Below are 72089 nucleotides of genomic sequence, written 5' to 3'. Positions count from 1 at the left end.
GTCTCATTCCTAACTGCTACACCGTGAGATTCAAATTAAAAATACCAGAGGATGTTTGAAAACAGTCAGAACAGAGCTGTTTTCAGCATTACAGAGGTTCCCTTTTTTTGTACAGTATTTCATTTCCAGGTTCACGCATCAAATGACACCGAGGTTATCTATGTAAATTCTACTTTCAAACAGGTAGAAATGTCTCTTGGTGCATGAAATAAGATGATCTTCATACTGCATATTGTAGCAATCGAATTGTAGTTGGCCAGAAGGTAAATACCGATGATGATATTTAGAACCACGTCATTGATGAAGCCAAGCAGTTTACTAGGTTATGCACTTACTGGGAAAACCCTAGCTAATGGAGCAAGATCAATATCTTCCGAATTCTACTTGAAATAAAACATGTTACACAAGAAGCCTTCCTTTTTTTTTCCGTGAAACTAAGATTATTTAAAGGTTTGCTTGCCTATCCTGCTAGGCCATTCATTTAAAGCTTTTTTTTTATTAAACACAATTCTCTGTTAAACGTTGTGCTTGGCATTTTATCTATTGACTACAACGGGCCATTTTCTGAGCAGTGTGCCTCAAGACTATGTTCTATTTCTGGCTGCTTTGATGGTATTTGTAAGCTTCAAAATGTCTTTACTGTAAGCAGCACTTAACAATCATGACAAAGAAGTGAGAAACTATTCTTGGATCCAGTGCAATGAAGAAAAGAAAGCGTCAAGCGGTTATAATGAGGAAATCCTGCCCTAATTACAACTGTAGAGGAAGCAAACGAGCTTCTGCACGTTCCACCTTAAATAGCTCAAAGTAATTTGAAGGTGTGGTATCAGATCTTTGTTGAAGACGATGTCCATAACATGTATTAATGTGAAGGTCGCCATTTATAACTCTACTAGCTACTCAATCCGATTACTGCGTTGGCAAATTTAACTTCATCAGATGCCAAAGGCATTTGCGATAAATTAAAGTCTGTCACCGTTTACAGCCATACTTCAACATTTAATAGTTTTACTATGATTCAATCTCTCTAATTTGCTATCGATCAGAAACACAATTTGAACCACAAATGCATGCCAGATGCTAGGAATACTGCGGTGATTCACATATTTCCTGACTCCCAAAAGCCAGTCCACTTTGATGGAATACTTCTCAATTCGTTGCATGAGTACAACTCCAAAAAGACTAAAAGACCTAGATAGCACTCAGTTAAAGACAACCTGCTTAATTGGTAAAACATTCACAAGCGAAAACCCCCTTTCCTGCCAGTGTGCAGGAGCTGCAGAGTATACAATCAATAAGATTCACTCCGGAAATTCACCAAAGATCCTTAAATAACATCGTTGAAGTCCATTTCTGTCAAAAAGGAAAAGAGTGTTAGAAAAAGCAGAACACTATCACTTTCAAATTATTCACCATTATTCTTTGGAAATTTACCATGATGCTAAGGGGTCTGAGTAGTCTGGCAGTCATTTAGGGAATGTAGGGGAGAGTGGTTAGGGTTTCTGGAGATCTTTTGTTTGCTTCTTTGGGTTTGTTGCTGAGTAATCGGCGGCCTGTATTCATTGGGTACCTATTGGTTTTGAATACAATATAGGTGATCTTCCTCTGCTCTGCCTAGCCCACAAACCCACCAACGCACTAAAACAGCAGCTAATGTACTTGAAAGACCCCATACAGAGAACAAGCAGTACTAATGTCATTCACAAAATACCATGCAAGAACTGAAACATTGGACAAGTAGGGAGCAAACGATCCACCAGGATAAATGAACATCAAATAGCCACTAAACGACATGGCCCTCTCTCACTAGTATCGTTACATACACATAAGGAAGGACACCACTTCGACTGGGACGATGCATTCATCCTAGGACAAGCGAAAAAGAGCCACACATGATAATTCCTAGAAGCATGGCATTCCAACCAGAACTCTATTATCAAACACATCGAGTTAGACCCCATCTACTGCCCCCTGAGAAAAATGACAGGAAATGACATCACCACAGAAAATGACATCACCTACCCAAAGAAACTCAAACATATAATATTAGAAAGCAGGAATACTCAGCAGTGCTGCGCCCAGAGGCCCACTGAAGATGTTACCTAGGAGGGTGATGAAATGTTTGGAAATGAACCTTCCAGATCAGTGAGCAAACCTACATGCATAATTCTTTCCAGTTAATACTTATCTAATAAATAGTTGCATAATTATTTGGATGACATTTTGAAGTAAATATACCTTCAGTTATTATGTGAACAGATCCAACTCTCGGAGGTATGGTCATTATTTTCCAAGTTGGATGCTGTAACTGTTCCAAGACACAGCACAGGAATTGTTATCAGACAGCAGTTGTCAGGGAATAATAATGAGGGAAGATGACAGATTATAAATTCAGTTATAAGCATCACTGGTAACACAGCTTTTAAAACTCTAATGATGTAAAAGCACCCTTTTCTTTTTGTCCATTGCCCATATCTATAATTAATCATACACTTGCATGCATATTCTCGGAATTTCTTCTGTAAAAACGTCCTTTGTCCTATTTCTCAGTGCTGACCAAAACAAAGTCACGCAATTATTCCAATTTAATTTTGCAGCCATTGGCTAAAGACACTGTATGTGTTGGCATCACAAGTGTACATAGAAATGTACTTAAATGTTATGACTGTTTCTACCCCTACCGCACTTAGAGGCAATGACTTCCAGAATGCCAATATCCAGTGGGTATAAAGAAATTTCCACGAGTCCCCTATGAACTTTCTGCCCCTTACCATGATGATGCTAGGTCCCTGGTCATTGATCCTCCCACTAAACGGAGAAAGGTCTTTTCTACATACTCCAAGCATGTTCTTTTTATTATTATATTATATTATATTATATTATATTATATTATATTATATTTCTTGAATTATCTATTCTGACAACATTAGACTGAGTCTGGATGTAAGGCAAAAGTGAGGACTGCTGATGCTCGAAATCAGAGTCGGATTAGGGTGGTGCTGGAAAAGCACAGCATGTCAGGCAGCATCCAAGGAGCAGGAAAATTTCCGGCAAAAGCTCTTCATCAGGAATGAAGGCAGAGAGCCTCCAGGGTGGAGAGATAAATGGGAGGGTGTGGTGCTGAGTAGAAGGTAGCAAAGAGTACAATAGGTGGTTGGGAGTGGGGATAGGTCAGAGAGGAGGGTGGTGCGGATAGTGGGGAACGAAGATTGGCAGGTAAGACAGGTTTTACAGCTCAGCACCATCTTCATGACCTAACAGGTTCCTCCCTTAGTGCAATAATTGTAATCAAACTTCATTGAAACTTCTTTAAGCTGTCATTTAGCTATCGTGGTAAAATGAAGAATAGTGATCTTGGCCAAATGGAATAAGTTTCGGATCCTTTCCTACCTTTGAATTGTGGAAACTATTAAAACAATGCCGCAGAATACGTGGGTCATTTTTCCCCATTGCCAACCAATCCACACAAGAGCAGTCTAGCATTATCTAATTTCAACATAGAATGCATACAGTGTGGAAACAGGCCATTTAGCCCAACATGTCCACACCGACACTTTTAAGAGTGAACCACCCAGCCCCATTCCCCAACCCTATTACTCTGCATTTTCCTTGACTGATGCACCTAACCTACACATCCTTGAACACTATGGCCAATCTTAGTCTGGCCAATTCACCTAGCCTGCACATCTTTAGACTGTAGGAGGAAACTGCAGCACCCTGAGTAAACCCATAAGACATGGTGAGAATTTGGAAACTCCACATAAACAGTCGGCAGTCTGTAATTGAAGATGTGTCTCTGGCAGAATGAAGCAACGATACTAACCACTGAATCACCATACTATCTTTAATTATTTTTGCATCGGTATGTTTGCAGAAAGAACTTTTGATATCTGATTTATAAATTGATGTGCATTCTCTTATATGCACTGCTTTCTGAATTCCTAATTTCCTTTATTTTTGCTCGTCCTTTGCTATTTAAAACATGTTACAATCCTCCAAACTACAAGTAAGCCCGACCATTTTGTGCATAGCGTCACTGCATTTTTATTGTTTGATCTTCTGTCCTTCTCCGTGATACAATAATGTTTTTGAGAAGTCAGGAATTGTTATCAAATTGCATTTGTAGATCACAAAGCAAAAATCCATGCAAGAGTACTTAACAAGTATTTGTAGGCGTTTCAATAATTGACCACACCAACAGGGCATTGTGATTCTCTGAGGTAAACGACATGAGAGAAGATGTCTGCAAACCAGAATTGTTGAGCAAATAGTCAGAAGTAACATGTCTAGACTTTTGTCACTGGAGGTGCTGTCACACATGTAATGTCGGAAATTGCCTAAAATGTGCGCCCAATGCATTAAATTTCCTTTGAGCAGCTGTAATCTTATAACTGTCAATTTATTCACTAAGTCATCTATACTATCAGAATGAATGAGAACATGCCATTGTCTGTGTTCACATTGTATTGTTTACTCAGTTTTCAGAAATGACGTCAGCATCATTTTGCCACTGAATGCAACATAGCCTCCGGTGTTGCTGCTTTTGTATATATTGGCCGCAATCTGTACCTCTCCCTCGCTTACTTCATGATACAACAGGGAGCAACGCTTCCGATATAATATGCATGAACCAGCAAACGGATTGTTATATGCTATTTACTATCCAATAATTGCAGCGTTGGGTATACCTGGTAAGTCGTTACAATCAGTTGTTAAATATGTAAAGAAATGAGTTCATATTTTACAGCAAATCATTGGTCGAACATCTGCTTATTTGTACTTCTAAAACTTTTACTTATTTAGTAGTGCTGACAAATCTATTAACTGTGACAAAGTCATGTCATTTATTGAAAGTAGTTAGAATCAAGTTAGCCTGTTGAAGTTTTGAACCTAACACAATTTCATACCGTAGTACGAAGTGGGTACTGCAGATGCTGGAGATTCGAGTCAAGATTAGAGCGGTGTTGGAAAAAGCACAGCAGGTCAGGCAGCATTCAAGGAGCAGGAAAATCGATGTTTTGGTCAAAAGCCAATGTCGACTTTCCTTCTTTTTGGATGCTGCCTGACCTGCAGTGCTTTTCCAGCTCCATTCTAATCTTGACACTTTTATACTGTGTCATCACCAACTGAGTGAAAAAAAACATAAATCAACTGTTACAAATTACTTTACATCGATGTATGTTTTACATCTATGTATGTTTATATTTTTTAATTACAAAGCAATTGGAAACTTTCTTTCTATTTTTACTGGCATACCAGGAATTTTGCAACTCGTATGTGTTCTTCAACATTGTTGTCCTTTCCAATGAAAATAGTCAAGCCTATCAGCATTCTCCTTCAAGTTTGAAACCCTGGTTGCGTAAATAATAGTTTAAAATTTTTCTGTACATTTCTGCTGCGACAAGTTTACTGAAATACACCATTCAAACCATTAATATTTATCAGGTGGTTTTTCAAGTAATATGCGACGCACATAAACCTATTCATCTCAAAGTTTGTTAAATCCCACTGCCATTGAATGGAGTAATTTTATGTGGCACGTTAATCATGGTATGTAACTTTGGCAAAATGCACAACCACGGGAGAAACTCCATTCCTCATGTATGGGTACAAAAGTCGTACAAAAAACAGTCAATGATGATTCTAAATGAGATATGATTGAAATAACTCTTTCCAAACTTCAAGATCATATTTGTAAAGTGAGATCTGGAAGAAAATGCTGCCATACACATGAAATGCATTTATGTTAGTGTTAACAATTTTCACTGCAAGTGCCACAAATCTCTTCTGCATTAAAAAATTAAGAATACCTTTTTTATGTCCTTTACGGATTTTATAGTCTTTTTAACACAATGTCACGTTCACAGTTTTATAACCAACACTTGGCTTTCAAGCGTTTAACTCTCTATTAATACTCCAGTATATGTTCATGTGTAGTTGGTCTACATTGATCTGATTCAAGAGAAGCATACTATTGTTAGTTACCTTAGTTAGGTATCACATAGATAGTACCAGATTTTACACAGAATATTTGATTATGATCACTTTTATGCAATATTTTTTTTCAGCTAACGTTGTGGGGATTGTCATCCTGTCACGAGGCAAGTGTGGCCTCTCAAAATGCATCACTTATTATCTTATCGGCATGGCAGTGGCGGATCTACTTGTTATAATTACTGGAGTGATACTAAATAGAATTATTAATATTTACTTCTCAAGTAGCTTTATGTCATTGACTCCAATATGCAGTCTCAAAATTGCCTTAACTTATGCATCCAGGGACTTTTCTGTTTGGTTGACTGTCTCTTTCACTTTTGATCGCTTTGTGACTATCTGTTTCCAGAAGTTTAAACGGAAATACTGTACAAGGAAAATTGCAACCATTGTGGTGTGGACAATATTTTTTCTATGCTATTTGCAAAATATTCCCTGGTACTTTAAATTTGAGCCACTCTATGTAATAAGTGGGGTGCCCTGGTACTGCCACACGAAGTCTAATTTCTACAGTGCGACATTGTGGATTATATATTCAGCATTTAATTGTGTCACAACTCCATTCCTCCCATTCGTTCTGATTCTGCTATTAAATGGACTGACAGTAAGATGTATTGTTGTTGCAAATAAATCCCGCCAAGCTCTCTGTCACAATAATAATCCAGCAAGGCATAACGATTTAGAAATACAAAACCGCAAAAAATCAATTGTGCTACTTTTCACAATATCTGGAAGCTTTATTATGTTATGGATGACGTTCACTGTCCATTTTCTGTACTATCGAATCTCGAATACTTATTATTATTCAGGCTATGATGATCCAATCTTTATTGTGCAAGAAGTTGGATATATGCTACTGCTTTTGAGCTGCTGTACCAACACATGCATTTATGCTACAACTCAACGTAGATTCAGAGAAGAGTTTAAAAAATTGTTAACACCTCTGTTAATTTGTAAAACTACATTTCAAACATAATGTCATCAACGAAAAGTGTTTCAGTAATTAATGCACTAGTTGATTTCTGGTTACTTTGAAAGGAAATCGTTTGGGGGAAACATTATCTAATAGAACTTGCTCACCCAATATCACATTCCAACAGCAAGTGAGTTTTGAATGAACCAATGAGACATCGTTCCATTTCTGTTTTATGATTGTAAGCAATCCCTTTGGTGAAGTTTGCACGTTTGATGTAATGCAAGTCCAGAAATAAACGCCATAATTCAACTATAATGATACAGTCGCAAAGCACAGCTTACATTTGAATAGGATAAGGCAGGGTCCCCCTTTACAACAAAGAAAACGGACTTGAAACATATAAGGAGCGCAGCGGTACTGTAGCTACATGAAGCTACAAGGTAAAAACAATGACTGCAGATGCTGGAAACCAGATTCTGGATTAGTGGTGCTGGAAGAGCACAGCAGTTCAGGCAGCATCCAAGGAGCTTCGAAATCGACGTTTCGGGCAAAAGCCCTTCATCAGGAATAAAGGCAGTGAGCCTGAAGCGTGGAGAGATAAGCTAGAGGAGGGTGGGAGTGGGGAGAAAGTGGCATAGAGTACAATGGGTGAGTAGGGGAGGGGATGAAAGTGATAGGTCATGGAGGAGAGGGTGGAGTGGATAGGTGGAAAAGGAGATAGGCAGGTAGGACAAGTCCGGACAAGTCATGGGGACAGTGCTGAGCTGGAAGTTTGGAACTAGGGTGAGGTGCGGGAAGGGGAAATTAGGAAACTGTTGAAGTCCACACTGATGCCCTGGGCTTGAAGTGTTCCGAGGAGGAAGATGAGACGTTCTTCCTCCAGGCGTCTGGTGGTGAGGGAGCAGCGGTGAAGGAGGCTCAGGACCTCCGTGTCCTCGGCAGAGTGGGAGGGGAGTTGAACTGTTGGGCCACAGGACGGTGTGGTTGATTGGTGCGGGTGTCCCGGAGATGTTCCCTAAAGTGCTCTGCTAGGAGGCGCCCAGTCTCCCCAATGTAGAGGAGACCCCATCGGGAGCAACGGATACAATAAATGATATTAGTGGATGTGCAGGTAAAACTTTGATGGATGTGGAAGGCTCCTTTAGTGCCTTGGATAGAGGTGAGGGAGGAGGTGTGGGCGCAGGTTTTACAGTTCCTGCGGTGGCAGGGGAAAGTGCCAGAATGGGAGGGTGGGTTGTAGGGGGGGCGTGGACCTGACCAGGTAGTTACGGAGGGAACGGTCTTTGCAGAAGGCGGAAAGGGGTAGGGAGGGAAATATATTCCTGGTGGTGGGTTCTGTTTGGAGGTGGCGGAAATGTCGTCGGATGATTGGTTTATGCGAAGGTTGGTAGGATGGAAGGTGAGCACCAAGGGCGTTCTGTCCTTTGTACAGTTGGAGGGGTGGGGTCTGAGGGCGGAGGTGCGGGATGTGGACGAGATACGTTGGAGGGCATCTTTATCCAAGTTGGAAGGGAAATTGCAGTCTCTAAAGAAGGAGGCCATCTGGTGTGTTCTGTGGTTGAACTGGTCCTCTTGGGAGCAGATACGCCGGAGGCGGAGGAATTGGAAATACGGGATTACACTTTTGTAAGATGTAGGGTGGGAAGAGGTGTAATCCAGGTAGCTGTGGGAGTCGGTGGGTTTGTAAAAAAAAGTCAGTGTCAAGTCGGTCGTCATTAATGGAGATGGAGAGGTCCAGGAAGGGAAGGGAGGTGTCAGAAATGGTCCAGGTAAATTTAAGGTCAGGGTGGAATGTTTTGGTGAAGTTGATGAATTGCTCAACCTCCTCGCGGGAGCAGGAGGTGGCGCCAATGCAGTCATCAATGTAGCGGAGGAAGAGGTGGGGAGTGGTGCCGGTGTAATTATGGAAGATCAACTGCTCCACGTAGCCAACAAAGAGACAGGCATAGCTGGGGCCCATACGTGTGCCCATGGCTACCCCTTTGGGCTGAAGGAAGTGGGAGGATTTAAAGGAGAAATTGTTAAGGGTGAGGACCAGTTCGGCCAAACGAATGAGAGTTTTGATGTAAGGGTACTGTTGGGGACGTCTGGAGAGGAAGAAACGGAAGGCTTGGAGGCCTTGGTCATGGCGGATGGAGGTGTAGAGGGATTGGATATCCATGGTGAAGGGATGAGGCGTTGGGGGCCGGGGAAACGGAAGTCTTGGAGGAGGTGGAGGGCGTGGGTGGCGTCTCGAACATATGTGGGGAGTTCCTGGACAAGGGGGGATAGGACAGTGTCGAGGTAGGTAGAGATGAGTTCAGTGGGGCAGGAGCATGCTGAGACAATGGGTTGGCCAGGATGGTCAGGCTTGTGGATCTTGGGAAGGAGGTAGAACCGGGCTGTGCGGGGTTCCCAGACTATGAGGTTGGAAGCTGTGGGTCGGAGATCTCCTGAGGTGATGAGGTTCTGTCTGGTCTGGGTGATGATGGTTTGGTGATGGGGGGTGGGGTCATGGTCGAGGGGGCAGTAGGAAGAGGTGTCCTCAAGTTGGCGTTTGGCTTCAGTGGTATAGAGGTCAGTGCGCCAGACTACCACTGCACCCCCTTTATCCGCTGGCTTGGTGAGGTTGGGATTGGGGCAGAGGGATTGGAGGGCTTTGCGTTGTGAGGGTGAGAGGTTGGATGGGGGAGGGGTGTAGACAGGTTGAGGCGGTTAATGTCCCGGCGGCAGTTGGAAATGAAGAGGTTGAGGGCAGGTAATAGACCTGCGTGGGGTGTCCAAGTGGATGCAGTGTGTTGGAGGTGTGCAAAGGGGCCCTCAGAAGGTGGGTGGGAATCCTGATTGTGAAGGTAAGCTCGGAGGCGGAGGCAACAGAAGAATTGTTCGACGTCACGGTGTGTATTAAATTCATTGTTGAATAGACGGAGGGGGATGAAGGTGAGTCCTTTGCTGAGGACTGATCGTTCGTCCTATGTGTGGGGGAGGTTTGGGGGATGGTGAAAACTCGGCAGGGCTGGGAGCTGGGATCTGGTGTGGGTGTAGAGCTGGGAGTGGGGGCGCAACCTGTAACTGGAGTGGGTGTGATGGTGGGGGGAATGGAGGTGGAGTCATGAGAAGGGGTAGTGTTCCCCTCGGGGTTCTCAGGGGTGGGGATAGTGACAGTGGGGTCTGTGGGGGGGCATGTCAGCAGAATGCAGGTGAGTGGCGCTGGTGGGGCCGGAAGTGGTGGTGACCACGGCAGTAGGGGTGGCAGAAGTCACTGAGCATGTGGCATCAGCGATGTTGTGAGGGGCGTAAGTGATGTCACGTGTGATGCATGAGGAATTGTGAGGGGTGGAAGTGGTTGTGGGAGTGGCCATGATGGGGGCGGAAGTGACATCATCAATCAGTGTGGGGGTGGCAGCTGCATCAGCCGCATGGCTAATGGCGTCTGAGTAGATTGTGAGGCCAGGGGAATCTTCTGGAATGTTTGAGGAGCGCTGGTTATGGAGCTGGGTAGATAAAAGTTTGTTGTACTTACAGTTTTTGATGTTTGAGCTGGAATTGAAATACTGTTTGTTGAGAGTATAAATTCTCCTGAGGATGTCGTACAGAGTGGGTCCTTTGCAATTCTGAGTTTTACTGTTGGGGACGTCTGGAGAGGAAAACGCGGAGAGCTTGGAGGCCCTGGTCATGGCGGATGGAGGTGCTACAGTTGGCACATACATGAAAAATGCATAGTGTTCGAAACTGTTTAATTCCTTTACCAGAAAGGGGGAAAATAAAACGAAATGGCTACTCAATTTCATAGAATATAAACACTGCAATATGTTAGAAATGAAAATAAGTTTTCACTGAATCTTATTTCGAGAGAGGAGCAACGTTTGTTGGTGAGAGGAATGTGGGGAAGAAAGGTTGTTCTGAGCAAAGCACAAACACAGGATCAGATTATGCAAAGGACACTAAATCAGTGATTAAATAGGAATTGTGATCGGCTCCAGTGCAGGTTTCTTAGTGGAGCACACTCCAAGTAAATTAGCGTAACATCGCAATTCCGGCACGGTGGCTCAGTGGTTAGCACTGTAGCCTCACATCAGCAGGGTCCCAGGTTCGATTCTGGCCTCGGATGATTATCTGTGTGGAGTTTGCACATTCGCCCCGTGTCTGCATGGGTTTCCTCCGGGTGGCCCGGTTTCCTCCCACAGTGCTAAATTGCCCGTAGTGTTAGGTGCATTGGTTCGAGGGAAATGGGTCTGGTTTAAATTTAAAACCATGACAGCCCTTGTGTAAACCCTGAATATGTATTCAACAGAAACCAGCAACTTACTATATGTACACCCCATTGCACATACAGGTGAAATTTAAATCCAAGTGACCAAACTCAACACTGTGCCCCTGGCACACTTGCAATCCACAACACTGTGCAATCCATTGACCCTCCAATTCTGGTATTTGCAGTCAAAAGTATGTGATTGCCATTCTGTCACGGGACACGACTGCACCTCTATTCATCGCTCAAAACAGCCTCCCCAAGACGTTGCAGAAATTGACACCACTCTTCAAATGCTTAGGCCTCACATACCCTTATGTGCGAACTGGCACTTCGACCTTATTGGAGTCCTCACTTATATTTTCATTTCAGACAACACCAACAAGTCCAGTGAACCCTATCAATTCTGCCAAAAAGACGGACTCAAACTTCTTCCATCCCTCATCTCTGGACAAAAACCTGGTAACAGACCACACCACCAGATTGGTCACATTTGCCCCTTGCCCACATTTAGCTACGTCCTCCCCAGGACCAATGCTCCCACTAATAATGACGAGTGATGGAATTGCCAACCTCATCCCCCTACACCGACTGTATTTCCTGGACCAATTGCCAAATTGGGTTCTGGTACTAAATGTATGTTGCACCGTATCCCGTATACATCTGTCACCCTACACACTAGCCAGTGCACTTTAATCTCTCACAGTCACTGTAAACCCTCCTATTTGGCACTCTATCTACCCTGCATCCTACAGACCAGCCGAAATTTTGAAAATTGCACAATATGCAGAAACACAATTTGTTTTTTTTTGCATCCGTGTAATTCTCTTCCTGGTTACATTGTGTCCTGTCTTTATTCATTGCACTTACATTCCATTGGCTCCAAGAAACTCAACAGGTGCCGATTATCAGTGTATTCCAAGAGACAGGTTGTGTCTTTTGTCACAAAGCAACACCCTTTTCTTTTATAAAGCTGTTCCTAGGCTCAAGGATACTCTGTCCTTGATTTTTTTCAGAGGAGTAACAAACCAGGCCGGGCTCTGATCAGTCTGGTTTGGTACAGAGATTAAAGGGTATTGAGAGGTCTTTTTGTTTATATGTAAACAGGTGCTTCTCCTCGCCAAAGTGGTCATGTTTTAGAATTGACCTGTATAAAGAAAGGGGAATGGTCAGCTGTCTCGCTAGTGTGTTGCTGGAAAAGCATAGCAGGTCAGTCAGCTTCCGAGGAACAGGAAAATCGAAGTTGCGTGCAAAAGTCCTTCATCAGCTTTTACCCAAAACATTGATTTTCCTGCTCCTCGGATGCTGCTTGATTGCTGTGCTTTTCCAGCACCACACTCGTGACTCTCAACTCCAGCATCTGCTGTACTCACTTTCGCCTTGCTCTCTACCTGAGCAGTTTAGTTCAGTCCAGAACTGGCTTGGAGTTCAACAATGATCTGTGTGGAAACTCTCTCTCATGCCCTTCTGACTTCAACCTGTAAGCATCTGATCCTTCATGAGAGGCTGAATAGACTGGGGCTGATTTCCCTGGAGCGACAGAGATCGAGGGGTGACCTTTTGGTGGTTTACAAAATCATGAGGAGAATGGATAGGATAAATAGACAAAGCCTTTTCCCTGAGGTCGGGGAGCTCAGAGATAGAGGGCATCGAACATCAGAACTGATGGAAGCTAAAGTAGAACACAGTTCTGTGGGGGCCTGATCCTTCCATTAAAGTGGCGTCTACTGTTTCAACTTTTAAAAAATAATAAAAAGCCTCACAGGCTATTTGCGGTATTTGCTTGGAGGAGACAATTCCTCACCTATGGCTCAAAATTTCTCTTCAAAATAAAAATAAGGACACAATTCACCTCTGAAAGCCATAATACCATCATAATTGATTACATGTGAATCCAATCAGGTTAATCATATTGCTGCATGATCAGACTAATTGCAGTTTTTGATCATCCCACGATTTCACTATGTTCACCAGGAACCCATGAACGTATATACAGTGGAAAGCTTTGTTTTCGAGCAATACAGGCAGATCATAGTAAGCAAGGACATGCTGATCATAGGATGCTTTGACAAAGTGAGGAATGCAGGTTACACCACACAGGAGATGTGTGAAGCAAGATTAACACGAACTAAGTCAACTTTATGTGAAGTTAGAGAGTTTATTCGTCAGTCTAATGTCGGCAGGAAAGAAGCTTTTCTTGAAGATGTTGGTGTGGGTGTTCCATCAACATGATGGAAGAGATTGTATGAGAGCAGCACCGGGGTCGTCGGAGACATTGATAATGCTGGCAGCTTTACTGTAGAAAGGAGAAATATAATTGGAGTCCATTGATGGAAGATTTGCTTCTGCAATGATCTGGGATGTGCACACAAACCTCTGCACTTTATTTGGGCCTTCCTACAAACATTATTGAATCACATTGCAGACTTAGCTCCTGCACTATTTTTACAACATTCTACTGCTGATAAAACAGCCACTCTTCTTATCGCCTGAAATCGAATATCCACAAGAATGCATTTGAATTCCCTAAAACCTGCATACTTACCACTTCATGTTTATTTTGGTAGAATTATCTGTCGATGTTAACATCATGTGCACGCAAGATAAGTGAATAGTCAGAACCTTTGTTTCTATCCGATGAGCTTGGTATGAATGATCCTGTCAGCATTCTTGAAGGCTGTCCGTTATCTAACTGTTTACATGCTTTCACTTTTTCCTGTTTCTGTTCCACATGACCCATTGCAAATATTTTACGAGAACATTTGTGTGTTATTTTATTCTTGTTATGTTGAATATTCTCCTATGAAGGCAACTAATTATTCAAGCTCTTAATTTAACTTTGAACAGCAGACTATGGAAGTTTTTGTTCCAAGTAAGAAATCTTCCTCAGTCTTCTGTTTCAACTCTGAAACATTTTCAATAATTTTATATTGCTTTACCATGTGCAGCCCGAACAAAATTATCAATGTTCATTTGCAGTCAATACGTTTATGGGTGACGTATGAAAATTAATTAATGATTACATGGTCGTGTGAAATAAATATTGCAGGCCTGTCTTATCCTCACATCACATTGATTACTGTTGATGTTTCTGTGATTCAGTACTATCAACAATGCGTGCTTGGTAGTTTGTAATTCCTAAATGTAATAAAATGATGTCATAAATATGTACAGAACACGTTAAAGTGTAGACTGAGCATCATTCGTTCATAATCCCTCGATTTTCTTGAAAATAATGGACAATTTTCAACATCAAATGAGACCATTCTGGCCATCCCCTTTTGATTTTAGCTGAATGTAAAGGTCAGTCCCACTCCCTGCTTTTTCTATGGCCCTGTAGGTCATCACACTTCAAATGTTCAATCATTTCATATTATCTAATAGGGACTCAACATGTCCAACCGTAAATGTCATCATACATAAAGCTCTCTTCATTTGCATTTAAGTAAAAGCTTTCTCCTCTATATGTCTGCAAACGCATTTCAGCTGCGTCAGGAAGGATTATTCGTCTTTAAGCATATTTACATCCAGTTATGATTGTGATGACTGTGATTATCTCGAAGTGTCAATGTTATCTTTTTAATGATCACACAATATGTTGCCGTCATGGCAAAAGGGAAATTAGTGACTGTTACCTCCCATGTTGTAATACTTCACATTTCGAGCATTTGGTAGAAACAACCACGCTGAAATGCAGACTGAAATTCATCCTGTTTAAATAATTCAGTAAAATTTGTGGTTAGTTAATAGCTGTTGATTTTTCTGTGGCCATGATTCATAAAATGAAGAAGAACAGAAAAATAACTCACAAAGTATATCTTAGATAGAGCAGTTTCGTCAGTGGTACCTTTGAGTTGTTTTGGCAATTGCCACATAAAATTAACTTTCTACTCTCTACTTTGCCTAGTTGGATCACAAACTAATTGACACTTCTGTGTTTGATACTGCTTATTTTTAGTGGACAGAGTTTAAGCTATATCATAGTCATCAAAAGATTGCTCGAACATCCACCTGATAGGAAATATCAAAGGCATTTCAAATGATCGTGACTGGCGATTAGCAAAAGAAAACGAAAACTCCATAATGTTCCTGGGGTTGAATGTCTGTGATGCCATGTGCATCTGTCAAGGGAGAAAATGTATGTGCACTTACAGATGTGAAGCCTAATTCGAATATCAACTGCAGTGATTTCAGGAATCTTAACTTCTGAGATGCCTGAGATTCCCAGATTTGCAACAAGCATGCTATATTGATTTATCTACTTCGTGACATAAAATGAAAGGCATTTTATTGGCTATTGACTTGTAATCATTACGAAATGGAATGTTTCAATCCCTCAGTGGGGTGATGTTGCCTTTGTCCTACAAGATGTATTTACTTGCAAAAGAAGTGATTCACAGCAAAGTCACTATTATCTCAATGAAAATCAAATATCTGTCCCGCCTGCCTCCAACCAATGTCACAGATATCTAGCTGTAAAAGACAATCCGCACAGGTCACTATGTCGTTGGAACAGTAGCTCGCAGCAGCTCAGGCAGCATTAGAGGAGGAGAGTCAACGTTTTGAGCATTAGCTCTTCATCGGGGTCTTGATGAAGTGTTTGTGCCCGAAACTTCGTATCTCCTACTCCTCAGATGCTGCCTGGCATGCTATACCTTTTGCAGCGCCACACGTCTCGACTCTGACTCCCCAGCACCTGCAGCCCTAACTTTCTCCAAACCGTTGCTCATGACAGCAATATATACATTATCAATTTCGGCAAAATGTTACTTAACACCAATACAGAAACAAAGGGACTAAAAAGAAGAAATGCAAACCGGCATTCGGAATTCATATTGCTACGATTTGTGAAAAGGAATTTGATGTTCTGAGTACATTTTCGGATATTGGAGAACAATTGTTCTGTTGATCTCAAATAACGTGACATACCTTTGCAAATACTGCTTCAGTTTTCAGTCAGTAATTGATAATGGTGCCAATATATAGTGCATTGTGTAACAGCAGAACCAGATGCACTGGCTGAGATGTTGAAAAGAGTAAAGAGAAAATAAGTTGCACATTTTGCGTTGAATGAAACACGGGTTGGGGCACAACTTACTTTGGGGACCAGGAAAATATAATCAATATCTTCACAGAACCTTGGATACATTCAACAGACGAACGTCAGTGCAAAAGTATAGGATATACTTAACCTTGCAACAGGGAAAAGACTTTTGCTGAAGATGTTGAATTTATTCGGTTTGGGATCACCATAAACGAACAGATTTGTGAAGGAAATGGGTAATGATGAGAACTTTCATCAAGACCTTTTTATCCTGTTAAACTCCATGGTATCTGTGAGAACAATAATGTGAGGGAAAGTTAAAACAAAAACAGCGACTTTTGAAAACCTGAAAGTAAAATAACTTATGGAGAAATTCTCCTGAATCTGGCAGATTTTGGTGAGAATACAGGTACAGTGCTACAGCATTCACTTTTCAGTAATAAAAAAGAAGTCACCATGGGTAACAACTTCCTCACATACATTTTTCACTGCATGTTCCTTTTTTTTACGGAAAGCTCTATCATGACATCCACATTATTTGTGGGTTTTTTAATGGAACTTTAGTTTATAACAGGAAACAGGTGGCTAACTGATAAAGGGAAGTCGTTCTCTTTGTACTTCCTCAACAATATCAATTTATTAAGTGGCAGCACAATAAATAAATTGAAACTTTGGGACTGTGCTACTGCTCTAGAAGACTTGTTCACAAACAAACTTTTTCATTTTCCGTGTAACCGTTGAAATTTCTACTCCATTAATAGTCCATCACTTCGGTCCACAATATCTCGATTGAACTTATCATCAACTTGCTTGCACACATTTCTATCTATACGCAAAAACTCATAGTGTGATAAATTATTCCTCATATGAGAATTCCTTCTTATATTAGATCTCGTTTAAGAAAAGTAACCGCTTATTCTCGACCCTTCAACTAATGGGAACATTTTCTCAAACTTTAATTTCTATGGTCCTTAAATATTTCGAAGCCTACTTACAGTCTCTTTACTATTTTAAGATTTCATGTGCTATAATTGCCCCCGAGTTTGTTAGGAGTAATCAATAGAACAATTGTCTTGAATATTTTTTTCCAGGCATCCTAATGCCATCACGTTGCTCTCAATGTCTGCTGTCACAGAGTCTAAGAGATGTGCAGCACGGAAACATGCCCTTCGGTCCAAATCGTCCGTGAGACCAGATATCCTAAATTAATTTCATTTCATTTGAGAGTACTTGGCCTGTATCCCTCTAAGCCCTTCTTATTCAAGCAGTCATCCAGATGCGTTTTCAATGTTGTAATTGCACCAGCCTTCACCACTTTCACTGGCAGCTCATTCCACAAGTGCATTACACTTTGCGTGAAAAAGTTAGTTGCTTATAAAATCTTTCCCCTGTCAACTTAATCGTATGGCCTCTAGTTCCTGACTCCCACAACCCAAGGAAAACACATTGTCCATTTACCCTATTCATGCCTCTCATGCTTTTATTAGCCTGTGTAAGGTCACCTCTCAGTCACCAACACTACAGGGAAAACAGCCCCAAGCTATTCGTCCTCTCCCTATAGCTCAAACTCTTCAACCCTGACAATATATTAAAGCCTGGACAAAGATAATTGATTTTCAAGCTGTCAGTATGCATAATTTCTCGTGGGGTATGGGATTGCAAAATTATCTCCAGAAGTTTCTGTTCAAAAATTAGAATTATGGGTTCAGTCATTTTAGAGAATACAAATAAATCATTGTTTGCTTGGCAGCTAAATTAATATTTGAAAAAAAAGTGAAAATAGTTTTAAACAGCATCACTTTGTATAGACTGATATCATAACATTGTTTTCATTGAAGAAGGATTTATACTTAAATATATTAAATGCAACGGAGTTGTAAAAACAAAAATCAAATGGAAAGGCGAGACAACTAAAATACCATCAGAAGATTTCTGTCGGCTGGAATGTGTTGACTGAATGGACAGGGGCAATAAATAAATATGAACATAAACTTTGAAAGGTATGACTTGTTTTGGTTTTGGAAAGGAAGTCAGGGAAAGCAATTCCCGTTAAAACTGGAGATTTGTGCAAAAAAAAAGGTTTTCATAGAACATAGAACATAGAACATAGAAGAATACAGCGCAGTACAGGCCCTTCGGCCCTCGATGTTGCGCCGATCCAAGCCCACCTAATCTTCACTAGCCCACTATCCTCCATATGCCTATCCAATGCCCGCTTAAATGCCCATAATGAGGGAGAGTCCACCACTGCTACTGGCAGGGCATTCCATGAACTCACGACTCGCTGAGTAAAGAACCTACCCCTAACATCTGTCCTATACCTACCCCCCCTTAATTTAAAGCTATGCCCCCTTGTAATAGCTGACTCCATACGTGGAAAAAGATTCTCACTGTCGACCCTATCTAAACCCCTAATCATCTTATACACCTCTATCAAGTCACCCCTAAACCTTCTTTTCTCCAATGAAAACAACCCCAAGTGCCTCAGCCTTTCCTCATACTATCTTTCTGCCATACCAGGCAACATCCTGGTAAACTTCCTCTGCACCCGTTCCAGTGCCTCCACATCCTTCCTATAGTATGGCGACCAAAACTGCACACAATACTCCAGATGCGGCCGCACCAGAGTCTTATACAACTGCAACATGACCTCAGTACTCCGGAACTCAATTCCTCTACCAATAAAAGCCAGTACGCCATATGCCTTCTTCACCGCACTATTTACCTGGATGGCAACTTTCAAAGATTTGTGTACATGGACACCAAGATCCCTCTGCTCATCCACACTACCAAGTATCCGACCGTTAGCCCAGTACCCCATCTTTTTATTACTTTTACCAAAGTGAATCACCTCACACTTAGCTACATTGAACTCCATTTGCCACCTTTCTGCCCAGTTCTGCAGCTTATCTATATCCCGCTGTAACCTGCCACATCCTTCCTCACTGTCTACAACTCCTCCGACTTTCGTATCAAGCGCAAACTTGCTCACCCAACCTTCTAGCCCCTCCTCCAGGTCATTTATAAAAATGACAAACAGCAATGGTCCCAAAACAGATCCTTGCGGAACACCGCTAGTGACAGCACTCCAAGATGAACCTTTGCCATCAACTACTACCCTCTGTCTTCTTCCAGCCAGCCAATTCCTAATCCAAACCTCCAACTCACCCTCAATGCCATACCTCCGTATTTTTGGCAGTAGTCTACCATGGGGAACCTTATCAAACGCCTTACTAAAATCCATATAAACCACATCTACTGCTTTCCCCTCGTCCACCCCCTTAGTCACCTTCTCAAAGAATTCAACAAGGTTTGTGAGGCATGACCTGCCCTTCACAAAACCATGCTGACTATCCTTGATCACATTATTCCTATCCAGATGTTCATAAATCCTATCCCTTACAATTCTCTCTAAGATTTTGCCCACAACAGAAGTGAGACTCACCGGCCTATAGTTACCAGGGTTATCCCTACTCCCCTTCTTGAACAAGGGAACCACATTTGCTAGCCTCCAATCTTCTGGCACTACTCCTATAGACAACGAGGACATAAAAATCAAGGCCAATAGCTCTGCAATCTCCTCCCTTGCTTCCCAGAGAATCCTAGGATAAATGCCATCAGGCCTAGGGGACCTATCTATTTTCACCCTTTCCAGAATTTCCAACACCTCTTCTCTACATACCTCAAAGCCATCCATTCTACTTAATTGTGACTCAGTACTCACATTGACAACGATGTCCTGTTCCTGATTGAATACTGACGAAAAGTATTCATTCAGTGTCTCCCCAATCTCTTCAGCCTCCACACGCAACTTCCCACTACTATCCTTGACTGGACCTATTCCTACCCTAGTCATTCTTTTATTCCTGACATACCTATAGAAAGCCTTAGAGTTTTCCCTAATCCTACCAACTAAGGACCTTTCATGTCCCCTCCTTGCTGCTCTTAGCTCTCTCTTCAGGTCCTTCCTGGCTACCTTATATCTCTCAATCGCCCCAATTGAACCTTCACGCCTCATCTTTACATAGGCCGCCCTCTTCCATTTAACAAGGGATTCCAATTCCTTATTAAACCACGGCTCCCTCACACGACCCTTTCCTCCCTGCCTGACGGACACATACTTATCAAGTACACTCAATAGTTGCTCCTTGAACAAGCTCCACATATCAATTACACCCTTGCCTTGAAGCTTACTTTTCCATCCAGCATGATGAACGGAATTTTCAGTTTATAAGCTGTGCTATTCTTTTCTCATTGTTGGGGATTTAGACGATTTTTCCAGACCTTAACAACATCCCATCCATTCAGAGAATACACGGCACATGAACATTTAATTTTGGCTGTCAGCGAGATGCCCTCTGTATTAGCAACTCTTTCCAGGCGCCTTGTTATCTCTGCAGCTCGTTAAGAATGTCCACTTTCAAGTATATGTTAATTGTAAATTTTTGATCATCGCCCACAAGTAACCAATGTGGTCAATGCTTTGCTTTTCTGATTGAAATGAAATTTTAAAAGTTGGTAGTTTTACTTTATTGCACATTTAGATAAGACTCCTCCGTCAGAATAAAATTATTGTTAATGTGTGTGTGCTTTCGTTTTCACGCTTTCTTGAGTGTCTGTTCTCTATTTTCTTCCACGCATCAATGTTACCTTAAAGAAGGATTTGAACGCCATGTTGCAACAATTTCTGGCATTTAGAAATATACATGCGTACAGTTTGATGGCAGGCCCTTTGTCCAATTGAGTCCACACTGCCGCTCCGAAGACCATTCCCAACTGGACCCACGCCCTTCCTGGGACCCTGTATTTCCCATGGCTAATCCATCTAACCCTTTTCTTCGTCCTGTGGGACGAAACACAGTCAGTGGAAGAATGTGCAAACTCCAAACAGGTAGTCGCCCAAGGATGGATTCAAAACCTGGAGGCTGTTGCAATAAGGCAGCATTGGCAACCACTGAACGAGGCACCACGCCACCACCCAATTGCAGCTGCACAATAGGCAGTATTGCACGAGCAGCCTATTATGCAGAACATCTGATATTCAGTTAACACAGTTTAACAGAACTGATTAGTTGATATTACGTGTAGCTTCAGACCATACAGACGCGGTTCACTTTGCATTTCGCCTGAAATAAATTCCTGTTCCTTATTTTCCCAATGCCCAACCGTAATTGTGATTCTTTTGGGCTCTTATGCAAATATATTTTAATTAACTTCAAGATTTTGATTCTTCTGTGAAACCTAATCAGAATTTCCGCAACCTAGAGAAAACACAAATATTGTTAGGTATGGAGCAAATGTGGTTTGAATAAAGACACCCGTGGCTCAGATTTAGAACATAGAACAGTACAGCATTGTACAGGCCCTTCGGTCCTTGATTTTGTACCTGCCTTCTATTCCACTCCAAGATCGGAACAACATAAATACTCTGCATTGCACTAACTTGCATGTGACTATCGAAGAGTCACTTGGATGTCCCTAATTTATCAGACTCCATTACCACCGCTGGCAGTACATTCCACGCACCATCACTCTTTGAGTAAAGAACCTACTTGTGACATCTCCCCGAAAGGAGAAAGTGAGGTCTGCAGATGCTGGAGATCAGAGATGGAAATGTGTTGCTGGAAAAGCGCAGCAGGTCAGGCAGCATCTAGGGAACAGGAGAATCAACGTTTCGGGCATTAGCCCTTCTTCAGGAATCCTGAAGAAGGGCTAATGCCCGAAACGTCGATTCTCCTGTTCCCTAGATGCTGCCTGATCTGCTGCGCTTTTCCAGCAACACATCTCCCCGAAACCCTTCTCAAAATAACTTAAGATTATGCCCTTTCGTGATTGACAATTCCACCATCGGAAAACAAGTCTCTGTCCATCCACTTTATCTATGCCTCTCAACATCTTTACACCTCTATCAAGTCACCTCTACCCTTCTTCTCTTCAATGAGAAAACCCCTAGCTCCCTCAACAATTCTTCGTAAGACTTGCTGTCCAGTGCAGACAGCATTGTACTAAATCTCTAAAGCTTCCACATCTTTCCTATGATGAGGTGGACAGACCTGAATACATTATTTCAAATGTGGTCCAAACAGGACGCTACAGAGCTGCAGCATAACCTCGTGGCTCTTAAACTCAATCCCTCTGCTAATGAAAGCCAACACACCATACCTCTTTGTGACGACCTTATCAAGCTGGATGGTAACTTTAAGGGATCTGTGGACATGGATCCCAAGATCCCTCTATTCCTAAACACTGAAAAGACTCCTGATTTAACCCTGTATTCTGCAATCAAGTTCGACATTCCAAAGTGTATGACTTAACGCTTTTCTTGTTTGCATTGCATCTGCGACTTATCAGCCAGTTCTGCATCCAGTCAATGTCTCATTGCTACCCGCAACACCACTCCACACTATCCACTGCTCCACCAACCTTCGTGTCATCGCCAAACGTACCAACACACCCTTCCACTTTCTCATTCAAGTCATTTATAAATATCACAAGAAGCTGAGGCCCAAGAACCGATCACAGTGGAACACCACTGTTCACTGAACTCTAGGCTGAATACTTTCTATCTACCACTACCCTTTGTCTTCTGTGGGCCAGGCAATTCTGTAGCCATACAGGGAGTTTTCCCTTGTGTTAGACCTCCATATTTTCTGATTGACCCTTCCATTTGGAACCGTATAAAATGACTTGCTATTGTCCATGTACACTACATCGACTGCTCTACCTTCACTAATGTGATTTGTCACATTCTCAAATAATTCAGTAAGGTTTGTGAGACATGACCTGCCCCTCACAAAGTCATGCTGACTATTTCTAATCAAACTGGTTTTCCAAGTAATTATAAATTCTGTCTCTCAGAATCCTTTCCGACACTTTTCCAACCACAGATGTGAAATTGACTGGTCTTTAATTCCCAAGATTTTCCATCTTCCCGTTCATGAACAAAGGAATAACATTTGCAACCGTCTAATCATGTGACATTACTCCAGTGGACAGTGAGGACTCAAAAATTGTCGCCGAAAGTGCAACAATGTCTTCTCTTGCTTCTCATAATAACTCATGATATATTCCATCTGGCCAATGGGATGTATCCATCTTCAAGTTTTTAAACACTTCAGTACACCTGCCCTCTTAACATGAACCGGGTCGATCCAATCAGTCTGCTTTATGCTGTTTTCATAAACATCATGGACCCTCGAAATAGTTAAAACTGAAGCAACATATTCAATAATGACATCCCTGAACTCGTCCAACACCAGGAAAAACCCCCTCCGCCATCTCTGATCGGCCATACACTCACTATGGGCATCCTCGTTTTCCTCATATAAATGTGGAATGCGTTACGGTTTTGCTTAATTACACCCACTAAAGCTTTTCATGCTCTTTTCGAGCTCTCCACGTCCATTCTTCAGTTTCTTCCTTGCTACCTTGTCATCTTCTTAAGTCATATCTGATCCTTGCCTCGTTAACCTGAAGTAATCTTCCTTCCACCTATTGACGAGATTTTCCACCTAAGGTTCTTTCAACCGACCATCCCTTCCTTGCCTCAGTGGATCAAATCGCTCCATCACCAACAGCAGGTGCTTAGTAAACAACTTCCACAGTTCTGCTGTGCATTTCACTGAGAACATCTGTTCCTAATTTAGGCTCCCGAATTTCTGCCTAATAGCAATGTAATTCCCCCTCCTCCAAGTAAATATTTTCCCATACTGTCTGCTCATAACCCTCTCGATGAGTATAGCAAACGTTTGATTAGCTATATCAAAGCCAGTTTTGATTCCTGCCACCGAAATTCTCTCACCCGAGAGATCTGACACCTGGCATTGTTCGTTGCCAATGTGACTTCTGCTCTAGTCAGCCTATTTACATATTGTGTCAGGAACCCCTCTTAGACATACCTGAGAAAAACTGTTCTTTTTAAACTATTTGACCTAAGAACGTGCACTCTATTTTAGGTAAGTTAAAGAAAGCCATGTCCGCAAACCTTTACCATCTATATGTTTCTAAAATCTGCCTCCCAGTTTGCTCCTCCCCATCTGTGTTGTTATTGTGGGGTCAGTAGAAAACTACCAATAAAGTGACCTCTACTTTCCTGCTTCTGACTTCCACCCTAACTGACTCTGTGGACAAATCCTGTTCAACGGTCTCCCTTTCTGCAACTGTGATACTATCACCGATTAGCAATGCCACTCCTCCACTTCTTTTACCTTGTTCCCATTCCTTCAGAAACACCTAAACCCTGGAACATCCAACAACCATTCCAGCCCCTGTTATATGCAAGTCTCCGTAATGGCCACAACCACATTGTTCCATGCATTAATTCATGCTCTGAATTCGTCACTCGGATTCCTTTTTACATTAAAATAGATACAATTGAACCTATCACACAGATTGAATCCCTCCCTATCATGTGCCTATCCCATCTTATAAAATTTCTACACGCTGTATCTGGCTGTTCACTATCTACTCCGCCATCTGATCTGAACCTCAAGTACCAACAACCTCCTCCCTATGCCAATCTAATTTAAATCCTCCTAATGAGCTCTCGCAAACCTCCCGCCCAGGATATCAGAACTGCTCCAGTGCAGGTGCAAACCGTCCTTTTTATACAAGTCCATGCTTTCCCAGAAGATGTCCCAATGATCCACATACCTGAAGCCCTTCCTCCTAAACCTGCCCTGTAACCACGCGTTCGGCTGCACACGCTCTCTATTCCTAGTCTCAGTAGCACGTGGCACTGATAGCAATCCTGAGATCACTACTCTGTTCGGCTTGCCTTCTAGCTTCAAAACTAATTTTCTATGTTCTCTTTTCAGGTCCTCCTCACTTTCCTTACCTATGTCATTAGTACTGATGTGAAAAACGAATTCTGGCTGCTTTCCCTTCCCCTTAAGAATCTTGTACATATAATCAGAGACATTACTTACCCTAGCATCCGGGAGGCAACATATGTTTTGCGAGTTTCGCTCGCAACCACAGAATCTCCTGTCCATTCCTCTTAAGATTGAATCTCCTACCACTATTGCTCTCCTTTTCTCCCCGTTTACCTTCTAACGCACAGAGCCAGGTTTTGCACCAGAACTGGCCGCTACGGCTTTCCCCTGATGGTTGCCCCCTTCCAACAGTATCCAGAAAGCTACGCCTATTATTGAGTAGGTGCACTACCATTGCACTACAGAGCTCAAGCAGCTAAATTCTCCATTTCAAATAGCAAGACCAGCACGTGCTAAGGATAAATATAGGATCATCTGCATTTTCTGCTTCAAGCTGCACATCCTCATAGTTTGATCTGATATGTGCATTCATTTGCTGCGCTGGATCAAAATCCTGACACCTTATGTCAAAACCGTGAGTAGAAAGATACATTGGTCTAAATAGCTGGTTCTCCAACCGGTTATCAAGAGTAAATACACCTTGCCATTGACAATATGTCTGCATGCCCTGAATGTAAAATGATGAAACATTGGATGTGGGATTGGGGTCTGACGTGTTCAAATTGTTTTTTGCGATCGTATGTAATTGAACTACAATGGTTTTGCCGTTCTTGTAACAGGGCAAACAAGCTAAAGTAACTCAACAAGCCAATAAATCTTAAAAGACAATCATCAGAAAGTTGAACTATTTCATCTGCTCAGTAAAACTTGCCTTTGATCTGCAAAGATGACTTGTGACCTAAACACCCCTTTAACTCTTGTCCCTTGGTATCAGGAATCTTTCTGTTTTCACAGTGCTGTGCCTATCATCAAGGTGCGAAATTGTCTGAATGCCTTTGTTTGTCTTTCGTGCGGATGTAGTGAAATTCAAGTTGAGGAATCTACAAAATAAATTATATGCATAAAATAAAAGTTTGTCAATTTCGACTTTATTTATCTCAACTTTAAATGAGGCAGATGGGGACAAAATTCCACCTGGATACGATCTTGAATTAGGTCCTTCTTCATTTGGGAGCAGAGGGTGCTGCTACCCGTTTGGATTTTGCTTCAGTGTTTCAGATAATTTGGTGTTCTTCCCAAGAAGTCACAAATGAAATCAATTTATATTGCAAATAAATGATGCCTTCAATTAAACAATGCTTTTGAGAAATCCAGCGACTATCAGAAATAGCGTGTAATCAGAATTGCTTCTCTGGTGTCGAACAAGGAAATTTTGCAATAGAGGATGCATCTGCGAAGTGAGAAGTGATGAAATGAGGAATCCGTTAACAAGCAGTGTATTTCAAATTCCTCCTAACTGCTGTATTGGCAGATCTCAGCTTGGGCATAGTCGGGTGAAGATCCATACCCGAAGAGAAAACTTTATCAGCATAAATATTCCACCTGTGTACCAACCGACATTATGGCACGGAGAAGCATCACTTTGGTTGGTCTTCTCTACCTGGCTCAATTTACATGTAAGATAAATTTCTCACGTGTGAAATGAAAACGTTTTTAGTGATGAACTATGCTTTCATACAATTCAGTGCTTCTAACTGTTAGTAAAACCATCTATCAGATGACCGTAAATGCCATTGTAATACATTGTGTTGTTTGTGATAATTTCTAAATAATCGTTTGATTTCGCCCTGTTGTTATATGAAGTTGAATGCACAACATGCCCACTTCTTCAGGCAATGTCACATTTTACTTAATGTCACAAAGCTGGTACTTTTTTTATATAAAAAAAGCTGTTCCTTTTCTCAAGGATATGATAAAAAAAATTTCCCAAATGAGTAGTGAACAGCTCCCTGCTCTGAGGTGCTAGTTTGGTACAGCGATGAAAAAGATGTTGAGGGGCATTTTGTTTATATGTAAACAAATGAGACTTTGGGGCCAAAGTGGTCATTTTTTTTAGATGTGACCTGTATAATGAAAGGGGAATGGTCATTTCTCCAGCTGAGCAGTTCAGTCCATAAGTAGTCAGGAGTTCAGCTGTGTTGGCACATGCTATCTCCCTCCTTCTGCCCTTCTAAGTTCAAAGTGTAAGCATTTACTATTTTTTTAAGTGGGTTTGCTTATTAGGACTGTTGTATATAATCAGAACAGCATAATTAAGTCTAGTTTGGCTCGAATGACTTCTGCCGGGGTTCTTTATTCTGGTTGTCGTGGTTCAACGTGAAATATTGTGAATAAAGTTTTGTCTGTTTTCAACCTAGCTAACTTACTCCGGATAATTTTCACTGTACACTTACCAAAGCATCTTGCAAAGTTGTGGTCTAGGCTGCCTGCTTAAGAATATTTTGAGTGACCGGGCCTAATATATCACATTAGTTACCAAAACAAATTACTGCGAATGGCTATTCTGAAAATTAAACATACAAAAGATGAGATTTCAGGAGAGAAAAATAACTAATTTTGCAGATTGATCATCGTCCATTAGAAACAGAAAAACTCAGGGATATGACAGGTTTGCAACAAATCCAAAGCACAGAAATGGGTTGAGGAAAATATGTTTGTAACTGACTGTATTATGACGAATGCAGGAGAAACTAAAAATCAAATTGTTCATTGTGAAATCTAAAGAAGCTGTATGAGGAAAGGTAGAAATGACCAGAATACCTCCTTAGCGGTTTCTCCATAACCAAAACCAATTGTTCTTTAAAGTGGCGTTTTAAAGATACTCAGGAAATAACAATTAAGCATGGGACACAAACGCAGAATTTGGCAGTGACACTAATACCTCTTACAATAATCATGAAATAATGATGATACCAACATGTTTATTATCTTGTCCAATAATGAACAATTGGAGAAGTGTAAATATTTGTGACTTTTGAAATAAATAACATTCCATAATCCCACCTCAATTGAGGTCTAAGCATATGATGATGCCTGCGAATGAAACCTCAGTAATAAAATCTTGGAGAATTCCTACTTGAAAGATGGAACGTTTTTTGCAGAATTTATCCCGTCAATGCTATTGAATAAAAACGAAAGGTGCAGGAGTATGAAGTGTTCAAAACTTTCACCCACGTTATCTCATGCCTTTTGGTTTTACAAATTAACTAAGCGACATTTTTGGTTATCTCTCAGGCGGTCCAATTAGGGCAACGTCCTTTTTATTTTCGTCAGAGTCTCCTGCATCAACTGAGGTTGTGTGAAAGCTCCACGTTCTAAACCACGCCACTCAACCAATGCACAGTGGTCGGCAGATAAATCTGAGCTTCAGTTGTTTATCTCTAATGAGTCTAGGGCGACTTCACTTTACTCCCATTTAGTTGTGATTTTGAAGTATAAAGTTATTTTGCAACGTTTAGCAGGTTACCTGATTGCTGAAGTGTTTCAATTCTGCCAGTCAATCTTTGGAAGTTGGTTTCATCCTGTGCAATCGTGCGGAAACCTACACCTCCGCAAGAACAACCACTTCTATGCACAAGAATGATGCAAAAACATGCCTTGCTCACGTAACAGCATTTTAAAAATAGATTATTTTTATTGAAAAGCTTTTTAAAATCTTTTACAGAACATTTATATAAAAAGAAAAATAATAACTCTATCAAAACAGTCAAAAAAAGTAGTACTAAGAACAAATTCATAGCGTAGTACCATTGTTAATAAACAACACACTATTTTACCAAAACAAACATATCTACTTATTTAAAACTAAACTACAAACATATTAAATATATACCAGCTTAAACTACATTCATGTAATATAAACTACATAATACCACTACTTTATTCTATCTTATTCATCACACCTCAATTGAGGCTCCCATCCCAGCGAGTATCACCTACAGTATCCATATTCTTTTCCTTTCAGTCTCCTCCTCCCGGATCCGCACGGGCACCCTATGCCATGGCCCTAACTAATATTGCGGACAAGTCAGCGTCAATATAATTGAAAAAGGGCCACCACGTCCTATAAAACTGCTCCATTTTGTGGTGCACCATATTTGCCAGGTTCCCCAGGTGGACCATTGTACAAAATATGGAGGCATGGGATTGATGGTGATTTAGCAGTTTGGATCAGAAATTGGCAAACTCAAAGAAATCAGAGGGTAGTGGTTGATGGGAAATATTCATCTTGAAGTTCAGTTACTAGTTTGGTACCGCAAGGACCTTTTTTGGGTCCACTGTTGTTTTCATTTACATAAATAATCTGGATGAGAGTTCAAAGTTAGTGCGAAGATTTGTAGCTCGGGTGCTCGTTGTTGTGGTTCTGTTCGCCGAGCTGGAAGTTTTTGTTGCAAACGTTTCGTTCCCTGGCTAGGCGACATCATCAGTGCTTGGGAGCCTCCTGCTAACACCAAATGAAGGAATTTGACCCCACACCACAACTCACCAATAGGATAAATAACACACTTAGGAAGCTACAAAAATCGGACAGATAACCAGAGCTGACCTACAAAGAATGAAACCGGAAAGCAACAACACCCCCAGATTCTATGGATTACCTAAAGTACACAAACCAGACATCCCACTCAGACCCATAGTGTCACTGCCAGGGACACCATCATACAAACTGGCCAAAGAACTACAACAGAAACTGAAACACCTGGTCAGCGGATCCAAACACTCTATACAATCAACACAGGAATTCTGGACATCATCAGAAATATACACATAGACAAAGAAGAAACCATGATATCATTCGACGTGACGGCACTGTTCACTTCGATTGACAAAACCCTAGCCAGAGAAACAATAGCCAACCTACTGGACATACAGAACAGAAAACAGGACGCTGAACCTATCAACAAAGACGGCATACTTAAATTACTGGACTTGTGCCTCACAACACACTTCACATTCAACAACCAGATATACGAACAAATCAACGGAACACCCATGGGATCACCAATCTCGGGACTCATAGCAGAGGCAGTTATGCAAAGGTTAGAACAAACAGTCCTACCACAAATTCAACCCAAACTCTGGGTCAGATATGTCGATGACACGTTTGTAATCATTAAAAACACGGAAATAAAAAAAACACACGGATCATCAACGCCACACTCGCAGGAATCCGATTCACGAGAGAAGAAGAAAAGGATAGCCAACTCCCATTCCTAGATGTGATGGTACAGAGAACACCAAACGGAGAATTCACTACAAGGGTACACAGGAAAACCACACACACAGACCAAGTCCTAAACTATGAAAGTAACCACCCAACACAAACAAACGAAGCTGCATCAGGACACTATTCAAAAGGGCCACAACACACTGCAGTACACCAGAACTGCAAAAAGAAGAAAAGGAACACCTATACAAGGTATTCGCCAAAAACGGATACCCGCGCAAATTCATCAATAGATGCCTAAGAGTAAGACCACGGAACGAGGACATACCACAACCAAAAGGACAAGCCACACTACCATACATCAGGAGCATCTCGGAACTGACAGCCAGACTACTGCGACCCCTAGGGCTCATAACGGCACACAAACCAACAGCCACGCTCAGACAACAACTCACCAGAACGAAGGACCTGATACCCAACATGAGCAAGACGAATGTAGTGTACAAAATACCATGCAAGGACTGTACTAAACACTATATAGGACAAACAGGAAGACAGCTAACAATCCGCATACATGAACATCAACTAGCCACGAAACGACACGACCAGCTATCCTTAGTAGCCACACACGCAGACAACAAGCAACATGAATTCGACTGGGACAACACTACTATCATAGGGCAAGCCAGATAAAGAACAGCCAGGGAATTCCTAGAGGCATGGCATTCATCCACAAACTCCATCAACAAACACATCGACCTGGACCCAATATACCAACCACTACAGTGGACAGCTGAAACTGACAACCGGAAGCGGCAGGGACAGACCATTATAAACACTGGAGGAAACATCAAAGAAACGCTTCGCAGGAGGCGCCCAAGCACTGATGATGTCGCCTAGCCAGGGGATGAAACGTTTGCATCAAAAACTTCCAGCTCGGCGAACAGAACCACAACAATCTGGATGAGAGCATAGAAGGATGGGTTTTTAAATTTGCAGATGACATTAAGATTAGTAGTGCTGTGGATCGTGGCCGAATGTTGTAGGTTACAGAGAGACATAGATAAGCTGGAGAACTGGGCTGAGAGATGGCAAATGGAGTTTAATGCAGAAAAGTGTCAGGTGATTCACGTTCGAAGGAGTAACAGGAATGCGGAGTACTGGGCTAATGGTAAGATTCTTGGAAGCATAGATGAGCAGAGACATCTCGGTGTCCAGCTACATGGATCATTGAACGTTGCCACCCAAGTTGATAAGTTTGTTAAGAAGGCATACGGTCTGTTAGTTTTTCATAGTTAGATCGATTGAGTTTGGAACCAAGAAATCATGCTGCAGCCGTGTAAAACTCTGGCCACATTTGGAGTATTGCATACAGTTCTGGTCACCACATTCTAGGAAACATGCGGAAGTTTTAAAAAGGGTTCAGAGGAGATTGACACGGATGTTGCCTGATATGGAGGGAAGGTCTTGAGAGGAAAGGCTGTGGGACTTGAGGCTATTTTCGTTAGAGAGAAGAAGGTTGAGAGGCGATTTAATTGAAACATATAAGATAATCAGAGGGTTAGACAGATTGGGCCGTGAGAGCCCTTTTCCTCAGATGGTGATGGCTAGCACCAGGGGACATAGCTTTAAATTGAAGTGTGAGCGATATTCGACAGATGCCAGAGGTAGTTTCTTCACTGAGAAAGAATTGGGGAGTGAACACTGCCTGCAACGATAGTAGACTCGCCAAGTGTAAGGGCATTTAAATAGTCATTGGAGGCGCACATGGAATAGTGTTGATCTGATAGCCTTCAGATTAGTTCCACAGCTCGGCACAAAATTGAGGATTGAAAGGACTGTACTGTGCTGTTACATAATAAGTTCTATATGTTCTATAATTAGACTAAATCTTTCTTAACGGTTAATTGCAAATCTCAAGCAGAATTACTGACATAAACATTCACAATTTCATTTTAGCTTACCTTTCAGCTAGATCGAATTCGTACTTATCATGCATTTCGTCCTATTCTGAAGACTTTGTTTTTTTGGATTGCTACTATCGTGGTGGTCTCCCCTTCCCTACTCTCACTTGGACTGGGCCAAATAACCTCTACAGGGAGACATCCAACACCCCGCGGTTCACGATAAATATCTCAAAGCACGAGTTTGTGGATGAATGGAATACTATTTACAAATGCACAGCTGGGCATCGGTATTCATATTCATATTGCTACATTGGACGTGGTGAGTAGATGGACTTTTTCCATAATTATCATAGAATCCTTAGAATCGTAGAATCCCTACAGTGCAGAAAAAGCCTTTCAGTCCAACAAGTACACACTGACTTTCCGAAGTGCATCCCATCCAGACTCACCTTCTGACGCTATTCCTGTAACCCTGTATTCCCCAAGGCTAATCCACCTAACCTACTCATCACTGGATTCCAATGGCAATTTAGCATGGCCAGACCAACTGACCTGTACATCTTTGGAATGTGGCAGGAAACCATAGGAAACCAATGCAGACTTGGGGATAGTGTGAAAACTCCACACAAACAATGTGAGCTACCATGCCACTCATCATTGGGGCACTGTGCTACCCCTTTCTTTTCTCGTGCATAACAATTATTAATGCACAACACGTATAAATAGCTTTTGAATTATACTAATTTCTCAATAGTTTGCGCCTTCCACAGCTGTTGGACGGTCCAAAATAGGCCAATCCTGATCGAAGGAAATAAGAACATAAAATGTTCACAGGCATTTTGTCCATTGGGTTTGTGCTTGTGTTTCAACACCACCAAATCGATTCATCTTACTCTTTCATAGTTCCTCATTCACCCTACGTTTTTAACCTAAGACTGTTAAACATTGCAAGCGAAGCTGGTCTTTGATCCATCAAGTCTTTCCATCCAGCCAATGACGTCATGCCAATCTTGCAACCTTCAGTTCGAGTTCAGTTCCCTATTCTAACAACTTTACTACACTCATTGCTAAATATTTCTCATTTCCAGGCTGTAATACACATCTCAGTACAACATCGTCAGATCTAAGCTTTACAGTAATATTCAGAAATGCATAATTCTTTCAGAGAATAAATACCTCTTTATGTTTGGCTGAAGTGGGCGGCCCTTGGATTATGACTGTTTGTCCTACAACCACACAGTGAGAATTAATGTCTCTACATTTATCTTGGCAAGGCACCTGTCAATCTTATACCTAACAAAAATATCTCCTTTCATTGCTCTAAACTTTAGTGAGCAGAAGCAGAAAATGTTGAACAACTCATCATAAGAAGTCACTCAATTCGGAAAATCAGACCAATGAAACCTCCGTGTACAGATTTCCACAACATTGTGTTTTTCTTTAGACCAGGGGACATGTATAGTTTGGACTTCAATATATATTCTATGTTCAGTTCATTGTACAGTGTAATCCAGGTTTCCCTTTTTTGATACTAGATTCCTCTTAAAATAATATAAAAAGTTCACTTGCCTTTCTTGCTACCTGCTGACGCTGGATTGCATTTATTTTTGCATCAGTTATGTTGTCTGCAGTTATTGCTGTTGGTGTTAAAACAATGACTCCCAAATTCCATCAGCTCTTCTATTCTACCTGTGAAGGTACATAACCTTGCAGTTTTCTTATTCTCCAACTGACAAAAACGATGATTTTTGTGTGTCCGAAGAATACTTGCAAAAGTTTATAAGAGATAAGATTAATAATCATTTAGAAAGTAATAAGTTGTTTCGGGATAGTCAAACGGTTTTGTGAAGTGTAGTAATGCCTCATAAAACTTATTGAGTTCTTTCAGGAAGTGACCAAACAGGTGGATGAGTGTAAAATGGTTGATGTGATGTATATGGATTTCAGTAAGGCATTTGATAAGGTTCCCCAAAGTAGGCTATTAAACAAAATATGGAGGCACGTGATTGAGGATCATTTAGCAGTTTGGATCAGAAATTGGCTAGCTAAAAGTAGACAGAAGGTGATGTTCGGTAGGAAATGTTCATTTTGGAGTTCAGTTGCTCGTGATGTATCGCAAGGATCTGTTTTTGGTCCACTGTTTGTCACTTTTATACATGACCTGGATGAGGACATGGATGGATGTTTTAGTAAATTTGTGGATGACAGTAAGTTCAGGGGAGTTGTGGATAGTTCTGAATGTGGAAAAGGGTGAGGTGATTCACTTTGGAAGAAGCAACAGGAATGCGGGATATTGGGCTAATGCTAGCATTCTTGGCAGTGTAAATGAGCAGAAAGATCTTGGTGTCCATGCAAATACATCCCTGAAAGTTGCTCCCTAGGTTGATGGAGTTGTTTAAAAGGCATATGGTCTGTGAACTTTCATTGATAGAGGGATCTCGTTTTGGAACCATGAGGTCATGCAACAGCTGTAAAAACTCTGGTGTAGCTGCACTTGGAGTATTGCGTACAGTTCTGGTCACTTAATTATAGGAAGGATGTGGAAGCTTTGGAAAGCGTTCAGAGGCGATATACTCGGATGTTCTCTGGTATGGAGGGAAGGTCTTGTGAGGAAAGGCTGAGTGAGATGAGGCTGATTTCATTAGAGACAATACGTTTGGGAGGTCACTTAATTGAGTCATAAGATAATCAGAGGATTAGATATGGTGGACAGTGAGACCCCTTTTCGTCGGATGGTAATGGCTAGCATGAGAGGACTATCTAGCTTAAAATTGAGGGATGATAAATTTAGGATAGATGTCAAAGGTATTTCTTTAATCAGAGAGTAGCATGGACCTTTGAAGCCCTGCCCGCAACATTAGTAGACTCGCCATCTTTAAGGGCACTTAAATGGTCATTGTACGAACATACTGATGAAAATGGAATCGTGTGGGATAGATAAGCTTCCCATTGTTTCCACAGTTTGGCGCAACATCGAGAGCCCAAGGGCCTGTGCTGTATTGTAATGTTCTATGTTCTATTCTATTCTTTCCCTATCCATTTTTTACCTGCTCCTACTTGTGTAATTTCATTGATTTTTCTTTTACTGTCATAATTATTTAATTACATGCTAAAACAAAACTATCTCACCATACTTTCTTTTCTATTTGTCCTTTCAAGCTGACCCAAAATCTCTAATACTTAGATCACAGCTTTGATGTCTTTACAAACAAGTCTCCCTAATGCGTTTAAGATCTTACCCATTAAGCACTATTAATGCCACCAATTAATTTATTAAATGACAAACACTTTGCACATTTTACTGAAAAACCACTAATTAAATATGGCTTCCCCGTTTGTTCCTTTCAAAGCTTTAGATATTTTAATGTTTGCATACTCTGTCACTTCCTTGGAATGACTGTGAAATTTCTCCCCGAATATGTCTCCAGTGATATTCTTCGATAATTCCATTCTGAATGCGCCATTTTATAAATAATCTGAAGTTCGTGCTCCACCTGAATTTATTCATTGATCAAGATACAGATAGAAGCAATGTCTAGTGAAGTTAGTTCCATAGTTCCCTTGAAGGAACCTACTCAATTCCCATTGTAAAGGCGTCATTCTATAATGTGGTTAATTTTAGATAGATTATGGCAGATCGTTAAAAAGTACTCTGTAGAAGACTCATATTTCCGTCGGTTCTTTAACAATTTGCTTTACTTCGAGTCTGCTGCCTATCCATCGTTTTGCCAGTATAAAATATTTACGTTGATACTGCCATAACTCTGAATTCTTTCTCTGTATCCTATTATGACAGTTCTGCTCTGAGCTGTACTGCTACTTTCTAATATAATCCTCTGGATATTAACCTTAAATCTGTCTTCTGTGCACTCTTCACGAACATTGAAGACACTGAAGAGTTAATTAACTGAAGTGTTCACTATTAGTGTTGCTTTCAATGCTCCAGACATCGACATCCAATTTGTTTTTTTCCTGCAATTGAAAATAATTTACAATTGTATACCTTATTTTATATAACATCTCACACTTCCCTGTGTGAAAATTTCTCCACGCGTTATTTGCCCAATCTGCACATTGCCAAACTTTTCTTTTCCGTATAAAGTGAATTCCAGGCCTGCTGATGTCTCGCAGGCGACCGCACTGCATACCTAAATTCGATCCAATTAACGATTCCACTTACCACCACCGCTTTGTGCAATATAAGTGATTTGGCATTAACGAAGTGCATGGATTTTTTATTCTATCAACAATGACCTTGCTTAATAGTCAACTTTTTGACATACTCTTAGTTTGTTCTAAGACGAATATACCAGGGATGAACTCGTTCATTTGTGGAGTAAAAACTACTTGGGGCAAAATGTAATTTCACATCAACGATATTGACTGCAGGTATTGATATTGCTGTTCGACGCATCAATATTTTTTTTGATCAGTTTGATATTGAGGAATCTGCCACATTTTTCGCATTTGAATTAGGTGTATGCAAACGAAAAGATTTCCAGACTTAAAATGCACCTGAAATGTTGCATTGTGTACATTTGACTTGGCCATTATGCCTTGGGCGCAACTGAACTAGCGATTATGTTTGACAGGCATGTTCCATTTCTACTGAGTAACAAATCCTCCTTCAATATGCAACATTATTTTCATTATTCCTACATAACATTTCTACTCACAAAATATTGATAATGGTTTAGGAACTGGGGGATAGACCTTGAGAATCAAGCAGCTGTAGGAGCTGTCACAAATACGTTAATTTATGAGAATACACAAAAGAGTGTCCAATTTAAGTTTTCATGTCGTCATATCCTTATGTGCTGACGTTTTGTGTGATGTTTGTGAAGCACCTGATCTGCTTTGCCAACTGAACAATGAATATCCACACTAAATCTGAGTTCTGTTGCCCAATGGTTTGAATGACTGCTTTGCAGGTTACTGAAGCTTTCATGTTGTTTGTGTTGATAATCTTCCTGTTGGTGAATCTTAATTCGTCCAGACAAGATGAGACTTTTACATCACACATATGTCTTATACAAAATGGACAGGCAGTGGGGAAATCAATGCTGATTTACTCGCTGGCTGAAGCCAAGCTTTCACTCGTGGCATAGTGATTTTACAGCGTATCCTTTTTAATTTCTGTTGAATGATAGCTACCAGGATGTTGAAACTGTTGCTTTCAGCGATGATAGTAAATTTTAACATCAAGGGACAATTGGTAGGTTATCTCTTAATCGACATGTTTGCTCCCTGGACTCGAGAGGCATGAATAATACTTATTATTATCAGTTCACACTCATTCATGCTTGCGAGAGTTCGACTCCAACTGCTGGCGTACTCGAGAACAGACGCACGTTGCTCAAAGTTGCAGAATCATCAACAGTTATACAGATCACTCACTATATTTTGGAGGCAAGAGTATTCCATAAGCAACTTATGATGTTGCACGACCCTGTCAAAGTTTGTATTGACATCCAGGTATCTGCTTACCTCCAACAATGACAGCCGCCCTTTCTGGGCTTCTTGTAACGTGAACCAGCAGATTTTCCCACTCTGCTTCACGACCACCCCCAATTCTCAGTTTTGCTATTCACAAATGCCATGTCATTTGCCTTCAACAACATTTTACGAATGAACATCTGTATTAAATGCATCTACATCTGTGTCTATTGCTTTTAGAACACCTATACTATTCAGTTGCACTTTGGAATTATTTCTTTCATCGCAAAAAAAAAATCAAATGCATTTCACTATTGTGGACTATAACACCTAAGATATGAATTAATGTGCTTTTAGTTTTTCAAAAGTTAAGATCAGATTTGGTTTCATTCTTATATTATTTTATAGGAATTGGAAGTTATATTGGAATTGCATTTGGCGCTCTTGCACTACTGTTCGTTTTATGTGTCTTATCACTTTGCATTTGGGTGCAATGTGACAAACGTAAGTATGAACTTTTTTGACTTATTTCATTAATACCATAAAAACATCGTTTTCCATCGTCAAGTGCTTCTGACAATATACTATTTGGCTAGATATTCCCATTTGTATTTCGTTGCGAAATGATTTTTCTTCTGAAACCAGACCATGGCTGTTTTCTCATTCAGAATTCACAAATTTGCATAGTAAAGTCGACGTTTAGAAAGTGGAGGTAGTGTAGAGCACCGTAGGTTCATGCAGTTTGTTGGGAGCAAAAGAAAGATCCCATCAAACATTGATAACAGCACTTACTCTGCGGAGGAAAAGGAAGTGATATGGTTCCTTTCAGCAGAAATACTGTGGAGTCTGTTTTTGGTAATAAATTTGAATACAATCTTTTAAATTGCAATAAATGTTCTATGTATTTTACAATAAGAGTGGTGGAATTCCCGTCGTCAGTCATCCTGAATAATGTAAAGATGTATCACACCAGTATTGCATCTAGAAGCGGTAATCAAACCAATGAGATTCCATTGCCCAAACGTTGGACTACATAACTGAAAAAAGACGGTACATGAAATTGGAAAAAAACATGTAACACACTGATTTTGAGATGGAACTTTAAAATCATCAAGATATTATCATAGCCTTAACAGGTCACTGGGTTGCTCTTGCATTAGGGCGACAGATAGCTGGCTGTGGCTTAAAGTTACCGCTTCTTGGGGAAAGACTGAGAAGGAGAGTCCTTCAATATAACCTCAAAGCAAGGCAAAGTATTGAATCCAGCCTAACCAGCTGTTCAGCCAACTGAGATAAACGACCCCAATTTCAATACGATACTAGTGTTACTCCGACCAATAGTACTACTGCTACTGCTTTTATTGCTAAGGTAATCATAATAATAATAACAACATTAACACTGACAAAAGTCGAGAATAAGGTTGTAGTTCTACAGTGCACTGGTAAGATGCACATGATACACTTTAGTAATTCTTGTGTCAGATAAGGAGTCAGGCACATGCATGGTAATCAGTACAAAGAGAGCTCACTGGATTTGATTATAAATGAGACCTTCGTCCAATGATGAAACATTGACTGAATTCAGTCGTACACCCTGGACTTTCGATGAATGTCAGTCGAACTCATTGATAAAATGTGTAAGAATATTTGCCTATGCTGCCTATGTAACCTATGAAAGAGTGGAAGTGAGCTTTTGATTTGTATTTTCGGGAACAGAAACAGAAACGTCTCATGTGGCGAAATCGTGGATATTTGGGAACCAATTGTTATGAACAAGGCCAGATTCCCTCAAAACATTTCTAGAATGCATCCCAGACACTCATTTGTTTGTCTTAGCAGGTGCACAGTGGATAATTCAGGAGTGATGTAGCTGGCCCAACCACAGTTTTAAACAAAACAAAATTTATTTGTGCGATTACCCAGCGAAACACAAACAAAAGGGAACAAAACATGGAATAACTTAATCTGTCCAAAAAAACCAATAAATTATCTCAACTTAATGATATTGTTCCAATTACCTGCAACAATCCCCATAAACATCCCTTTGCACAAAAATGAAACATCCAACACAGATTCTAACAGGAGAGTCGTCGGAGGGAGGGAGGATCAACATGGACCTGCTTCTTTTGTCCAGCAGCTTCACAACTGGCTGACAGCCATAAACCGCCAGAGTGCTTTCAAAACAAAGACCAAACCAAATAGAAACTGAGCTGGGAGAACCGATCACTTTCCCTTCATCGTGCAAGATCTTTTTTACCAACTGCATGTTTTCTGCCTACGGCAGTATTGGTTAGCTATAATTAAATTACACCCATTAAATCTGGGCCTCCCAAATTGTCTTGCATTTACAGACCCTGTAAAAAGAAACGAGGACAGCACAATCTTTTTTTAAAGGATCATCATCATCACATCGCTCCAGAGATATGTAATGTCCTTTTGCTTAAGATGTTTCAGGCTGATATGAACAGATTTTTGCTTATTCGTTGGTTCAGTGAATAAAGTAACAGTGTTAGGAAACATGCTTGGCGCAGACTTGTGTTATTTTCCAGATCAGGCTTTAGGTTTAGGATGCTCCTCACCATTTTCGTTATTTCCACATGTGCTTAAATGTGCATGTCTTTCTTTAATATTATTATTTTAAAAGTTATTTTACGATAATGACAATGATAATTTTATCTAAGTTTATTCAGAGCTCTAGTTTTTCGCTCTAAATAATTTATAACTTGGTATTTCATGTTCGTAAGCCTGCCAGCAACTTTATTCTGTATAATGTGTTTGCATTACTGATGGGTCTCTGCAGTTAAATTGTGGCAAGACTGTCGTATGTCAAATTTAGAATTGAGACTAATTAATGGTTCTGGATCAGTGGTGCTGGAAGAGCACAGCAATTCAGGCAGCATCCGATGAGCAGCAAAATCGACGTTTCGGGCAAAAGCCCTTCATCAGGAATCAGGAATTAATTACCTCACTAATTAATGGTTGCCTAGAACCCTGCCAAGGAAAGTAACGTTGCTTTTGTTAACATTTTTAGTGAAATAGATGTTTTATTTGAAGAAACCAAGCGTTTCACGGCTGACAATAATGATACTAGACGATTTATTCCAGATTAATTTAATATATATATATTTTAAATCTCCATTTGCAACGAGGGGACAATGAGCTCCTGGCCACTGCGTCATAGTTCCAGCTCTGGAATTCTCTGCCTAAGTATCATGACCACTGCACGGTCGTTGGTATTGTTTCTCCCTTTGTTTATTTATTGTTTTCACAAACACGAATTTGGTGAGTTACAATGAATTTAACTGACACGAAATATTTCAAACAAACGTATACTGCGATTGTAAATGTTAAAGGGAGAAATTGCATGTCTTGAATGAACCTAAGATATTTGCATGTCAGTGCTTATGTTTCGATATGCAAGTGAATATGTTTGCATTTTAAGAAGATGATATCTATTTCATTTCATGCAGTTTGCGAAAGGTTAGCAAGATCTCGAAGAAAAAGAGAGACAGCTTCTGCTACTACAACTGGTCCAAGCTATGATAACCCAACTTTCATTAACGAACCTTCACGTGACGTGATGACACCAGAGTGAAATTTGAAGATTAATCACTAATACAGACTCACTAGATTGCATTATAACAAAAAAAAACTTGCTGGCAAACTATTATTTTCTTCCCATTTTCAGGGAGATTAGCTTGGACGGAAAATTTCAAAAAGAAATACCATATCATGTGGAATGAGAAGAATGCACTGTTTGGACTCCTTAAGATTGATGCCTTGTCACTGAAGCTGCTTGAGGCAACATTTGTTTGACAAACCTTTGCTGAGATGCACTCTAACAGTCTGAATTAGGACAAGTCTCTGCAAAGGAGAATGTGGCAAGTAAAGATTGCGACAACTTGCTCCACATACCAATTTTATTTTAATTAATGAAAGAAAGGAAATATAAAGCATCAGTATTTTATCTTTAATTGCTAAGACAGTTCTCCATCATATGACTTCTAGGATACATAATTCATCTACAAATATATCTGACAAGTGGTAGTGCAGAATATATTTATGTATTTTTTCACAATTGATCCATTGATTCAGATGTTTCGTTATAGATTTTTAGTTTTCAATTATCACACTTTTCAATGACCAGCAGGTCATGGTAACACTGAAGTTTGACTGTTCGCAATCGAGAGATTACTGAGCATCAACAGTTACCTTTCGTTTGCCAAATTAAAGCGCATAATCCTCTTTTAAATTTGGTATAATGCTTCAGCAAGATTTGATGATCAAAGCAAACGAATCAAGTTGATCAGTTCGTGCCCATTAAGTCACCCTTTTGCAAACTGCAAACCACACAAGTTGCCATGTACACTCAATTAAATTTGAAAATAAAACACACATATCTAAGAATAGCACTTTTATAATTTGCTAAACGGTTCAAAACGGCATAGATTCTGGACACAGTACCTTGCAGGTTTCTCCAGATCAAAAACCTCAGAGACCATGCACGCCTTTTAAATTTAGGCATCACATACAAAAAAAAATCAATTTATTTCATCGAACTTTTGTGACATGTATGATACACACTTATTGAGGAGAAAATAGAAGGAATATGCATTGATTACTTCAAATCGAAAAGGATTGGATTTAATTTAGGGGAACGACATATTAAAGAGACAGTTGAGACTGATTCTACACATTAAAGGAGTAAGTATAACATGTCTCAGTATAATATGTCTCAGCCATATATAGCTTCTAATTTCGAAATCTTCATAGAACCATTGCTTTCTGCATCTGGTAAATGCTCTATTATGAAGTAGTTGTGTGCCTCCTGTCGTGAACAGAGCTTATGACATTCTTAAAGAATATTACGAGGGGCATAACATATTTTCAAGAATCTCTGCTCGTTCAACATGTTTCATATTCATTGCGTTCAGGGAATAGGGAACAGGGAACGGGGTGAACACATTAGATCATTGTATGGATTAATTACAATCATTTTACATTTGATTTTGACAATTTATGTACTTCCAAAGTCATGTTCAATTGGATATTCCAAAAGGATGGCATTGCAAATTTTTAAAAAATCAGAACATATATCAATCGCTTTGAGTAATTCATTTAAACTTTTAGGTTGAATTTTCATGGATTACTAGTAGTTCATTCTGACGGTGACATTTCTTATCGATAATGAGTGCATAAAAAATACTTCAGTAACTTAGGTGGGTATTAAATTTGCAAACTTTTGTTGTCATATACTTAACCAAACTCACCATAGATAAAGCAATGACTCAAAACGTCATCATGCAGCATTTGATAACTGAAACCTGTTTTCATAAATTCTGATCAGCACCCGTTTGTGTTCTGAACGGTAAACATTTTCAAACAATTCTCCTGGAAACTAAGGAATGACAGTTTACCTAAAAATCATATCATTGCACCTTTCTGTCGATGCTTTCCATTGAAAGCCACTTCAAATATTATAGCCTATTTTTCATGTTATGTGCTTTATTAATTGGTATCAATCAGAAATAATATTCAAAAGAGTGATGGCTGTGAATCAACAAAGACAACATAACAATTATTCTTAAATATTTATCGCTATGATTTTGCAATTGAGTATTCAATGAACGAAGCCGCTGTGACTTAAACAGTAATTTAGAGGACTTTGCAAAACCTTTATTTTGAATTGAAATAAAGTGCACAGCTGAACTACTTTTGCATGTCACTATATTCTATTAAATTTCTGTCACTACACTGGGCACGATATTTGCAAAAGACAATCTAATTCCTGTTGGATAACAGAGACTAATCAAACACACGTTAGCCAAAACGAAGCAAGTTGCATTAAAAAAATCTGTCAACGTCATTTTCGAAAATTAAAGTGTTTGGACTGTTTGTTCATGAGAAATGTGGAATTCTTGTGGGCATCATAGAAAGGAACACCACACGAACTGTTCAAGCGAAATAAAAACAACAACCGAAAACAGCCATAATAATCACAACATTATAACATGAATGATTTTTAAGTGGATATCATTTTGGAAATATTCCCATACTCTAACAACAAACAAAAACGATGTTATCGTTTTTGACATTTCAAAATAAGTTCAAATCCTCCCATGGGACATTCTGTTATTAGAAATTAAGGGGTGAAAGTGAATTAAATCCAACATAAGGCAACCGAATAAGCATTAACAATTTATACAAAAGAGAAACTAAAGCTGGCATATTTGACTTTTTGTGATAAGCAGTAAATGCCTGCTTACCGAATGATATCCACATTGTCTTGAACCGAATGCAAAAAAAAAATCTGTTTTATCTGAATTAATCCGCAAGGGATGAAGCAAGCAACTGTTTGCCGGAATACTTGGAGTCAAGGAAGTCAAATAAGGGAAACTGAAATCTGCTTTGCGTAGTGATAACACATCACATATCCAGTTTGGTAAAATTGTTGCGCAGGGAGTGATATTCGAATTTTATGAGAAATATGGTGAAGGTGAACACAGTGACAAGGATGTAGCCCATTGCATTCATAAGTCTAAAGAAGAAACATCAACCGAGATGGACACAGAAGAAATGCTATAAATGAAACGCAGGTACATGTACAGGTACAATTTCATCAAATTCGGTGCATTATGTTTCTGGAACAGATGTAATTGTCCCAGTTTCCTGATTCGCAATTATCAAATAGTGAACATTGTTTGTTATGCTCGTATAGTAACTGGACATTTATTTAAGTGCTGTATGACAGAGCTGACTATTTTAGCTCACTAAATTTTAGAATTGACTGTTCTGTATCAGTCTACTGAGGTTTGCGTTCTCTGCACAGACTGGAGAAGAAATTATCGTGTGAAAAATGGTTGCGGTCTTCATGTCCATGCAGCTGCTGTGATATCACATAAAGTAACATCTCATGTCCAAATAAGAATGGAGAACTCCAAAGGTGATAATCTATACTTTATTAGTTCTGACACTTGAAATAAAATTGCATCAAATAACTAGACAACAACAATCAATGCCTCGCCAAAACTGAAATGGAAGATTTGACTCTTGTTGTTGAAAACGTTGTGGAGAAAATGGTGTCTACTCTGAAGGGTTGATTCCACTTGAAAGACACTGGGGCCAGTTTTGTTAGCACTGCATAACTGGTTGTAGAGAGGATTTAACGCAAAATTTTCAGTGCATGCATCAAATTTGAGAAGACATGTCAAATCAAAGTGCTACATAAAGCCAAATGATTATTAGTACAAGACATATAATGTGACAGGAAGAAACAAAAAATGAAAATTGTTAGTAAACCAACATATGACATCAGTCCTTATCAAAAGTAACTGAAAGATTAATAAAACTAAAGGCCGTGTGCCAGCATGATTACAATATTGAAAATTACATATGTAATGCAGCAAATATATATTAAAAGTTTAGTCGTGATTGCACATGGTTACACAAAGAATTATAATAGGTATTGATTATTGGACACGACATATAAATACGAAATATAAACACTAGGAAAGGTTGCTGTGGTTCTGTTTGCCGAGCTGAAAATTTTTGTTGCAAACGTTTCGTCCCCTGTCTAGGTGACATCCTCAGTGTGACAGCCTCCTGTGAAGCGCTTCTGTGGTGTTTCCTCCCCTGTCCCTGCCGCTTCCGTTTGTCAGTTTCAGCTATCCGCTGTAGTGGCCGGTATATTGGGTCCAGGTCGATGTGTTTGTTGATGAAGTTTGTGGATGAGTGCCATGCTTCTAGGAATTCCCTGGCTGTTCTTTGTTTGGCTTGCCCTATAATGGTAGTGTTGTCCCAGTCGAATTCAAGTTGCTTGTCTTCTGCGTGTGTGGCTACTAAGGATAGCTGGTCGTGGCGTTTCGTGGCTAGTTAATGTTCATGGATGCGGATCGTTAGCTGTCTTCCTGTTTGTCCTATATTGTGTTTTGTGCAGTCCTTGCAGGGGATTTTGTACATTACATTAGTTTTGCTCACGCTGGGTATCGGGTCCTTCGTTCTGGTGAGTTGTTGTCTGAGGGTGGCTGTTGGTTTGTGTGCTGTTATAAGTCCTAGCCACGAAACGCCGCGACTAGCTATCCTTAGTAGCCACACACGCAGAAGACAAGCAACTTGAATTCGACTGGGACAACACTACCATGATAGGGCAAGCCAAACAAAGAACAGCCAGAGAATTCCTAGAAGCATGGCACTCATCTACAAACTCCATCAACAAACACATCGACCTGGACCCAATACACCGGCCACTACAGCGGACAGCTGAAACTGACAACCGGAAGCGGCAGGGACAAGCCAGTATAAATGCCGGAGGAAACACCACAGAAGCGCTTCACAGGAGTCTCCCAAGCACTGAGGATGTCACCTAGACAGGAGACGAAACGTTTGCAACAAAAATTTCCAGCTCGGCGAACAGAACCACAACAACGAGCACCCGAGCTACAAATCTTCACCCAAACTTTGAACTAGGAAATGTTTTCAGATACGTTTGCTTGTTTTTGATGTTATAAGACTAAACAAAGGGATGACCATAGTTTAGAAAACAATAATTGAAAAAACGTTAATAAATTACAAAGTCAAATATTCACTTTTGGGATTGGAGCCATGGGTCACTCTTAGTAAATATTTCGTATCGAGGAGAAAAATGGAATTAGCAGCCAGAGGCTGTCAGAAGACCACTGCAACAAAGGTTAGATGAATCTTCCGTGCTAAATTGCCAGTAGTGCCCAGGGATGTGTAGGTTACGTGCATTTGTCAGGGGTAAACGTTGGGGAAAGGGGCTGGGTGGGTTACTCTTTGGAGGGTCGGTGTGGACTTGTTGGGCTGAAGGGCATGTCTCTCCACTGTAGATGTTCTATAATTGGAGGAGATTTTAAGCTGCATGGCAAATGGCAAATCGAGTGGGCAGATATGTCCCAGAAAATGATATCATGGAAACTTTGCTGAATAGTTTCTCAGTGAAGCACATTCTGAAACCATATAATATTTACATTGTCCTAGACACGGTATTGCACAGCAAAAAATGAGTAAGTCATTGTTGAACTGTAAAGGAGTCCTGAAACAATACCAATGACCTCACCAAGAAGTTCATGAACTAGTACACTTTCTAGAAATAGTCTTTCTGACTGGCATATCTCCCCATATTTCAACATCAAAGATTAACATGACCCATCTCTTAATGCTGTAACATCATAACGTGATGCTCCTTGCTTACAGGAGTAAAAATTACCTTCGCAAGTAAATAGTTTATGAAGATCCGGCCCTTCCTGCTTAACCAAACGTCAACCAGGTTATCGATTATGGTGCAGATTTTTAGCTTCTACTTTGCTTTCCTTTTCCCCTTCAACACTTTTACTGCCTGATCCTGTTCTCCGTACTCCATCTTCCCAGTACTTCTTCTAACCCAACAACAGTATGATTTCATGTGGCCACTCATTGCATTGAAAAGATTGAAGCTTTTTAACTTCTCTTCCCCCTCCTTGGTTTCAGGTTTATGCTCTGGTAAGATATCTTTATTTTCTTCACCGAGATCTACTTTTCACTTCTTGCATGAGGATTTGTCATTTTCTTAATTTCTGTATCTCACAGATTGAAATTGATGTTGGAAGCGAATTTTGATTTATGAACATACTCATGCTCATGCATTTCAGCTGCTAGCCCTTACCATTTTAACACTCTGCTCTTCCACATGAGTTCTCACTATTTCAGAAAGTTAGGTTTTGAACTCTAAAATTATAGTTTCCTTATGTTTAATCTAACTTTAATGCCCTTTCAAAATTTCTTTGTTTGATCCTTTCTAACTCACATTTGTTTAACCAAAATCCTTCCTTAGGTTCCTGAAACGTTGTTTCTAGTCTTCATACGCACTCAAGATGACTTTCTTCTCCTCCACATAGTACCAACTTATCTGTTCTGATAGTAATGCAAATTCATAATTAGGTCTAATGTCAACTTTGTTTGGATCAACAAAACCCACACAATCACTGGTTACTTCGTTTTTTTAGTCATTTTCTCAAATGAGATGAAAATGTCTTCTGCACCCTTCTAATGAAATTTAGGCAATGCTTGCATATATTTAATGAGATCCCCACCAGGCCTTTGACTGCGATGAGTTTGGTCATCCTCACTATCTTCCTCACTAAGCATACCTTTCAAGTTCCCCTCCAATGTTTCAGGTTGGCTTTCCTGCTTAAGTCAAATAGTGTGATGCTGGAATAGCACAATCAGTCAAGCAGCATCCAAGGAACAAAAGAGTCGACGTTTCAAGCATCAGCTCTTCACCAGGAATGTTGGGGAGGCCCAGGACAGCTGAGAGATAACTGGGAGGGGTCAGGCTAGGGGGGAGGTAGCTGATGATGCAATAGTTAGATGGAGGTGGGTGTAATGGCGATAGATCGGATTGGAGGTAGAGCGGATAGGTGGGACACAAGATGGACAGGTAGGACAGATCAAGAGGGTGGTGCCGAGTTGGAGGGTTGGATCTATGATAAGGTGGGGAGGCGTGATAAGGAAACTGCTGAAATCAACATTGATCCCTGTGGCTGGAGGGTACCAAAGTGGAACTGCAGTCCTCGTGTTGTCCTGTCCTGTCTAAGTTCCAATTTATGATTCAAACTCCGCCCCGCTTTATTTTTGTTTTGATTGGGCCTTTCTTTATTGTTCTTTTTCCTATGTCTTTGACCATAATTCAAACTGTTTCATTTCTTTTTCTTGTTCAAGCTGCCGTATCTACAATTGCCTTCTAGCTATTCACATAGATTCCGACAGCGTTTCAAGCAAATTTGAATATCGTCCTATTTCTGCAATTATATTGCTTTTCCTCATGGATCAATGCAACTCCAACTCCAGTTTGTCTGTCAGTTTCAACAGCTTTCCGTTGCTTACTTTTAGTAAAAACCAAAAAGTCACTTATTTCAAAACTACAAACACTTGGAGACAGTAAGGAGCCATAAATACGTCAAGCACAGTTTAAATCAACCGAATTCAGCATCCCGAACAAAAGACACTAGCATGTACTACTCGATTCCTTTGACTGCAACGACATGAAACCCAAACTGGAAAGATCGAATCAATCCTAACAGGAGGCCCCAGTCTGGTTTGGACCTGTTCAGATCCTGTCAAACATTTCACGAAGGTAGCCTAGATCGCAACTTTAGTTTGAATCTTAAAGGCAGATGTGACGTGGATATTCAAGGTGTGATGCAATTAGTCAAACCACTCGGCTTTAAGCAAAATAGTGTTTGATTGAACACTAGACTTGAAACACGAACAAAAATAAACATAGTTTAGAATAACTTAACTAACTATTGGAAACCTTAACTCTCCTGACACCATAACTTCAATAAGGAGGTCTTCAATTTCTGGAACATCCCATCAACACACGCCGTGACAAAAGGTAAAACCAAACACAGTTTCTGACAGGTAAGAGAAATTACAGAGAGAGAAAAAAACAAGAACCATATGCTGAAATATGAAACTTTCTTGCTCTCAGCCGATTCTCTGGCTGACACAACTAAACAAAGGAGAAAAAATATTGAACTGGGAGAACTAGCCACTCCACTGCTATTTTAAACCACGGTCTTTATAGACACCTCAGCATCTCTGCCTTTACAAACTTTATTAAAAGAAAACAAGGAAAAATATCTTGTTCACGTGACAGCATCGTTGTGATGCAATAGTATTTTTTCTCCTTGACCTCAAACTACACTCTGTTATCGCCTGAAACCATCTAATAAATCTCTTCTGCATCCTCTCCAGAATTTTTAATTTCTTATGAAAATGGATTTTCGAAACCTGAATCAACATACCAGACATTTTCAAGTTGATTTTTCATGAGGTTTGCAGTTGAATAACTATTTTTGACGTCTTTGCAAAGCATTATTTAGATTGTGCAAAGAAAACCCTGCAGATCTCTCAGCGCGGTTATAACAGACTAAAGAGGTATTGCGAGATGGTGTCTGAAGGGCAAAGACTGGAGAGGAAGAGATTTTCTCTGTGATATGTTTGAGATAGACTAAATGAAAGATGTCATCATATGATGAATGATTGACCAACTATTACTAATTAACTGATCCATTATATCCAGTATCTAAAACACACAATTGGCAAAATTCAAATTCAGACAACAGATTGTTTCACATGCAGCTCTCCAGTCGTGGAGTATAGAACTTCAAAAGTCAGCTCTGACACCGAGCAAAAACTGCAGCTTTCAACTGCGGCAAGGAGACCTGTGGGAACTTTTTCACCACCCTAGTCGCTTCTGCTGAAAGCTAACTAAAAATCCTGATTCTGTGGGAGCTTGACCAAACCCACTCAGGATTTATTGTTCAAAAATCAAAAAAGAAGTGCAGCCACTCAAGCTGATTACTTTACTGGCTGACTTGCTAAGCGACTCAACACCTCTAAGTCAAAACCTCTTTCAAACAAAAGTACAAAATAACTTCGTAAGGCCACTGATTTGTCACATTGCCTCCGTTGATAAATTAACTACCAAATATGAGAAATGTCTCAATTTTAAAAGAAATCCTTAGTTTTACGTTATTAATACAAAATACATATACACTACATTAGGTTTAATCAAGCAAGCATTCATTCAACAGTCTATTTCAGTCCAACTTTTATTTCTGCCACTGAGTGAGGCTACCTTCTGTCATCCCAGTTGTGATACCACGTAGGCAAATACGCTGCCTCTCCTGCCACATCATAATTTTCAAATGATTTGCTGGTGTAGTCTGATCCACTAAACAACCTGGATTCTTCTGCAAACGTTAAGGGTTTAGAATTAGAATATACAACTGTATCAGACACGTCGTTCATAATATAATTGTTGAAATTTTGCAACGCCACAGCAATCTCGAGGTTTCCTTCTGAATCATGGAACAATTCTGTTGATGATTATTCAATTTTCTGAAAGGAAAAGCCAATATATCTTTCAATCTTCTCGTCAACGTCTTGCAAGAGCACATCAGCAACACACACATCAGTGGCATCATTAGCCACGTTGATTGGCTTTGCATAATTAGGTATATCTAACATTGAAGAGTAGATAACATAACTGTCAGGCTGTCAAGTTCATTCCGGCAGTTCACGGATCACTTTGGCTTTCTGCTCTTTGAATAATCAAGCATTATGTGAGAACGTTGCCACTTTAACAAGGTTATTTAGTGATTTTATTTTCAAGAGGGGTCATAAAGGCAGAGGTGCTGATCTGTCAGGATGTGGCTGTGAGGGACTGGCGAGTTCTCCTAGCTTTTTTAAAAATCTAGTTTGGTTTGTTTTAGCAGGCTGTTAGAATTTGCTGATAGTAGATAAGCTGTTACTGTGAAAAAACTTCCATACTTCAATAGATGTTTCTTGCCTGACTCTTCTCTTGGCAATCTCTCCTACCTGTAAGAAGCTGAGTTTGAATTTACCATTTGCAAAGCGGTGTGATTTTGGGATGTTGTGGGTATTGGAAGGGCTCCTGCGTTAATTTGCGATTTCGGGTTGGTTGGGTTTCCACATAGTTAAGTTCTTCTAAATTCTGTTTTCTTTGTCTGGGTTTCAGCTGTAATGCGAAAACAAATTTAGTTTTCCTAAGCTGAGTGGTTTGACCAGTTGCATCAATCCAGTGACATCTAATTTACATCTGCCTTTAAATTAAGAAAAAGTCAGGGTCTGGCCTACCTTCTTAAACTGTTTGGAGGGGGACTGGCCTGGCGCAACTCAGGAGGATCAATTACACTGCAACTTCCAACTAAAACAACAGTTAATTCCCAAATCATATTTCTGCGCTCTTAGCCGATGTTGGGGGAACCTCCCCAATAACCTTTTTCTTCACATCCGTGGAGCCATCTGTGTATATTCAACGAAATGGCCTTGGAATGAGAATTGGACTTTTGCAAACTGATTGTTAGCCAGGTTCATCACCAGACCAACATCCCAATTGGATTGAACAATCCCAATGGATGCTGCAAATTTTCTTTCAAAGCGTGACTAAAGGTCACCAGTTCATTGACGTACAAGACAAACTTGGGCAAAGCAGAAATCAGTTTGTCTTTGAAATGTGCTGCCGCATTTTGCATCTGAAATAGAGCGCATGTAAATTGTCGAGAGTGTGGTGCTGGAATAGCAAAGCGGGTCAGGCAGCATCTGAGGATCTGGAGAATCGACTTTTGAAACATCAATTCTCCTGCTCCTTGGATGCTGCCTAATCGGCTGTGCATTTCCAGCATCACACTATTAACTGTGGCCTCCAGCATCTGCAGTCCTCACTTTCTCCATGTATTTAAATTGGCCTGGTCCATTCGGTGTCCCAAAAACCAAAACTGTTTTTGGTCCTCGGAGTAAATCTAATTTAAAAATATTGGTTGCCTGTCCAACCTTCTCGAACAAATTTTACAGGCATGAGGTGGGGCATGAAACAGATTTTGCAAATGCATGACTTTGCAATAGTCCACATGTAATCATTGTGTACCATTTTGTTTTGGCACCATTACAATGTGTGAACTTCATGCACTGTAACTCACTTTGATTACATTGTCTTTGAACATGCATTCAATGTATTTTTGAACTTTTGCAAAGTTTAGATGGTTTGGCGAAATGTATGTTGCTTACATGGAATTGCATTTCCTAATTCTATGTCCTATGTAATTAGATTGCTACTTCACAACTTATTTTCAAAAATCTCCCCAAGTGATTGGAATAAATCTTTCAGGTCATCTCGATTTTTCTTTGGAAGGCAATTCAGTAATTTATTCTGATTTTTGAGGACTTCTTTATTATGCAATTTAATTTGGGGATTGTAAAATTCAGAATCATTTTACCTTGGTTATTCACTCAGCTTTGTAACGAATAACAGTCCCCCTTTAGTTTTCATGTGCAATTAATACAACATTTCAGCATATTCTCGTTAAAAAATCGTGAGATTTCGTTTTATTTGGCTTTCTTATCAAATAATTCACTTTATTCAATTTATTTTAGTTTTTATAGTGCCCAATTAAAATTGCTTTCACAAAGCTAAAACTAGAATTTCAGATTTCTTGTCTGCTTACTCTAATATCCCGGGCTGTGTTACCTTTAGGTGTTGCCTAGCCAATTCACCAGCCAGAATTAATCTTTCCCTAAAATTTGTGGTTTCCAAATATGTGGTTTCTGAATTCTAACACACCAATTTCTTTCAGTGGTTCTCTCAATTCATGCTAAGAATAATACATAAATATTTAATTTGGTAAATTTATTTGATGGACCCTTAATTGCAAAAAGTAGAAATGTATTTCTTTTATCACAATCCCCTGTGTAATTCCAATACTTCAACATAGACTTTACATTTTGATGACACCGTTCTGTGCTATTCTGGATTATATGCAATCGGATTGAATCGTGTTTTCCCTAAGCTAACTATGACTTCCGTGAATAATTTTGTTGTGAGATTTGCCCACTAATCAGATTGCATCTCTGCAGATAAACTGTATGTATTTATAAAAAGGGCAAATCTTCCAGAATGCTTTTAGTTATGATGCTCCGTAATGGAATGACCTTTGGACATCTCGTGAACAAAACCAATATGGTTAACAGCGATTGATTTCCTTTTTTTTCGTTTTAGATCGGGGACCTACGTAGTCAATTAAGTCCCTTGCAAAAATGTCCTCTAAATGCGGGAAGGGTTATGAGTTGGTTTTATCAGATCCTGAGGTATTCCAATTATCTGATATGTGTGACATGTATGGCCAAATTAAAACGTATCCTCATGCAGTTCAGGCAAAAAAAGATGTTTTGTGGGTTTTAGCTTGAGTTTTCGTGACTTCCTGTGAACTCATGTGCTGCTCTCATTTGTTTTCTTTAACCAACCGGTAATAAAAGAACCACAGAATCCTTACCGTGTGAAAACAGGTCATTAGGCCCAAAAGGTCCAAAACAATCCTCCAAAGAGTATCCCACACAGACCCATTCTCCTCAGGTATTAGTCCACGTTTCCCATGAGTATTGCGCCTAACGTACACACACCAGATCAATATGGGCAATTAACCATGCCCAATTCACCCAAATTGCACATCTTCGGATTGTGGGAGGAAGCCTGAGCACCCAGATGAAACCTGCACTGACACAAAGAGAATGTGCAAACTCTACACAGACAGTCGTCGGAAGCTGGAATCAAATTCGGTTCCCTGGTGCTGTGAGAAAGCATGGCTAACTACTGAACCACCACACCACCCATGAACATCCTGAACTTCTCATTTCTCATTCCACTGAATACGTGATCATCTCCATTTCCTCAAGAAGACGTCATTTTAAGCAAGTAACATTTTGGGCTACATCCAAACACTTTTTCAGTGTGTGCATTTTGGTACATTTCTTTAAATTTTCACCTTTCTGTTCTCATTCAGTTGTTTTCACTGAACTAAAAATGTCCACTGCATCCTTTATTTGTTTTTGCTTATTTTCTCTCAACCATTTGATCAAATAGAATCGCTGATAAATGAACTTCAACTTCCTTAACTTCTGTTGTTTGATTTTTGCTCTTGCTTCAACCTGTGGCTTTCTGATCTGGTTACCACATAGTCAGAAAAAGTCCCAGGACACAGTTGCTCTATTACTTCTGTTCCCTGGCTTTCTATAGTAGACTTCACATCTATCAGTGATCCAGCTGTATTATCACCAAAGACAGATTGAACTGTTGGAATTAAGAATCTTTCTATAACTCATCCCACGACTTCAAAATTTGACACCGGATTATCCAACCTCACTGTATATAATGGCACATGTTTTCTCACCAAGAATTTCACATTTTACCAAATTCTCTGGCAATAATCCTGACGAATTACATATCTCCTCATCTCTCAGAATCTCAAATTGACTTTTTTCATACTCTGAAAATTCTTAACCTGCTGCTCTTGGAAAAAATGAGTTTAACTTACCCTCACAAATAAATTCTTTAACATGGAGTGACTCTTACTGCTCACTAACCCCTGATGAGTTTGTACATTCTGGTGCAAGTTTTCAGCTTCCACTTTGCTCTCCTTTGTCATTTACGAGGTCACACTCGCTCAACAAGTTTTCCCGTAAACCTCTTCCAAAGTATTTTTTCTTAACCGCCAACCCTGCGAATTCATGTTGTCGAATTTATCTCAGTGAAAACACCTAAGATTTTTAACTTCTTTCCCCCATCACTGGTTTCCCTTTTACCTTGTAGTGAATTGGCTTTACTATCGTCAATTCGATCTCCTTTACCCTTACCACCCGAGAACTTCGTTTTTTCTCCGACCTATTACTGTCCCAGATTGAAATTGACGTCGGAAGCCAAACTTTGATGGATGAACCAACACATAATCCACAGCCTTTTCCGCTGCTAATCCTGCCGTTTTAACTCTCTTATCTTCCAAACTAATCCTTTCTACCCAAGGAAGTGGAGTTTTGAACTCCAAAATAATTGTCTAAGAGCGTTGCATGTTTGACTTATTTTGAATGCCATCATCTACCTATCAAAGTTACTTTGCTGAACCGCTCAAACTTAATGTGCATTTGAACACTTTGTTGGCATCTAGTAACACCTCTGCACTAAAGGTGATATTTTTCGTCTCATTATACTCTCGAGATATCTCCTCTGATATTGATGCAAAGACCTTACTAGCTCAACCTGCCAATATTATTTGGATCAACAATATTCACATTGGCCATTTCATTTGTTTAGCCACTTTCTCGAATGCAAGCCAAAAGGCAACTCTTGGACACATTTCAACAGATGGTCACTGGTCCTTCAGCTACGATGGATTTGCTCATCATTAGTACCCTTTAGTGTGGTGGGCGGTGGTCGCCTTTGTTATTTGGAACTGAGAACACCATCGTAAACTATTCAGAGGATAGCCTAGGCCCTAACATTTTCTCACTTTAAAGGTAAATATAAAGCGCTGCATTCCAGTTGATATTCAATTAGGCAAACTACCGGATTTAAATCAAAACACACTTTATTCTACCATGAAAGCTAAAATATAATAAAATAATTAAGGAATTAGTATGACATGACTTTATTGTAAAATGTAACAGAAGAATATATAATATAATTATTATTAATTAAGCATGCCAACGAAGTAACACTCCACAAACACACCCTTGGCAAAAGGCAAACTCAGAAAACTCCAGAGAGAGAATCCCAGTTTTCAACTATAGCAAAAAAGACATGTGACAGTTTGTTTTTACAACGCTAGCAGCTACTGCTGAAAGCTTACTGAAAATATTGATTCTGTGAGCGTTTGACCACACCCACTCAAGCTGCTTCTATTGTTCCAACTTAAAAAAGAACCCAAGACCCTCCAACTGTTTGCTTTATTCGCTTTCCGACTGGACTTCACTTGAAACCTCTTAAAAACATATAGCTGTGTAAAGCCAAACAATCGTAATAGTGGGTGAAATAGCAATCAGTAAAATTAAAATAAAATCACATAGCCCTCATTATAAAGAGACAATGTTATTTTCCTTTATTTTAACTTAGTTTTGAATATTCTTTTCATTTGTTTCAATAAGCCACACTCTCGTGTAATCTTGATTAGATAGCAATGTCTTTCTCTATTCACACACACAAAATCAATTATCATACACGTCCCACATTGCTCTTTGAAATGTTAAACTGTTTGTTCATCCAATTGTATCAACATTCATACAGTAAGATTCTATTTCTGATTCCTATTATCTCTGAATGAAATGATGGTGAACAATCTTCTTGTAATCGCTGCAGTCAATGGGGTGTTGTTGAATTAGCGTTACTCTCTGGATTGTGATCCAGCATTTTAATTTGCAATTCACATTGGTCTGTCCCTCAGAGGAGGAAGTGCTTGTGGGAGTAATCACATGCATTACCGGCACTAGCTCTTCTGAAAAATCGAAATCATTTTTCAGAAAGTGCAGTCGACAAATGTCGGTGAGTTCCTACTGTGCTATTGTTAAGGGATCGACTGGTTAACGTTCTTGATAGAATGGCATGTGGCTGGATGTCTTGACCAGTATTGCGTCGATCTTTTTGAATATAACAGAAGTGTAGACAAATGTCAAAACCATCTATGTGCGCCTTGAAATGGTAATGTGGACAGCCTTCAAACTATTTGAACACAATCTATTTTTTACGGTACAATTATTAACCTTAAATATATTCATGATGCCACAGTACGTGCATGGTGCAGCTTTATTTATGTTCAGTGGTAATTTGAATGAAAGTAAAAATTGGAGATTCAGCGATTGCAACATCAGCACAGTTGTTTGATTTGCTGCTTTACTTTATCCAGTTCTAGGATGACAGCGTTACTGGCTAGGCCAGCTATATTTCCGATCACTACTTTGTCAGTGGACAGTTAAGAGTCAAAACATGATGCTGGATTTTCGAGTCACATGGAGGCCAGCCCTGGCAAGGATGGCAGATGTTTTCCATCACAGAAAGTAGTGAACAAGATGGTGTTTTTCCCTACCAACAGTTTCATCATTAATCAGAATCTGAATTCCAGACTTGCATTCCAACCAATTTCTATGATCTTCCCTGGTACGATTTGAAGGCAAATCCATAAACCATTACCTGGATCGAATTATGAGCCAGTGACAACATTACTTGGCAAGCCCCTCCGTCCATTTGAGATTGTTATTCCATGGCACCCAATGAGGCAAATGTTGTTTGGCATCTGTATGTCCAATTCTGGGTGTTGCCCAAATTTTATGCATGTCTGATGGTTTGCACTGGTGGTGAAAACTGTGCAGTTACCATTGAGTGTGACAATTATTTACGTTAGGAGATATGGAACTGATGAGACAGATGAAAACAAATCGGGTGTAGGAGACAAAGCAGACATTCGTTTCAAACTCCGCTTCACTCTGCTTTTCCAAATGATTATTTCATCCACCTTGAAAGAAGTGAAATTGCTGGGCTGCTGAATCGGGTTCATTATTTGAGTCTGTCATGAACTTGCATGTAGATAGCAGAATAATGTCACCGACTGTCACGTTTGCCTCCCAAAGTATATTTCCACAGTTCAGCGCATGCTGAAACTTCTTCTTTGCCTTGGATGCTCCAGATCTCATGATCCCAATGCTTTAATCTCTGGCCTCCATCATTGTTTTCTTTACTGGTGAGGTAATACATGTGAGGTCTCTCTACATATTTCTCATCATTATTCCTCTTCCCCTCCACACCATATTTGTCCTCAGCCAGCTGCATTGTTTGCAAGTCAAGTCTCGTCTTCATGATAACGTTATCAAGGTTTACAGGTCATTCCAAAAATGTAGTTTTCCCAACTCTGCAAGAACAGCCTGTCTAGCATCATAAATTTGAAGAAGTCCAATCAGGTGAAATTCTTCTAATTTATGCATTACATTAAGTTCGGAATAGAAATGCCGTATTATCATCACAGTATTCAAAAAAAACTCTATAGGAACCATGGAATGATATGCATAATGTCGAGGTTATTTTTCAATCAGTAAACGCTGACTCTCAGGTATCCACTGATCCAGAAACATGCAGGAACACCACATAATATGCACCTGAATGATCTCCACAGATGATTACCCTATTGGATCCATTGCCAACTGTCATTATAAAGAGACTTTGACTTCCAGGAGCATTCACCACGCTACATTAAATTACTTCAAGCTTTCACATACCGACCAGATTGCAAATTTACTGAAGAAAATGGAAATAATTGCTGCATTCTCAGATCTTCTCAGTCAGCTGCACAGATCCACATAGACATCATTATCATCTCGCCCTGATGCATCCTACTTTCTCTGTTCTCTGTGGACAGCCTTACGGTCAGTGCTTCCTTTCCAACTTCATCCGTGGTGCCCAACAATAAACAATGCCCTACTCGCCGACAACATTCCAGCACTTAGTTATGTCATCAACCTAGTGTCAATGCTTCATCAATGCATAGTGACATCCACCACTCTGTGTTTCTTCCAAATGCACGCGACCTTCACACTGATGCCAGTGTCAATAGGTTGCAGTTGCTGTTGGAATATAGATGACTGGAACACTGGGTGTTTTGGAGGACTGAGGTCAGGTGTGAGCATTTTTTCCCCGAGAGTGACAATGCATGACTCTAGTGATTAGGCTTGATGGAAGGCTTTTTAAAATCTGCAGGAAATTATAAGAAAGAAACGAGAGAAAGTTTCCTGACAATCGCTGACATCAGACCATTTGCACGATTTTTGGACTTGGCAGAAAAAAGGAAGCCATCGTGTTGCCAATCACCCACTTACATTCCCGAAACTGCATTGTGGAAGTAACTTATTGATGCATTGATTGGCGAATGCCTCTCCACAAAGAGCTTATTTTGTGTCACTCCTTCTTCCCCAAATACAATAGATGTTAAATCAGACATGAAAAGGATATATTGGACCATAAGAGAACCTCAGAGAATTCAGTAGCTTTTTCCTTGGTATCTATTCTTACCAAGCGATCTCTATTTCACATACCATACAGGACTTGCTATCAGGCACTCTAATTTCAAATCTGGACATCAATTACATTTCAGATCGAATTCTGGCCATTTTATGTGAAACGCTTAAAACTTGGTATTGAGTTACTAGAAACACTTTTCTGCCCCGCCAAATTCATGATTAGATAATAACAGGAGGAGCTTGGCTAAGTTTCTCTGCTTTTAGCAGTTTTTGGGCTGAGTAACTATTTGGAAACAAAGATATTTCAATTCCGAATGCCCGAGTTTTCCGGCTTCTGCAGCAGAACAGTTTCACAAGGGCGACATTTTACCAAAGAGAAAAGCCGACAGCAGACTCAGGCTGGAAAATTGGAGGAGACTTCCGAGATTTAAAAAAAAAGATCATGAACTGAGCGTAATGTCGATCTTGCAACTGCTCCTGAGCTGCAATCTTTCTTGTAGATTTCTGTTGATTTTTATATGTCAGAAACATTTTTAAAATCAGTTATGGAACTTTAATTGTAAAAGACATTCGTATAGAAAACGTTTAGAGGGATGCGGGCCACACGCTGGGAGGTAGTTCTAATTTAGTTTGGCATGATCTGGTTGGAGAAAAGGTCTCTAAACATACTGTAGAACTCTACGACTCTACCTCTGAAATGTAAATTCGAAGGTAGTCAAATTATTTCCGGGAATTCTTTATACTTTCCTGGTAATGTAGTAGACAGTGTTTACCTTCCGCTCTATTTGAAACTGAACACAAGGGTCTTATTATATCTTTAACTTAGATTTTGTTTTGAATTCTCTTAGCTTTCATTCCACAGTTGCTGAGTTGAGTGCAAATGGTTACCTTTATGTCATTACTCGGAATAATTCCAGATGCCAATTGAGCAATACGCTAAAATGTTCTTTTATTCAAATCTCGTAGCTAATCCATGATACGAACAGAAAATTGAATTTTTAAAACTTTTTCTCACTTCATTGCACATTTCTTATGTTCATCCGGCCTATTACTATAGTGAGGCTGTCCAGACGCCATAATCTGTTGACTGAGTGGTGAATATGAGGTACCAATGTCCCAAATTCCAACTGTAAATGTCATCTCTAAATTTACGGAAAATTAGCTCTGAGCATGCTATGCACATTTTCTGACTCATTTATGTTCCATGCGTCTTCAAGCAAACAAACTACTTGGCATCATACTACACTTCCCTTCTCAGTTCCCAAAATTCTTCCCTCATCTTGATTCATTCATATATATTCACTCATTTCAATACACCGATTACTTCACATCAACTTGCACCTCCTTCATTCATAGTACCTTTTCCATATAAAAGATCGCCAAGCACCCTAAGTATGTTTGGAATGTTATTAATCACGTCTGTATTAATTCAAGTTTTTGTCTGATTATGAACTGCATGTCCATTCTCTGTCAACGCAAGTTTTATTGCATTTTTCATCATAAAAAAGCTGTCCTTTAGCTTCACCAGTCTTGCTCGATTTATTTGCTTATTGTCTGGCTGATAGAGCTGGTAGCTCAATTGTCTGTAATCTGTGTGATATTGACTGCCCGAGGTGTTTCAATATATTATTTTAAAAGTATATGATATTCATATTTACCTACTGCGCTGTCACCTTCGATTGTTGGAACAATACAACATTTAAGAAAAAAACCTCTTTCCACGCTTTTTTCTCCGCACTTCACTACCTCTACTTAGGATACATGTTTTTTGCTGAAATCTAAATTACACTAAAATATTACCAAAGTGTTGCAAGAGTATCTACTTTTTTTTAATGAATAGTGATCAACTCTTGCACCACAATAATTAAGAGACTTGGTTGGTAATCCTGTCATTTTGGGTCAACGCAGTCCTCCTATAAATCCAGAATGACTTTCGCTTAGATGCAGTATTCATCAGAAACATTTCGTGTTTAATCATGTTTACGAGCACATAACAAATTGTCTTCAGGAACCAAAAGCAATCATTGAATCACTGTCTTCATAAGGCAGCTTCTTTCAGCCCTCAAATCACTTGCTCTCTTTTCACTATTATTATCTTTCAAACATTGAATCTCATCTCTCTGTCTATTTCTGACCCCCCTGTCTGCAGTCAATCATCCGCTTCTTGATTTTACACTGTATTAATGCACTCTGCCATCTATATACTGCTTTCTGTTCTGGACCAAATCGTCTGGTTCCATGCTATATGACACTAAGACTCAATGACTCTCTCTTTATAGCTTTTGGACGGCTTAGGCAGGATTTTTGATCATTTCGTTCGTTCAATCCATCACCCACCCTCATCGACTCATAACCTTCAGCACATATCTGTATTGATTATAAATAAAGATAACGTTCCAAAGAGTACTGCCTTGAGTAAACATGAAAACTCTTCCTCAATATTCTTTTCCGTTCCTTGGAATTTGTCCATGTTTCTCAAAGGCAAATTTAAACTGGAAGGTACTGCTGAGATGTTGGTTTCAAATTTAATGATCCAGAGACCAATCAACAAAGTAAAATTTGCTTGTTTTTGAATTTTGAACCAGTGTCATTTTGACTTAGATGTATCCCGCTTCAGAATGAGGAACATCAAAAATAATCCAACTGTGCTAACACTCAGTTTAACGTTGTTCATTCACTCACATTTTCCAGAAAATCCAGAGTAACATAACAGATTTATTTGACATTGCAATAGAAAATCATTCAAGATTGCAAAATTAAGTTGTACAATCACTCCTTACATGCCTCTGAATAAAACAATTCTTCCTGGAACGACGTGATCTGCATCCCTTGTCTAATACGTTCCATTTCCATCTCTTGGTATTTACTGACTTGTTGAATGTATGCCTTCCTACTGGTATCTTGATCACAAAATAATCTTGCATTCTTTAATTAAAACGCAACTTTGTGGAAAAGAGTAAGAGTACAATTTCTTCAATGTAACCTTGTTGGTAATGTTGTCGATTTATTCCTTTAAACGTTCCACTGCAATTGCTGAACATTTTGATTCCTAAATAATGAACGATTTGATGTGTCCATAGTCTTTCTCAGAACTCGTCAATGACTTGCATTTTTTTCATACATTTCAGCATGTAATTTCAAAATGCTGGCCTTTCCAGTAATAAATATTAAAAATTACATTAAAACATAATCGATTTTAAATGAAGAGACAGATTTCAACAAAACTTGAAGTTATGAATTATTATTCAGAATAAGCTATGGATTGCCAATCTCAAAATTTTTTTTCCACTGAAAATGATTTCTAAGTACGTTGGAATTATGTTATTGTTAATCTTTTAGACGCAAATTGAGACGAGGGACACATGGGACCACGAAGGTGAAGGACAGTCTTGGGGTTGGTGGGGAAGCTTTGCTGTAAAATTTAATTGGAGAAATTTAATTACAGGTTTTCTATTGAGATATCAAATAAATTGTATTCCTTTCTGTCAAACAGATCTTTTTAATCAAATTGTGAAACAGAGCCAAGGAAATCGCAGAAAATCTTTTCTTCATAAGGATTGTAAGAACGAGTATGTCATTCTAGAATGAAGAAATGCAGTACCAAACAATTCAATGCAAATCGACAATTGTGAAAATTATGTTATTTTGCCTGGATTTGAGTAAGTGGCAACTGTCACTCTCAATTTTGGACAAGGAAAACAGGATATGATATGAGCAGGATAGTACTACCTCTGCATTTCCTCCTCGATTTTCTTTTACTGTCATATCAGTTTTGACATTCAAGTGAAATCCTGAGTAGCTTCCAATCGTCTAAATATTCCACTTTAGTGTATAACGTAAAGGTAGAGAGTACTTCATCACCAGCCTTTGGCTTCTGCAGCAGGCGTACCATTGATTGACATATCCTATTTACTGAATACAGATACACATTTTCACTGATAACCTTTGGTGTCAATTAATGATTGTTGTACACGTGTTTTACTGGGTAAAATGAACATTTAAATTGAATTTCAAGTGTGACCATCATTCATCCTTGCATTACAAGTAACGACAAGTCATTGATTTGTGTTATTTTATAATTTAATTTCTAATATTTTCATTTTACATAGCAGCTGATTATGGAAGCATTTCAATTACCATGAAATTCTTTGTATTACTGATTATAATAAAGTCAACAATAAAATGCAAACTTCTTTGATCGCACGTAGATTAAATTTTGAACACAATTTCTATCTTGAACACATATGTGATGATTATTCATGCCCTTTGTGAAGTGTTTTGGAGAAGTTAAAGGAAAGAGAAGCTCCAAATTATGCAAGATGTGGTGATAGAACTATCTCAGAAGGCTGAACTGGCTGGAAATGTTGTGGTTTCTCCTGCTGAGAAATCGAAGACCTGTGCTTAACTGGAGGAAGTCTTCAAAGTTTGTAACAATTTTTAAAATCTTTCAGCTATTTTCTTTTTCCATGGGATGTGGTGCTTGATGTCAAGTTAGAATTTATTGCCCCCCCCCCCCTTCCCCCCCATTTGCATAATTATGTGAAACAGATAATTGTATTATGGGAAAACTTACCAACCACTGGTTGTAACGCAACACAAGTTAAGACTATAATAAAGGCAAAAGCATTTCTAACCTCAGCAGTACTTGAATTAGTCTAAGTCCACAAAAATTAGTTAACATTGGGAGACCTCAGCACAGCTTGATTCGGCTGGCTGCACGCAAATTCTGGGCTACTGACTAAGACCAAAGAAAACATTTTGCAAAATCGCCTGCGCCCCCAACAAGGACAAGAGTATGAGATGACGTAGGTGATACAAGATTTTAGGTATGTCTTCAGTGGTCGACAATGATTTAAGTCAAATCAATTAGTGTCCTCATTAAGACGTCTGTGCTAAACATGACATTTCATTGTTATTAATTATTTAATTTAAATTCCACCTGTGATACTTGAGGGAAGCATACATATTGATCATCTGAAGTTTTGTTCATGATGACTAATCATATGTTTGGATATTGATATTAGTCCATCTTCATGTTCTCGTTATTAATACATGGTTTAGTTGAGAATGAAAAATAAAACGCATATGAAAAAGAGAAGAGGCTGTTCTTGAAAATTTGTCGACTGTCTCTCAACACAGATAACTATTAGTAATGAGGAATTTATCTGAAAGTGCTAGTAATCGAGGTGAACAGCATTGGTGCATTGTAAGTGTAGCGAACGGTAAACAAAGAAGTTATAAGTCCAGCGGGAACAATGTTCTGGAAAAAAAAAATCTGTGCAAGGTCTTCTGCTCTGAAGCACTAGCTTCAAAGGAAGATGATCGAAAGACCGTCTTACTTCTGTTGCCCTGAGCTCCATGTCTACAAGCTAAACAATGGAGATCGAGCCATCAGGGCGAGAGCTGGCCCAGAGCTGGAACACAGGAAAAATATTGCCTGTGAACTGGGCTTTAAAAGTGTGCAGCAGCGCCTCACTTTCTGGGTTGTAGAAAGATACCCTACCTGCATCGTAGTCTACATAGACTCCTATCTTGGCGAGGGGGACTAGCAGCATTGAAATGCCCATTGACCTCAATTTTTCCATGCCATCCTTGAAATTCCAAAGCAACACTGCCCAGTAACCGTCCTTCTCTGAGGTTCTATGAAACCTGGTGATGGGCACAATTTTCTGAGACACCCCAACCGTCCAAGCTGTCCCTTCATTAATCAACACCTCCCAGTAATGCTTTCCAGGTGGAACCCCGTCCTTCGCCCAAATGGTCCAACTGTCTATTTTCTTGAGCATCATTTCTGGTGTCACTGGAGATTTCTCATTCCAAGTTGTACTTTTATTGTCCTTAGAAATAGTGAATCTTGGATCAGCTCTCTCAATATCCAGGAAAAGCGGGACTGCAAAACACAATCACAAGTTACTGGGAGAAATTTAACATTGTTATTCACTAAATTACGAAGAGCTCAGGACAAAGAAAACTTTAATTGCTGGGAAGAATAAATATCAAGCAGAACGTGTCTGCTTTCTCTCCATTCCATGTTTCATCCATTCTTTTTAGTTTTGGAAGTGGTTGAGAAGATTTTGCCAAAGTTATAGCAAAGCGACTTCGGTAAAAAGAAAAAAACCTGAGTCAGCCTGATCTTAGCTGAGAGAACTTCTAGGCACTTGTTTCTTTTCACTGAGAACGCTGCAATTGAATTCCAAGGACACTATGTGCATTTCTGTGGTGCATCCTGTCGAACACCACATGTCACATTGCTGAACTAAGGAATTAATTTTGAAATGGGTGAATTGAGTGATCGGAAATGTATCTGTTCTGTCCTAGATAATGTTAACATTCTCACATAATTTATTTGCACCTTGCATTAACTGGGATTCAGGATGTCATTTTCTCATCACAGAAGTGCACATGTCTTGGCTGTTTCTCTGGCATAACCATGTACATGTCTCTGTATATGGCTTGTCCAGGTCAATTTCTAGTCGATGGAGTCCACAGCTTTTTGGAACATCTATATTTTATCCTCCCGTGCTCCTTTACACTTGTAGGAAGTATTTTTATTTGGCATGTTTCAATGTCCATTCATTTAACATCTGTTGTAATGATTACTTCCACAATCGCACCTTTCCCCATTGAAATGGTTTCCCTTAAATTATATTTGTAGTGAGTCACTAATAATGTACGACTAGCAGCCTAAGTTTTGACTTTACTGATAAATCATAGATTCCTAAATATGATTATGTGACTGAAGGTCGGGGATGCAGTGAATTATATCTTACCTTTGTGTTTACTTGCGTCATTCCAATCTAAAGAGTTGAGTTTGTTTGATAAGGTTATCAGGAGTGCAGAATCAGCGGACTTATTTGTTGTACATATCCCAGAGTTAAGATGAAATCTCATTAATCCAACGTTCCAATATTTAACCTGTGAGACTAAATCTTAATGGGTTCGACTGAGAGTTGGTCAAACTTGTCTTCGAAGACATTGCTCAATGTGAATAGTGAAGAAACACCACCTTCCTGTAAATCCATGAGCCAAAACCAAGTGTTCCACTTGTACCGTGGATGCCTAGGTATCTATTCAGTCTCTTTGTACATTATTCTTGATGAATATCGGACTGATACACGTTATCTGACCTAGCAAATTTAGTTATCAGACTTTTCAGTTTAGAAAAAAGTCCCACCTCACCGAAGAGATGATTAGATGAAAATTAAAGCTACCTCGAATCATCGTCCAGCTACTCAGAGGACAGATAAAACTCAATACCGACGTGTCAGAGGCCACGCAGTTCGTTCGCCTATCCATGTCTTTTGTTTCTGTTCCTTCAGGTTTCCAAAAACGATCTCAAGAAACGTTGTCATTCGAAACACTCTTCACATTCCAAGGGTAAAACACAAAACAGACAGTATTGGAGAAATCGAGTCTTGATGAAGGCCCACTCGTTTCAAAAGTTGAACTATGAACAGACACAGCCAGACCTGCTGCACTTCTTCAACACATTGTGACTTTGTTGTTTCAGGTATCTAGCATCCACAGGTATTTGTTTTCTTTTTTGTGTTTATAACAAAAAGCTTTTGTTCAATGACTGAAAACTGATTTCTTACTTCCGTGTTGATACCAAGAGTACACTCACCTGAATCTTTTTTTGGTGAATCTATATTGGACAGAAGAGTGACAGTCATCCTTGGGTACAAATTCATTATGGAATAGAATCCCTAAACTGTGGAAGACCCTTCAGCTCAGCATGTCAATACTGAACCTCCGAAGAGTAACCCACCCTGACCCATTACCCTACCCTATTATTCTTCATTTACTGCGAACTAATGTCCATAACCTACACATCCCAGAGCACTATGGGCAATTTAGTATTTAAAATTCTCCTAAGCTGCATATCTTTGTATTGTGGGAGGGCATCGGAGCTCCCAAAGGAAACCCACGGAAACAAAAGGAGAATGTGCAAAGTCCACAGATTTGGTCAAATCACACTCAGGTCACTGGTGCTATGAGGCCGCAGTGCGATCCACTTTGCTATTCGTGTTTTCCAAGATTTTATAGTGGTGTATAAAATCATGAGAAGCTTGGAGAGGGTAAATATACAAGAACTTTTACCTGGTGTAGGGATGTCCAAGCATGCAGGTACAGCAGGCAGTGAAGAAAGCTAATAGCATGCTGGCCTTCATAACAAGAGGAATTAAATATAGAATCAAAGAGGTTGTACTGAAGCTATACAGGGCCCTGGTGAGACCGCATCTGGAATATTGTGTGCAGTTTTGGTCTCCAAATTTGAGGAAAGGCATTCTGGCTATTGAGGGAGTGCAGCGTAGGTTGACGAGGTCAATTCCCGGAATGGTGGAACTATCTTATGTTGAAAGATTGGAGCGACTGGGCTTGTATACCCTTGAGTTTAGAAGGCTGAGAGGGGATCTAATTGAGATGTATAAGATTATTAAAGGATTGGACACTCTGGAGGCAGGAAGCATGTTTCCCTGAATTGGTGAGTGCCGAACCAGAGGACACAGTTTAAAAATAAGGGGTAGGCCATTTAGAACAGAGTTGAGGAGAAACTTCATCACTCAGAGAGTGGTGGGTGCGTGGAATGCTCTGCCACAGAAGGTTGTGGAGGCTACGTTTCTGGATACTTTAAAGAAAGATTTGGATAGAGCTCTTAAGGATAGTGGAATCAAGAGGTATGGGGGTAAGGCAGGAACAGGATACTAATTGAGGATGATCAGTCATGATCATAATGAATGGGGGCGCTGGCTTAAAGGGCAGAATGGCCTACTCCTGCACCTATTGTCTATTGTCTATTGTCCAGAACTAGAGGACAACGATTTTGTTTGAGAGAGGAAAAATGTAGAAGGGACCTAAAGGGCAAGTTTTTTCATGCAGAAGGATTTGTGTTATGGAATATGCTGCTGGAGGAAGTGGTGGAGTTTGGCACAATTACATTTAAAAACAATCTGTATTGATATATGAATTTGAAGGATTTGGAAGGACATGGATCAAGTGCTGGCAAATGGGATTAGATGAGATTAGGATATCCGGTCGGCACGTATGAGTTGAACTGAAGAGACTGTTTCTGTGCTGTACATATCTATGACTGTATGACTTCAACCGGAACACAATCAATAAAGATATTGAACAGGAACCCATGTACAACCACTCGGATTCAGAACGAGATGTACAGATAACTGAGACACATGAAGACCAGGCTGGACAGACCACCAATGCTTCACTGGAGCGACACCAAAAATGTCACCGAGCGAGTTGATGAAACATTTGCAGAAAAACACATAATTTCAGTGAACGAATCTGCGATCTTAATGTGAATTAAAAAACAAATGTCTGTTCATTTGGAATTGCGAAAGCTGGTTGACTTAAAGTGGATCTGAATAAGAAGAAGACATGAGAATATTTAGATATCTTTCTAGGAAGAAGAGTGGATTATTAGAGTAAATTGTAAACAATGAAGAATCAAAGGCAGTAAAAAGATGGAATACATGTGTCTCCTCTTGACCATATTTTCAGGTAACAGTTGCATTCCCACATAATTATTGATTCATTCTGTAGCTGTAAACATTGAAGATAACTGTATACTGAGAATTTATGAACTACTTTCCAGCTTTCTTCGATGGACTTTAAAGGTAGCAATATTAAGCACCCCAATACATGACCATTTTTATTTCGAGTGTAACCACTGTCTTATGAAAGAATAGCTGGGAGAAGTGAGGTTCAACCTATTCAGTGAATAAAGCAGAAGAAATTTATTCCCGTTGATGGACGTTTGGGGCCGAAACTTTTTCTTTACAAATGATTAACCAAGGACCAGAATGTATTGTCTTTTCCTTCTGGTACTGCCAGAAAATACAGTTTGATATTAGGACGATTATATTGCTGGGATTGCCATTTTCTATTCCAAATAGGAATTTGACAGGTTGTTAACTGGAGCAACATCCAGTTAAGATGGAGGCACGTTGGCTCATCAGTTCACACTGCTATCTCAATGCATCAGGAACCCGCATTTCATTCTAACCTCGGACAACGTTGTGAAGTTTTCACATTCTTCTCATGTCTGGCTGAGTTTCCTCTGGGTGCTGCGATTTCCAACTATAATCAAAAGATGTGTAATTTAAGTGGGCAGGTCATGCTAAATTTCCCTGTGATGGACAGGAATGGGGTGATTTTGGCACGTTAGTCAGGGGAAATATGGGATATGTTCTGGGTGGGATGCTCTTCGGTGGATCGGTGAAGAACGTTTGGGCCAATTGGCCTGCTTCCTCATTGTAGAGATTCTATTATATTAGAGCACTGTTGCTGCTAATAGGAAGTGAGATAGAATTCGTAACTGAATGCCAGGCTTTGCATCAGACAAGAGAGAAAAAGAATTAAAACCAAATCGATAAACAATGCAACAAAATGTTTTATCCATGTATTTATGTATATAGTTCTCGTGTGCTTTGTGATTGTCACTGGCAGTTCAATATTTGTTTCGAAATAAAAACTGAAAGAACTGTGGATGCTGCAACTCAGAGACAAAAATAGAAACAGGCAGCACCTACATAGAGAAATCAGAGTTAACGTTTTGGACCCAGGGACACTTCGTCAGAACTGCTGAGGTTTTTCAGGAGTTTCTATTTTTGTCTCAGATTCAGGGTATCTGCAGTTCGTTCCATTTTTATTTAGATTAGATTACATTACAGTATGGGAACAGGCCCTTCGGCCCAACAAGTCCACACCGACCTGCCGAAGCACAACCCAACCATACCCCTACATTTACGCCTTACCTAACACTATGGGCAATTTAGCATGGCCAATTCACCTGACCTGCACATCTTTGGACTGTGGGAGGAAACCGGAGCACCCGGAGGAAACCTACGCATACACGGGGAGAACGTGCAAACTCCACACAGTCAGTCGCCTGAGGTGGGAACTGAACCCGAGTCTCCGGCGCTGTGAGTCAGCAGTGCTAACCACTGTGCCACCATGCCGCCCATTTAGGAACAAAGTTGGCCAGCTAATGATGCCCAAATTGCATGAGGGAATAATATATACAAAAAACATAAGATATTCGTGAAATACGTAAGAACATCACGACCTGCAATTTTCCATCCAAGTTACTCACCATACTGATTGGAAATGCATTGTCTTCCCTTCCTGTCCCTGGGCGAAATACTTGCAATTCCATATTCAAAACCATAGTGGCTCAATTTAAAACAGCTGATTTGCAGTGGCTCAAGAAGGCAGCTCACCATGACTTTCCCAAGAGAAAAGGGAGCAAGCACTGCGACAAAAGTAGAAATTGCCAGAAAAGCTCATCAGATCTGGCTGCATATCTGAAGAGAAATCAGAGTTAGGGTTTCAGATTGAGTGACATTTCCTCAAAACTATTGACATATTCCAGTATTTTGCATTTTTGTCCCAGCATTTGCTCCCCTTTTCCCTTGGTAAGCTTTTTCGTGAACTACCTTCCTGAGCCATTTCAGTACATGTGTTTTAAGTAGATTCATACTGCTTTTGAGGATGGAATTGCAAGTATTTCACTCAGCAACAGTGAAGGAAAGACAATGCATTTCCAATCAGGTTGGTGAGTAACTTGTATGATTAATTGCAGGTAGTGGTGATCCTACATATCTCCTATCTTTATCCTTCGAGATGGAAGCATTTGCATGTATGGAAGATGCTGTCTCAGAATTTTTGGTCAATTTCTGTCCATAGTACGCATTGCTGCTATCGAGCATTGGGCGGATCAGGAGTTTGTGCTGTTGGTATGATGCCAATCAAGCAGGTTGCTTCGCTACACTCATCCAGGCCAGCCCAAAGCATTCCTGACATATAAATTGAAGAGGTGGGCAGGTTTTGGTGATTCAAGACTTGCATTATTGGCTCCAATATTCCTAGCGTTTTACCTGTTCTTGTAGCTACAGTATTTATATGACGAGTCCAGCTGAGTGTTTGATCTATGTTAATCCTCATTACGTCAATTAATTCAGCATTGAATGTTGGTAACAAGATTGAATGCCAGACATCAGTACTTCGATTGTCTCTTGCTGGAGATAATCATTGCCTGGCATTTGTGTGGCACAAATTCAACCTCGATAGGGTTCAGGTCATTTTGCATTTGAAAATACGTTGCTTCTTTGTCGAAGGCATTGTTAATGCTGCCGAATATAGTGCAATATTCGGCGAATATCTCAATTTCTGATATTAGCATGCTCGGAAAGTCATTTTTTATAGTAGAGGAATGTGGTCAGAAATAGAAAGTTATCCTGAGGAACTTCAGCAGATGTTTGATGGAGCTGTCATGACCATCCTTAGAAGACCACAGCCATCATTCCATCTTGCGAGGTAAGATTCCACTAGTCGAATGTGTCCCTCTGCTTCCCATTAATTTCGGTTTTGATAGGGCTTCTTAATACCATGCTTGGTCAAGTATATCTTGATATAAGGGCTGGCACTCTCTCATCTGTCTTGTGGCATTGAGTTCTTTGTTCATTTTTTACCGAAGGTTATAATAAATTCAGAAACAGCGTGGCACATTTTTCAGAAAAAAAAAATGCGACCATTGGAGAAGGTCAGGTGCTACTCGGTAGCTCTGATGATGACAGTTTCCACCAATTTACTGATGCTCAAATGCAGACTGACGAAGCAGTAATTGAACGTGTTGGATTTATCATGAAATTTGTCATGTGCAGGGCATAACTGCGCAAAGTTTCATTTAATCATATGTGCCAGTGTTGTAATCGTGCTGAAACAGCGTGGCCAGGGGCACGAATGTTGCAGAACACAAATGTTTAGTACTTTTGTCAGCATGTTGTCAGCCGATACACTTCTCAGGATACAGTGCATCAACACTTTTCTTGAAAATACGTGGGGTCAATGGAATTGGCGAAAGACTGGCACCTGTGCTGCTGGGCATTACGAGTGAGGTCGAGAGAGATCATCCACTCGAGTTATCTGAACAGAGATAGCTGCGAATTCTGCTCCATTACCTTTTGTACCAATATGGTGAGTTCTCCCATCATTGAGGATGGTGATTTTTGTAGAGCCTTTTCCTCCATTGAGTTGTTTAATTGTCTGTAAGAGCTCGCTACTGCATGTGACAGGACTGAAAATCTTAGATTTGATCCATTGTTAGTGATATTGCTTAGCTTTGACTATCCCTTTCATCTTAGACTGATTGACACGGAATTAATCCTGTTAGCTAACCTCATCATGTTGATACTTTATTAATATATATATATTTCTGGTGTTCGTCCTTGCTATTCTGGTGGCAATCTT

At 39.9% G+C, this 72089-nt stretch overlaps 2 protein-coding genes across 2 annotated transcripts; one reads left to right on the top strand and one right to left on the bottom strand.

The window, feature by feature from the left end:
- Positions 1 to 26440: 26440 nt before the first annotated feature.
- On the top strand, positions 26441 to 43182 carry LOC148139004 (uncharacterized). The gene is made up of 4 exons (XM_087980993.1): positions 26441 to 26575; positions 32086 to 32352; positions 37878 to 37973; positions 40940 to 43182. The coding sequence occupies exons 1-4, from the start codon at positions 26521 to 26523 to the stop codon at positions 41062 to 41064; spliced, it is 543 nt and encodes a 180-aa protein (XP_087837119.1). The 5' UTR covers positions 26441 to 26520; the 3' UTR covers positions 41065 to 43182.
- A 21007-nt stretch (positions 43183 to 64189) lies between these two features.
- Positions 64190 to 66493, bottom strand: LOC148139003 (butyrophilin subfamily 1 member A1-like). Its single transcript, XM_087980820.1, has 2 exons — positions 66445 to 66493; positions 64190 to 64710 (listed from the first exon to the last, which is right to left on the bottom strand). The coding sequence occupies exons 1-2, from the start codon at positions 66491 to 66493 to the stop codon at positions 64190 to 64192; spliced, it is 570 nt and encodes a 189-aa protein (XP_087836946.1).
- Positions 66494 to 72089: the final 5596 nt, after the last annotated feature.

The sequence above is a fragment of the Chiloscyllium plagiosum genome, unplaced genomic scaffold (assembly GCF_037043375.1).
Source record: "Chiloscyllium plagiosum isolate Xiang-an unplaced genomic scaffold, Cpla_swu_hap1 HiC_scaffold_38, whole genome shotgun sequence".
Taxonomy (NCBI): domain Eukaryota; kingdom Metazoa; phylum Chordata; class Chondrichthyes; order Orectolobiformes; family Hemiscylliidae; genus Chiloscyllium; species Chiloscyllium plagiosum.
The sequence above is the reverse complement of the archived record's forward strand: the minus strand, read 5'-3'. Positions and strand labels throughout refer to the sequence as shown.

What these genes read in the sequence shown, in the direction of transcription:
- LOC148139003 (XM_087980820.1), bottom strand. Translation starts at nt 66,493, where the DNA reads ATGACTGTCACTCTTCTGTCCAATATAGATTCACCAAAAAAAGATTCA. An exon ending in TTCACCAAAAAAAGATTCAG is followed by an intron (nt 64,711 to 66,444) that starts GTGAGTGTACTC and finishes TGTGTTTTGCAG; the next exon opens with TCCCGCTTTTCCTGGATATT.
- LOC148139004 (XM_087980993.1), top strand. Translation starts at nt 26,521, where the DNA reads ATGGCACGGAGAAGCATCACTTTGGTTGGTCTTCTCTACCTGGCTCAA. An exon ending in CTACCTGGCTCAATTTACAT is followed by an intron (nt 26,576 to 32,085) that starts GTAAGATAAATT and finishes ATTTCATTTTAG; the next exon opens with CTTACCTTTCAGCTAGATCG. An exon ending in ATATTGCTACATTGGACGTG is followed by an intron (nt 32,353 to 37,877) that starts GTGAGTAGATGG and finishes ATTATTTTATAG; the next exon opens with GAATTGGAAGTTATATTGGA.